This window comes from Megalobrama amblycephala, linkage group LG15 (assembly GCF_018812025.1).
Source record: "Megalobrama amblycephala isolate DHTTF-2021 linkage group LG15, ASM1881202v1, whole genome shotgun sequence".
Classification (NCBI taxonomy): Eukaryota; Metazoa; Chordata; class Actinopteri; order Cypriniformes; family Xenocyprididae; genus Megalobrama; species Megalobrama amblycephala.
Genome location: NC_063058.1, coordinates 14430275 through 14502363, shown reverse-complemented (window position 1 = coordinate 14502363; position 72089 = coordinate 14430275). Strand labels below are relative to the sequence as shown.

General features: G+C 36.0%; 3 protein-coding genes and 1 pseudogene across 3 annotated transcripts in view; 1 reads left to right on the top strand and 3 right to left on the bottom strand.

The window, feature by feature from the left end:
• Positions 1 to 14145: 14145 nt before the first annotated feature.
• septin15 (septin 15) lies at positions 14146 to 51502 on the bottom strand. The gene is given in 14 exon segments (XM_048159069.1): positions 14146 to 15640; positions 16527 to 16672; positions 16759 to 16894; positions 20330 to 20455; positions 20614 to 20665; positions 24538 to 24634; positions 27306 to 27344; positions 27346 to 27399; positions 27492 to 27609; positions 29724 to 29858; positions 30039 to 30139; positions 34669 to 34775; positions 45626 to 45725; positions 51198 to 51502. Coding segments are annotated over 14 exon segments (1290 nt in total). The 5' UTR covers positions 51237 to 51502; the 3' UTR covers positions 14146 to 15600.
• Positions 51503 to 55984: 4482 nt separating this feature from the next.
• On the bottom strand, positions 55985 to 57624 carry LOC125247743 (monocyte chemotactic protein 1B-like). The gene is made up of 3 exons (XM_048159196.1): positions 56881 to 57624; positions 56579 to 56699; positions 55985 to 56479 (listed from the first exon to the last, which is right to left on the bottom strand). The coding sequence occupies exons 1-3, from the start codon at positions 56948 to 56950 to the stop codon at positions 56371 to 56373; spliced, it is 300 nt and encodes a 99-aa protein (XP_048015153.1). The 5' UTR covers positions 56951 to 57624; the 3' UTR covers positions 55985 to 56370.
• Positions 57625 to 63768: 6144 nt separating this feature from the next.
• On the top strand, positions 63769 to 66992 carry LOC125247481 (annotated as a pseudogene).
• Positions 66993 to 67435: 443 nt separating this feature from the next.
• Positions 67436 to 72089, bottom strand: part of LOC125247006 (C-C motif chemokine 2-like) — a 9312-nt gene continuing 4658 nt past the window's right edge. Inside the window, exons 5-8 of the mRNA XM_048158169.1 lie at positions 69581 to 69639; positions 68220 to 68278; positions 67906 to 68026; positions 67436 to 67810 (exon numbers count right to left, since the gene is read on the bottom strand). Of these exons, the coding sequence (XP_048014126.1) occupies positions 67687 to 67810; positions 67906 to 68026; positions 68220 to 68278; positions 69581 to 69639 (363 nt within the window). The 3' untranslated portion in view covers positions 67436 to 67686. The remainder of the gene's footprint in view (positions 67811 to 67905; positions 68027 to 68219; positions 68279 to 69580; positions 69640 to 72089) is intronic.

Sequence of the window (72089 nt, the reverse complement as noted above, 5' to 3'; positions counted from 1 at the left end):
CCAAACTAAAGTATTAGCTGAGAAGCTACTCTAACATAGGAGGCTACAAAATAGTGGCCATAAACCGGCCTGCATGTTTTGAAAACTAGCCAACCTAATGCTACAGTTATTTTGCCCAAAAGAACCCCTTCTAACTTTACTGACTACATGCTCAGGAAAGCTATACAGGAAAAACAAGATCTACACTTTTTATAAACATAAAAATATAGACCCAGCTTACCTTCCTGCGGCTCACAGAACGAAAATTTTCCTTCCTTGTTTTAAATGCATGAAGAAGGATGAAATCAAAAGTTCTTTTAAGCCTAAAAGCACTTTCACTATCAAGCCAGAAGGTGGCCTTTAGAAAAAATATAATAAAAAGGCCAGCCGACAGCCTAACTGTAAAAGAAGCACTTAAGCAAGTAGAAAGAACTCAAACTCAGGAGGTGGAGGAAGAAGGGGCGAGGGCAAATGCAATGTTACCCTCGCAACGAGAGGAAATCGATCACAGACGCTATTGGTGTATGTGATCAATCACCTCCTCAAACCTGCTTCTTACTCCTCGAGTCCAGCCATCTCTGTGCCTGCTCTGAAAAGAGGAGGTGCCTGAACTGCCATACTGGACCTCTGGCCCTGTCTCAGAGCCTCAGCTCAAGATGGTACAGCCTCCTGATAAACTACATGCTCAGAAAAACTATACAGGAAAACAATGTCTTATTTTAAACACATAAAATAGACCCATCTCATATTCCTGCGGCTAAAAGACAGAAGATCCTAATACTCTTTTTTACATAAAAAAGGATAGAAACTAGGGTTCTTTTAAGCCTAAAAGATCCTCTCATTATCAAACCGACAAAAATAATTACTATGGGCCCAGCCATCAGTCTGATCTTAAGAAGTATCTGAGCATGATATATAAAATATATATATATATATATATATATATATATATATATATATATATATATATATATATATATATATATATATATATATATATATACACATGCATATAAATACATACATCCTATATATGTATATATTCACACACACACACACATATATACATAATAAATACACCCTCAAGCACCGTCTATGCGTTCGCTCCTCTGCAGACAGAAAAACGCCAGAAATGTGAAAATCAAGTGTCAAACCCCTGGGACACAGATGAACAAATTCTCCTGAACGTTTGCAGACATAAAAGGAGTAATTTCCTACCGGAGTTTGTGAAACAATGGCACGAATAAAACAGTCCCGAAAAGACGAGAAGATGTGGGCTGCATCCGAAAACCTAGGTAGCTGTCTTGCTGCCTCGCTGTCTTATAAGAGAATGGCTTATACGGCAGCATTTGTGCATGAAGGTTCCTCACGAAACTGATTTCGGACAGACTTCTGAGGCAGTGTAACAGTTTAGTGATCTACAGCAATATAGCGCGAGCTTTGGTGAGAACTAAATAAATATTTAATTATTACAGTAGTATTTTCTCGATAGAAATGATATCAAAATTGAGCAGCAAACGCAACTTTCGGACGCCATCTTTATTTTTCTAGCTCAACTGTCACAGAATGGAAAGCACAGGATTGTGGGATATCAAAGGCAGCTAAGGATACATCTATGCTTCCTTCAAAAATCGATCAGATGAAGGTATCTCATGAGACAGGAAGGGAAGCTAACATTGGATTGGGACGTGCCTTGATGCCTTACTACCTTGAAATGTGTCCTCAGAAGGCAGCATTTTCCAGTTTTTGGACGCAGCTGTTGACTGCTTCCTCAGGCGCTCCCTTTATACGTCACGGTTCGCGCTGCATGACATCATAGGCTGTCGCCGGCCAATAGGATTGGAGTGTTGTGATTCTTGGCATTTCAAACACCTGTCACGAGTGACGGTTCCCCAATGCGTGATTGAACGCAGAGCTGAAGTTCCCTTTCGAAAGGGAACTGCCTTGTGTGTAATTTACATGCTTACAATACACACATTTTATTATTATTTGAGTGGTGATGATTATGTCTAAAAATAAATAGCAACTGGATTTAATAATTTGGGCTCTGTTGTTAATTGTAACCTTTAGTAATGTGCAAGTAAAGGCTCCATAATAGTTTACAGCATTAGCAGAGATAGATTTTTTTTATCCTTAAGAAAATTGTAATTATAATTGAATAAATTTAAAGACAGAGACATAGTTGGTTCAATAAAACATTGTTTAATAAAAAGAAAAGAGAAAATTGTTTTGTTTTACCTTATTTATGTATTTATTTATTTATTTATTTGTTTGTTTGCAAGTTTGGTCCTCTATATAGTGAATGAAGAGCATGGAAACTTTAACAGCAAAATCGCTGAGCAATAAATAGCCACCGCAGAATATTTGTGAAATGAAGGCGAGAGTTTCAGAAGGATACGTTTCTCAGAAAACAGATGGTAAGTGTCTGTTCCACTGAGCTAAAGGTTCCGCTCTGCTCCTGTGGTGAAAAATGATTAAACTAGGCCTATTCTAATTTGAAGCGAAAACATCTTATATTTACAACGTAATATGAATTTAGATTAAGTGGGTTTTATACTGTGACTGTATGCAGTAACATTAAGAGAGCATTATATTAAATGCTTAAAGCTGAAAAACCTAGAAGAACAATATACAGAGACAGTCAAGTCTCTAAACAAATGCCTGTGTGACTAACAAGGGTTTGGTACATTGATTTCTAACCTTTTACTCACTTTGAATGTGTAAGAACTTGGCAAAGCTCATTCTGATTCAGATTCTTCAAAGACAAAATGAGTCATGCTTTACACTTACAAAGCATGTCAGTTTTTTTTCATGACACTTAAGAAACTAAATATGTCACACACTGTTGGTAGTTCCTCAGGGGTTTTGATGTTCTGCTGAATCAGTTATGGATAGATTAATAATATCTTAGCATGTGATATTGTGATATTCTATGTGATATTCTAATTCATTATCAGACATTTCCAGATTTATTGTTTTATATGTCAGGATAAACATGAAAACTGCTGAAAACATATAGACATGTACCGTTTGTGAGGTAAAGATGATTATGTGATTGATATACATATTAATACATTTACACATCCTAGTACAATATTTGCATATATGCCATTTGCTGCATATGAAAATGAGGGTACGTATCGTAAAACAAACCACAGGCTGAAAGTACAGAACTAGATCTTATCAGGCTGCGCAGATGCTTGCTGAGATGCATCACTTTTTCTTACAACTTAACACGACTGTGCATGGTTTTGAGAGAACGACCATGTATGTAAAGAGTGTAACTGTTATAAATCAATCATGATTTCTTAAAAGAAAGTTGAAAATTCATATGGATGGCGTGAAATGCTAACACAGAAAACATCTTAGTGGAATAAACCTCACCAGATTAATTTTAGACAGAACGTAGATGACACAGTTTGATAATATGTTTTATTTTTTTTTTTGGTTTTGATTTTTTTTTCACAAGGGCACTAAATAAACCACTACAAAAACACATAAGAAAACTTGTGTGGGATCTTGATAAAAATGAAATATCAAAATAAAAAATAAAATCAAATGTGATATCATCTTAAATAATCTGATAAAACTTGTGTGGGATCTTGATAAAAATTAAATGTAAATTTTTTAAAAAAAAATTAAATATGTGATATTTAAATAATCTGATAATCATCTAAATAAGCAATTTTTTCACATAGAAAATAAATATATTTTTTATTTAAAATTATTAGTACTATATCATAATAATTATAATTGTAATGAGGGGTCAACTGAATGAGGATCCATTTGCAGCTTAATTTAATAACAATCATAGTCGTACAATACAGGGTCGATGAACAGCAGACAGGGCAATGGAGATAAGACAGTAATCAGAGTAGCAAGGCAGGCGTGGGGTCGAGGCAGGTGGCAGGCAGAAAACAATAGTCCATGAAACAATGCAAAGGGTCAGAGGTAGGCAGCAATAATCCACAAGAGAGAGAACAGTCCAAGGTCAAACACAGTAATCCAACAAGAGAAAACAGAACGCTCAGAAATGTCAGCCAGGGCAAGAACAAGACTTTGCAATGTGTCTGTGTGAAATGGCCTCTTAAATAGTTAAATAGGCTCGTGATCAGAGCCAGGTACGGGGCTTCTGGGAAATGGAGTGTGTGAGTGAAAGTCAGTATTCCGGTGATGGCAACCTCTGGAGACGATCGGGGGGAACCACAGAGGCTGGATTCATTACAATAATAATGTTTAAATAAAGTTTAAAATAAAATCATTATTGTTTTTCATCATTTTAATTATTAGCAACATGGCAAATAGCATATGATTAAATAATTATAGTTACATACATGACTATGTATATTCCTATTTGCTTTGAAACACCATAATTCCACGAAACATTGATGCATACAGGTGCTGGTCATATAATTAGAATATCATCAAAAAGTTGATTTATTTCACTAATTCCATTCAAAAAGTGAAACTTGTATATTGTATTCATTCATTACACACAGACTGATACATTTCAAATGTTTATTTCTTTTAATTTTGATGATTATAACTGACAACTAAGGTAAATCCCTAATTCAGTATCTCAGAAAATTAGAATATTACTTAAAACCAATACAAAGAAAGGATTTTTAGAAATCTTGGCCAACTGAAAAGTATGAGCATGTACAGCACTCAATACTTAGTTGGGGCTCCTTTTGCCTGAATTACTGCAGCAATGCGGCGTGGCATGGAGTCGATCAGTCTGTGGCACTGCTCAGGTGTTATGAGAGCCCAGGTTGCTCTGATAGTGGCCTTCAGCTCTTCTGCATTGTTGGGTCTGGCATGTCGCATCTTCCTCTTCACAATACCCCATAGATTTTCTATGGGGTTAAGGTCAGGCGAGTTTGCTGGCCAATTTAGAACAGGGATACCATGGTCCTTAAACCAGGTACTGGTAGCTTTGGCACTGTGTGCAGGTGCCAAGTCCTGTTGGAAAATGAAATCTGCATCTCCATAAAGTTGGTCAGCAGCAGGAAGCAGGAAGTGCTCTACAACTTCCTGGTATACGGCTGCGTTGACCTTGGACCTCAGAAAACACAGTGGACCAACACCAGCAGATGACATGGCACCCCAAACCATCACTGACTGTGGAAACTTTACACTGGACCTCAAGCAACATGGATTGTGTGCCTCTCCTCTCTTCCTCCAGACTCTGGGACCCTGATTTCCAAAGGAAATGTAAAATTTACTTTCATCAGAGAACATAACTTTGGACAACTCAGCAGCAGTCCAGTCCTTTTTGTCTTTAGCCGCTTCTGACGCTGTCTGTTGTTCAAGAGTGGCTTGACACAAGGAATGCGACAGCTGAAACCCATGTCTTGCGTACGTCTGTGCGTAGTGGTTCTTGAAGCACTGACTCCAGCTGCAGTCCACTCTTTGTGAATCTCCCCCACATTTTTGAATGGGTTTTGTTTCACAATCCTCTCCAGGGTGCAGTTATCCCTATTGCTTGTACACTTTTTTCTACCACACCTTTTCCTTCCCTTCACCTCTCTATTAATGTGCTTGGACACAGAGCTATGTGAACAGCCAGTCTCTTTTGCAATGACCTTTTGTGTTTTGCCCTCCTTGTGCAAAGTGTCAATGGTCATCTTTTGGACAACTGTCAAGTCTTCCCCATGATTTTGTAGCCTACAGAACTAGACTGAGAGACCGTTTAAAGGCCTTTGCAGGTGTTTTGAGTTAATTAGCTGATTAGAGTGTGGCACCAGGTGTCCTCAATATTGAACCTTTTCACAATATTCAAATTTTCTGAGATACTGAATTTGGGATTTTCCGTAGTTGTCAGTTATAATCATCAAAATTAAAAGAAATAAACATTTGAAATATATCAGTCTGTGTGTAATGAATGAATATAATATACAAGTTTCACTTTTTGAATGGAATTAGTGAAATAAATAAACTTTTTGATGACATTCTAATTATATGACCAGCACCTGTATTCATATCTGCACTGTAAAAAAATTCTTAAAAACCTAAAAAGTGCAGTTCTACCTTAATTTTTTCAGCAACTCATTTCAACTTTATATACTGTATATATATATATATATATATATATTCAACAGTGCTTTGATCTGCCTGCATTGACACTATTTTTTATACTTTATTAATCCTTTTATCGATGGAAACCGTAATCATGATCATTTTGGTGCCTTAATCTATATTAAGCTGTCTTAAAAATGTGAATCTCGGATAACTTTTAAAAAAGGTTGAAATTGTTAAAATTATTTTGATGAGTTAAAGTAATGAGAAAACATTAGTTGCCATGACTTACGGTGTGTCACTTTTTGGTGTGAATTAACTATTGATCTGTTAAGTGTTCTTTTTGTTAATGAATTATACATGAACGTTTTTACACAAAGTATTACTTCAACATGTTTCCATAATGCAATGGGCATGTACTTTTTTCCTTTGCAAATGCTGACTGGTGGAAAAAGTCGAATTGTGAATTTACCACATGGAATAGGACGGTACAAGAGTAATACAGAAATGATTTTACACAAAATGTTAAACAAGTAGAACATACATATATTAAATAAGTATGACACTTTCTGGTAAGGGCATCAGCTAAAAACTGTACTGTCTGAAGATGTGTATCATTGCTGTAAACTTGTGACATCTGCATTTTATCACCTCACAATCTCTTCTTGCAAAAAGCAGAAAGCCAATATAGCAAATGTGATCATAGGCATTGAAGAAGAGGTGGGGGCTGCAGTACATGTCCTTATCTAACCACAAATCTGAGTTTCTATCTTGCATCACGTCCGAAAGCGCTTAAAAACGTGAAGCAGGCTCGGGTTGTCTCAGACGTCTACAACAACTATCAAGTTTCCAGATCAACTTCAGATCAGAAATCATGAGGGCATCTTCTTTGTTTCTGGTATTCGGGGTGGTCCTGCTGATGGCCTGGACTTCTGAGGCTCAACGTAAGTTCTCTTGAAATGTTTTGACTAAATTATTATGTATATGGACATATAGGCCATAATAATTTCACAAGTTCACATATACATATAATTAAATAGAGTAAAGTTACTGTGCTGTCCGGGGAGAGGGCTCCGAGCTCGGAATTTTGGCCCGAACCCAGAGAACTCCCCCCGGTGTGGTAAAAGTAGATAGAACTAGAAGTGAGGAGATGGGGTGGAGGAGGGATGCTGATAAACTCTCAGATGAACAGAAGTAAGTCTGCTGAATTTATACCTCTTGACAATGGTTGAGTTGATTAACTGAATGCTCTCCACCTGAACTTAATTAGGTTAATTATCTGAACTTGCTTCTCCCTGTTAATAAAACATCATTTAATTGCATATAAATGTAAAGCGATATTTCACTTTTAAAAATTGATTAAATTAGAAACAAAAGAATTTTACAGACTTTGCAAGTTCCTTAATGAACTTTGTATTCTCAAGTTTCAAAGAAAACATAATATGACATATGATGCATAAAAGAAACCCAGAAACCAATATGATGATCTGAAGATTCTGCAAATTAACATCAAGAACTACAAATGACATTTATTTTGAAGGATCAACACATTAATATTTAATGTATATTGAATAGGTTTGAATATGGTCCAATTCTGTCCTAAAACAAATATATATATATATAAAGATATACACTGTTAGACCTTGCCGGGCTTTTTTACAGTAAAATACTGGCAACACTGTTGCCAGTAACTTACTGTTGATTGTACAGTTTTTTTACTGTAATCTACAGTATGTTACTGTAAAGATACCATGCACTAAATTAAAACTCGTGTTACCTCATTTCATTTGCAGAAACTAACTGCCTCAAATGGTCAGAGTGCCATTTAAATTTACAAACTAATTTTTATTATACGCTAATAATATGAGCATATCGTAACGATGAACTTATTTAATAATGAGTTCAATAAAAATTTAAATTTTTAAATAAAAAGATTGTCACTGCACCAGCAACTACACAGTCACCATCTGTTAAATAAAACAACACGCAGCATATCACCAATGTCTCTAGATCTTCTCCTGAACCTAAGCACAGGTATAAAACTGGCAATAGTGTTGCCAGTACATAACTGTTTTTTAACTAACAGTTTGTTACTGTTAAAATACATTTTGTGGGTGTGTCTTTTTATCTTACACCTTTAACCCTTTCAACCCCACAGGAACATCCTCTAGTGTCCACGCTACAGAGTAAAAGTAACATTGACGCTCTGTTGCAGTGAGATAATTAAGTTTATTTTTAAAGGTTCTCTAAGCGATCCTGGGTGGAGTAACTTCCTGTTGACGTTCGAAGTGTTGTCAAACAAAACAGAGGCTAGCTAGACCCTCCTCCTCCTCCTCCTCCCCCTCCCCTCCGTGCTTCCTGAAACAGTCATGAACGCGCATTTAAAATCATTCATGTCGGTTATTGGCTGGAGCGTGTTTATTATGATTAGTGGTCCAGGCTGCACCAGTTTGTTTTTGTTGCCGTTTTTGGAGCTTGTGGCGACTACAGAGACCGCGTTTTTTTACAGTGTGTTCAGAGGACAGGCAGCTAGCGGATAGTGAGGAGATGTTTGCTGTATGTGACAAAAAATGTTTTGGCCTAAAAACGCGTGACATCGCTTAGAGGACCTTTAAGTGATGATTGAACATTAATGATGAACACCTGCTGTTAACAAGCAGAACCACTGAAAAGAGGAACAAGAACAGAATAAATACGAGCAGAATTATAACTGTCTTCCAGGCATTACACATTATTACACGTATTACTAACCAGTTTAACTTTACTTCTACAGAAGATCTTATTGAGAATTAACAGAAGTTTAGATGTTGATATTTTGGTGAAAATGTTTGGTTTGATAAGCGTTTGCTTTAGTTGAGCTCTTTACCCATGACTTTTTAATACGTCAGTTTTTTTTTTCTCTGGCTGCTTAAACTATTCATATATTTATGGCAGAAACAAATATAGAGAAAAAAATTGTTGAGTGCTAATAGTTTTGTGTTGGTGAAGACATAACCTCACATAGTCTCTTGATTCACTGAATTCATACTGTGTTTTGTCCATTGTTACATTATTAACAGACTAATATTTTACATTATCGTCACTGTGAAACTACAGCAAGAGTTCCAACAACAATCAGCAAAAAAGAGTTTATTTTTATTTTAAATGCCATGCACTAAAAACAGCTGCAGCATTATTTAGACACACACAGATATCAAATATCAGCACATCAATTTCAACAATGGTGGCAATAAAGCTGCATAATTTATCCATTCTGCAGTGCATGCTGGGAGTTTTGTACTATGCATTGCAGCATTAAACTTTTGAATGTCACCATTGTTGAGATTCATATTCTGATTGTTGATGTCTCTGCTGTGCAAGTTCTGCAGGAGCTCAAAATATTTTATGCATTATAAGATTTATGTATTCAAGTAACTGAAACGTTGCTGGTTAGTTAGTGAACTAATGTAGGGAATAGTGAATGAGGGTATAGAGTGTGATTTAGAACACAGCCTCTGAGTGTCGACTTTGAGCATTGTTAACTCACAGTACATTCCTGTAGGCTATTTTCTCGAAGATGACAAATATTACCCATAATGCAGTGTTTTCTACAGTATATTACTGTTTTAATGGAAAATGGTTTGTTACTGTCAGAATTTGGCCGTTTTTCTACAGCAAGGTCTAACAGCGTACATTTTATCTCACCAACAGCTAAGGCTCCTGCAGTTCCTCTGTCATGTTGCTTCAGTTTTATCGACTTCAAAATTCCAGACAATAAAGTTCTGAAAGCTGTGAGGACACAATCATATTGTCCTGGCGCAGGCATTGTGTAAGTATATTTAACGCCAAAATATAGGTTATAATTTAGAAAAATTATCATATGCTCATTTTAAATTGTAGACAAATGATAAAAGTGATTTTGCATATATGCTAGCAATAACAACAACAACAACAACAAAAATGTGGTTGTGAACTTTCCTTCCCCTCAGGGTTACGACACCTAGAACCCAATTCTGTGTGAAACCAGACGAGGCTTGGATAAAGAAGCATCTTTAGAAATGAAAACACAAAACCTGTGCATAAAACAATACTGATACTGCTTTACACAACTGCCTTTTCTTATTAAATGTTTTTTTTTTTTTTTTTTTTTAAATCTCCTTATCAATACTGTAAGATGCTGAATGTTAAACCTGTTGTCATTTCATGCTCAATCTATGCAAATGAATAATAAAAAGCACAGAGATTACCTGGTGTCAGACTCAAGTCAATGTGTGCATAAAAAATTATCAAAAATAGTGAAAAAGACAGTATGACTCTCATCAGCATAACATCTCATGTTTAATAATGTCGATAGGCAGAAAGAATAACAGAAGATAACATGGAGGGGGGAAAAAAGAAATTAACTGCCTAAATATGCAAATAAAGAAACACGTTTGCATAAATATAAAGCTGAAAAAGTAAGAGTTTGTGATTATAAAAGGTATACTCTTTGTTGCTCTTTGTATAAAATAAGATATTTTTAATATAATGAACTGAGCCCCATCAGCTAAAATTCCAGGTCTAAACCATTAAAATGAAACAAACTGGTTTTAGATCAGCTTAGTAATAGATTTAAACGTCTTTTAAATACTTTTTGTATTAAAACAACAAACATTCAACCAGAATATTCATGTGAGGTTGTCATCCAGGAAACTAGTAGAGGTGGGGTTTAAACATACCAGTGTTTATCAAACGTGAATCTGAATTTCTGTAATGTCAGAAAGCATTTAAACATGAAGTAAATGTGACTCACTCAGACATCTCCAAAAACTCATTATCAAAGCCTGAAGATCAACTTCAGGTCAGAAACATGAAGACATCTTGTGTTTATCTGGGGATCTGGATGGTTCTGCTGCTGGCCTGGACTTCTGAGGCTCAAAGTAGGTTCTCTTGGAGTCTAGATGATTTATTTATAGATTTATTAAGGTGCACAAAACTTAACACAAGGATACAGTTGTTCTGCAGAGAAATAACTCATAGTTAGTGTAAAATCTGTTGTTTTCTGAAGATCAGTGTTGTTGTTTTTTATCTCACCAACAGCTCAAGCTTCTCTAATCTCTGAAAGGTGGTTTCCGTTTCAAAGACTTGCAAATTCCACACAACGTTATTTTTAACACGTTTTGTCAGAGCAATTTAAACAAACTTGTGGCAAATGCGAACTTTTTTCCCTCAGAGTTTCAACAGATAGAGGCAAATTTACTGTGAAACCATATACGGACTGAAAAAACAGAGAAATGTGAGTTTTGTCATTGCAACTTGCAACATTTGTAACAAACACAGCATTTGTATCCAAAACGTTCATTGTTCAGAACCATCTCCTTTCTAAGTAAATGCATTTTTGTTCTGTCTCATTAACAAGGGTGGTGTGACAGGACCGGCGACCCTTCCCTCAACTACTGTCCAAAATCTACCCTATCCCCCTCCCCCTCCCCCTTCAACAAGGACACATTAAATTGATCAAAAATGATCAGTAAAGACATTTATAATGCTGAAAAAAACTTCTAATCAGCAAACATCCTGAATAAAAAGTATCACAGTTTCCACAAAAATATTAAGCGGCACATCTGTTTCCAACATTGATAATGATTTAAAAAAAAAAAAATAATAATTATATTATATTTCAAAATATATTACTGTTTTTTCTGTCATTTTAATTAAATAAATGCAGACTTAAAAAACGTACGACCGCAAACTGACCCCCGTCCTCTGTTTTCTAAACAGGATATCACCCTTTGACTATTGTTAGTTAGTTAAGTCACGTATACAGCAGCAAGTCTGTCACCTAAACAATTACTGGAAATAGGTTCTCACAACTTGAGACAAAAACAGGGTGACAGAGAGCCAAAAAATACTTTACACCTCACATTTGAAAGTGCTTTAAAAAGCATGAAGCAGGCAGGGGTTGTCTCAGACATCTACAACAACTATCAAGTTTCCAGATCAACTTCAGATCAGAAATCATGAGGGCATCTTCTTTGTGTCTGGTGTTCGGGCTGGTCCTGCTGATGGCCTGGACTTCTGAGGCTCAACGCAAGTTCTCTTGAAGTGTAGTTTTGCTCTTGACTAAATTATTATGTATTTGGACATATAGGCCATAATAATTTAATTGCAAATAAATGTAAATTGATATTTCACACTTAAAAATTGATTAAATTAGAAACAAAAGAATTTTACAATCTTTGCAAGTTCCTCAATGAACTTTATATTCTCAAGTTTCAAAGAAAACATAATGAAAACCCAGAAATCAATGTGTTGATCTGAAGATTCTGCAAATTAACATCAAGAACTACAAAGGACCTTTATTTTGAAGGAAGTATATCAACACATTAATATTTAATGTATTTTGAACAGGTTTGAATATGGTCCAATTCTGTTCTAAAACAAATATATATATAAAGATATACATTTTATCTCACCAACAGATAAGGGTCCTGCAGTTCCTCAGACGTGTTGCTACAGTTTTATCGATTTCCCAATTCCAGACAATAAAGTTCTGAAAGCTGTGAGGACACAATCATATTGTCCTGTCGCAGGCATTGTGTAAGTATATTTAACTCCAAAATGTAGGCTATAATTTAGAAAAAAAATTGTCATATGCTTAATTTAAATTGTAGACAAATGATAAAAATGATTTTGCATATATGCTAGCAATAACAAAATAAAAAAAAAATGTGGTTGTGAACTTTCCTCCCCCTCAGTGTTACGACACCTAGAACCCAATTCTGTGTGAAACCAGACGAGGCTTGGATAAAGAAGCATCTTTAGAAATGAAAACACAACACCTGTGCATAAAACAATACTGATACTGCTTTACACAACTGCCTTTTCTTATTAAATGTATTTTTTTTTTTTAAATCTCCTTATCAATACTGTAAGATGCTGAATGTTAAACCTGTTGTCATTTCATGCTCAATCTATGCAAATGAATAATAAAAAGCACAGAGATTACCTGGTGTCAGACTCACGTCAATGTGTGCATAAAAAATGAGCAAAAATAGTGAAAAAGACAGTATGACTCTCATCAGCATAACATCTCATGTTTAATAATGTCGATAGGCAGAAAGAATAACAGAAGATAACATGGAGGGGGGAAAAGAAATTAACGGCCTAAATATGCAAGTAAAGAAACACGTTTGCAAAAATGTAAAGCTGAAAAAGATAGTGTTTGTGATTATATAAGATACATAGGTATCTTTGTTGCTTTGTATAAAATAAGAATCTTGAGAAACAGATCAGCTTAGGAATAGATTCAAACGTCTTTGTAATGCTTTTTTTTTATTAAAACAGCAAACATTCAAACAATGTCTAGATTTTTTTCTATTTATTTATAGATTAAAAAAAATAAAAAAAAATAAAATAAAAAAAAATTCCCCTCAGTTATATTAAATATATTTTTCGTATCAGATGAGGCTTATATTTGATCTCCTCTCATATATATATATATATATATATATATATATATATATATATATATATATATATATATATATATATATATATATATATGAAAATAAAAGAAGACTAGCCTAAATGGCTCAGTCGAACGCACAGCCTTGCAAATGCAAAGTATACTTCATTTGACTCATACGCGTACAGGTGTTAGACGCATGCTCAATTTTGAGCAATCTCTCGCCACAAGTTACAACCCATGTAAATATATTTGTATTCTTTCATGCTAGACTTGTACTTTCTAACCTCTTTGCACAATCTCTCATGGGTCTGTTCTGTTTATTCGACTAACGTTACCTTGTGAATCGACGCCCCCATATACAGTTGCCACCTTGTGGATATACCAATTACTGCAAAAAAAATAAATAAATGAAATGCACATGTGCGAGCCCGGTTAAAAAAATCTGGCAATGCATGTACAGTACGCGCATACTCTTCTGATGACGATGACGATGACCCTCGCACGTAAAAATGAACTATACTTTGGGCTTAAAACTTCAGTAAAACCAGAATAGCCTACTAAAACAGTTTTAGACAGTTTCATTTCACAGAAATCGTAAAGAAACTATGCTCAAAAGTCGAAAATGCAAATTAACATTAAAATCCACAGAGATTAAAGGTGTCTCGACATGGTGGCATAACACAAATACTGATAAGAAAAGAAAAGACAACACAACCATCATCAGCATAACATCTCATGTTTAATAATGTACAGTTAGGCAGAAAGAATAACAGACGAAGATAACAATTGGAGATTGAAAACCGTATACATGTACAAAAAATAATAAGAAAACAAACATAGAGCCATGTTCAGGTCTACTATTTAAAAAACAAAACAAAAAAACAAGTGTAGAGTGGTTAAAGAAAAGAGTTTTTCCTTTTTTTCCCCAAAAAATACTGTTCTACTAAAAATCTTAAACCAAACATGTACTTCAGAGCGTCTGTGTGGCTTAGCGATCCACGACAGGAAGAACTGAGTGTTCGAACTTGCATAATGACGAACCTGCAAAATATATAATAGTGTGTGAACACATGAGGCATACAGGGACTCTTCGCAATGGGTAGGTTGAGAGTTTTGTGCACGTTGCAGTCTATACGCTGTTTGGCATGTGATCGAGCCTGCGTGCCGTCAATCTAAACTATCCAACAGAAACAAAGAGCGCTTAGATTCTCATCAACAACTGGAATGTAAAGTGAGTTTATTATAAAGGGGTGTAAGTATGGCTAAAATAAGATCAGTTTAAATATACTCAACTCGCTTAGGGTTAAAACTGACCACCAAGCCCTGATCCAGGACCAGCCCCAACAACTAAAATGGTCTCAGATCAGTTTAGGAATGAACTGAGGGACACAATAAAAATAAAACAAAACATGAGCAGACAAATGCCGAAACAGTCTGCAATTTTAAGGCAGAACGTTCGAGCAACATCCTAAAATATTATTGTCATTATTTTATATTCATCCATATCAAAAAATGACTTGTTTGTTATTAATGTTGACAATCATGCCATTTTGTATAACACCATCTATGGTAGGGACACAATTATCTACGTACACAGCCAGCAAATGCTTTAAAAACATGGAAAACGGTTATTGTCATCATTTAGCTGTGCAATAATGTTAAAACAGGTTTTCAAATGTCTATGACCTCAAAAGAAATGCACATCGTCATGTCACGCACACCAAAATCAAACAGCATAAACCATCTATTCATAGCTTTGCTTTTCAGCACATACTTGCTTAACTCCAACTCCAGCCGTCCGTCTCATTCTCCATCACATTCTTACAAACCTACTATGAGACCTTCTTAACACTAAGGTGTGCGAATGATGTCTAAAAACTGCCTGTTCTGTTAGGAAATATTACAAAAACAAAGTCTTGTTTGTATAACCATTAACGTTTCAAGGGAATGTTGGTCAAGTAAGATGAGATCATGCACTTGAGATACTGGGCATGTGGTGTAATGTTACAGCCAACCAGAAGATGGTGATAAACTCATTTCATTTGTTGCAAAGGAGTGTGAAATGTACCGTAGCACTTGTGCATGTGTTTCTTATGGGGTCATAGAACATCAGAGCATCAAAAGAGATGCAAGGAGTTTCTGGTTTTATAGAGGAATGGAGCTTCATGATGTCTTTAAAAGATTTTCCCTTTTTTCTTGTTCTTTTCCATTGTCCTGAAAACAAAGAGAGTAAAATATTAGTTATAGCTATTGTAGCTTTGTTGTAATGACTAATATTTTCCCATTTCAGTTTGTATAATTCTATTTTCCCCCTTTTTCCTATTATTTTTTCCCTTTTTCCTAATATTTTTCCCATTTCCTATTTCCCTTCAAAACTTTTTTTTTAATTATTATTATATTTTTAAAGAAATTAATACTTTTATTCAGCAAGGACACATTAAATTGATCAAAAAGTGACAGTAAAGACATTTATAATGTTTCAAAAAATTATATTTTTAATAATGAAATATCCTGAATAAAATGCATCACGGTTTCCACCAAAATATTAAGCAGCACATCATCATATTAGAATGATTTCTGAAGGATCATGTGACACTGAAGACTGGAGTAATGATGCCGAAAATTCAGCTTTGCATCACAGAAATAAATTATATTTTAAAATATATTAATATATATATATTTTTTTCAAAATTTCACAATATATTATTGTTTATAATATATTGTATACAATATATTTAATATATTACATAATACAATACATTCTCTTATAATTTTGAAAATAGATCTTTTATTATTAAATTAGATGTTTTAATTAAATATTAATACATTTAAAAACAAATTTGTATTACTTTTTTTTTAAAAACTAAAACTATTACCTGGTTAAAATTTCATTTTGAACTCCAGATTTTTCAATGTGGTCCAGAGGCAAATGTAACAGTCAGCCTGCTTGAATCTACTTCTATGCATGAGTGCAGTTCCTTATTAATAAATACATTTTTACCCCCCCACTAAATGAATTATTTAGTGACTGAAAGACTCTTTTAAGAGAGAGAAAGCAGGGCACTGAGGAATTGAGATGAAAGAATAGAGAAAGTCTCACTTTGACGCATCAAGTTTCTGCTGCTCCAGGATGCGTTGCTGGGCCTCCCAGTTGACTTTTTCCTCCTCAAACTGACGTCTCTTTTCCTCTAGCTCTTTATATTGAGCTTCTAAATTCTTCTTCATCTGTTCGTGACGCCGTTCCAACTGCATCGAGGAAGCACAGGATGAACTCAGTTAAGTGTTTGTGATGCTGCATGTTAGTCATAACTAGAAACCGAACACATACATACCTCTGCCTCAGAGTCCTTCAGTTTTTGCTTCTTTTCTTTGACCTTCATCTCAAAGACTTGCTCCATCTCTGTCTCCATCTTCTTCATCTTCATCACATGCTCCCTCCTCTCCTCCTCCATCTGGGCCAAGGGACTCCTAAGAGTGACATTGAAACAAGTAACTTTTTTAAATGTTAAGACTAGACGTTTTTACTTAAACATTAAATGGAAATTGCGACTTTTCTTCCCTATTGTAATGTATATCTGAGTGAAACTGAGAAAAAAAATGTGGGGCGGCACTTGATTTTGTTCATGGGGAATTGATTGGATCATTAGATCATTGTGGTTTGCTATTGCTGTGATCTCATGTGAGTGACAGGCAGGGTTGCCAGGTTTTCACAACAAAAACACCAACATTGCTACTTAAAACTAGCCCAATCGCATTTCAGGGGAGGTCAACCTTTAAAAATCACGTATTTGCATTTTTGGCGGGGTTCCAGGGGCTAAATATCATGTTATTTGGGGTCGCTTCAACCCGCGGACATGAAAAACAACCCGCTGCAACAGTGTTAAAGGTGCCCAAGAATGCTTTTTCACAAGATGTAATATAAGTCTAAGGTGTCTCCTGAATGTGTCTGTGAAGTTTCAGCTCAAAATACCCCATAGATTTTTTTAAATAAATTTTTTTAACTGCCTATTTTGGGGCATCATTAACAATGCACTGATTTAGGCAGCGCCGCCCCTTTAATTCACGTGCTCCCTGCCACATGAGTTGTCGACTATATTACAGCGCATTTACAAACTTCACACAGCTAATATAACCCTCAAATGGATCTTTACAAGATGTTCGTCATGCTGTATGCATGCTTTGAATTATGTGAGTAAAGTATTTATTTGGATGTTAACGTTTTATTCTGAATGAGTTTGAGGCTGTCCTCCGTGGCTAACGGCTAATGCTACACTGTTGGAGAGATTTATAAAGAATGAAGTTGTGTTTATGCATTATACAGACTGCAAGTGTTTAAAAATGAAAATAGCGACGGCTCTTGTCTCCGTGAATACAGTAAGAAACGAAGGTAACTTTAACCACATTTAACAGTACATTAGCAACATGCTAACAAAACATTTAGAAAGACAATTTACAAATATCACTAAAAATATCATGTTATCATGAATCATGTCAGTTATTATTGCTCCATCTGCCATTTTTTGCTATTGTCCTTGCTTGCTTACCTAGACTGATGATTCAGCTGTGCACAGATCCAGACGTTTAACTGGCTGCCCTTGTCTAATGCCTTTTATAATGTTGGGAACATGGGCTGGCATATGCAAATATTGGGGCGTTCACCCTGACTGTTACGTAACAGTCGGTGTTATGTTGAGATTCGCCTGTTCTTCGGAGGACTTTTAAACAAATGAGATTTACATAAGAAGGAGGAAACAATGGTGTTTGAGACTCACTGTATGTCATTTCCATGTACTGAACTCTTGTTATTTAACTATGCCGAGGTAAATTCAATTTTTGAATCTAGAGCACCTTTAGAGTAGCCAAATTCCACGGGAAAACTGCGGACTTGGCAACACTGTTGACAGGTTTTCCTGCCCTCATGCCAGTAAACACGTCATCAGAGAAGAGAGGAGTTATTTTGATTTAACGAGGGCACATGAATAAAAAAAAAGATGTGCATTAATAAATTATTTATAATAAATACAGCAATATTCCATAAAAAAAAAAGGTCAATTTTGATTTCATGGTGACTTTAAGAATTTGTAACCACGAGGCTACAGGTCTGGGATGTTCAACAGCGATGTCTTGGTTCCCAGGAAATCCAGGATCTCAGTCACATACACAATAGGTATGTTTCCATCCAAAGTTGAGAAATGCGCAAAATTGGAATATTGCAAAAAACATTCACGAATAAAGCACCGTTTCCATCGCATTTGTTCAAGAGAACAAAATCGTCACTTCATTGGAAACTGGCGCAAAATATCTGTAATAAAATGAAAGTTGCTGTAATCCGTGGCTCTTTTTTCGTACATCATAAATTACTTTATGATGAAACGCGATAAACACTGTCATGTTATCCGTCGTTCAGATGCCCAGTGTTTGAGAAAGCAATCGTGCGAGACAGTTCTGGGAGGTAGTGTTGTCAAAAGTACCGACTTCAGTACCAAGTAGGTACTGAAATTTTAAAAATTGTGATGATACCAGCATTTCCCTCTAGCACTTTTAAACACATCTGATTGGCCATTGTGTTCACACGCTCAACAGATACATCTGTGATTGGCTACAATAATCAACGCTTCAAAAACAAGTTGTAAATAGACATCTTTGACTTCAGTAAATGAGGCTGTTACGTGATGTTTAGAAATTTCAATGGTTCACCACTGGGGGGCGTGACTTTGGCAGTTTAATACATGCTCCAAATCACTGATTCGAAACAAAAGCTTCGTAAAGCTTCGAAGCTTCATGAAGCAGTGTTTTGAAATCGCCCATCACTAGATATTGTTGAATAAAGTATTTTTTTTTTTGCCGCACAAAACGTATTCTCGTCGCTTCATAACATTAAGGTTGAATCACTGTAGTCACATGAACTGTTTTAAATATGTCTTTAGTAGCTTTCTGGGAATCTGAAAGTGTTAATTATCTCGCTGGCAATGCAGGCCTCACTGAGCCATCGGATTTTATCAAAAATATCTTAATTTGTGTTCCTAAGATGAACGAAGGTCTTACGGGTGTGAAATGACATGAGGGTGAGTAATAAATGACAGAAGTTTCATTTTTGGGTGAACTAACCCTTTAAGGTGACGTAATGTGTAACTACAACATGTACTTACAATAGTAATGACAGTAAATTATGCATAATTACAAGTACTTAACTAACCCTAACTATGTCACCTTAAAATAAAGTGTCACCAGATGATCTACCTGAATTGAGCCAAAGTCCCTTTAAGACAAGTCATTTCACTCGGCAGCCATCTTTGAAAGGCCTCTCGGGCATCCTGGGCATCATGCAATCTCTTTGAATGGGGAAACATCAAATTCTCCAAAACTGTTCGCCAACCTTACGATTAAATTTCATATTTGAAATCGCCAATGAAATCTAACAACAACCGGCTCATAAATTTAGTTTCTAAACGCTCGAATCATGACAAAAAAAAACTGTATTTTTCAGGCTGGATCAAGCTAATGCGCATGCGCAGACCTAAATGCGCGTCTCTTCGGAGGCGCGCGTCTGACTGTTTCTATAGAAACCGGTGATTCTAACGGCCGCTGAAGTGACGCGATGACTTTACTAGTCGGCGATTGGCTCTTATTTAGAAGGCGGGACTTATTCCGCCATATTGCGCGTTACACTTTCTCCCATTCAAAACGAATACGAGTGACACGTCTTGTGTTATTCTATGGTCTTTGATTGAGCACATAAAAGTTTATCATCTGCATTATTAGAATTTATGCACATCTTGCCGTTTCCATCTAGTGATTTTTTTATGCGATAACACAAAATTCGCATAAAAATAGGTGGATGGAAACAGGTTTATGTTGTTTGGTAAAAAAATTGAGTGAGTAAAAATATAACTGTTCTCGTACTTTGTTAGCTGGCCCTTGTTCTTGGTGGCATCGACCCCATTGCAGGTGACGGCTGCTAGTTTCTTGCTGCGGTAGTTTTCATAGTGAACATTATTGGTCACGTCCTTCAGGTCCTGCATGTGAGTCCTAGAACAGCAACGGAGTAGTTAGATGAGTTAGATGATCAACAAAGAAATGTAAATTATCTGCATTCTCAGTATTTTACTTTCAATTACTTGATGCTGGAAACCTGTCAGGACACAGTGTTAATTCACAGCGATCTCATTACACAGGCCGATTCTCACCTGATGAGCATATTCCTCAGGACCGTAAAGTCACAGTGCTCACCGTTCTCCACTGAAACAAGAACAAACGAAGAAGACATTTTAGCCCAATAACATCATCAGAATGACTTCCAAACTCCTTCAAAACTTTAGAATCCCTAAAATTTTATTTTTTTAGATTTCATTTAAAATGTCAAAATACAATGATTTAATAAAAAAAAAAAAATAATAAATAAGATAAACAGGCATAAAATACATATTCACATGCAGGACTACAACATATAATACTGTAATATTGTTAAGTGCAACAATAAAAGTTGACATGAAATGCATTATTTTTGTGGATGTATGCAGTTATGATGAGACTGGACCTCTATTTTGATTAAAAAACCCCAGTCAACAACAATGTTCAGTAGGGATGCATGATATATCAATACCATATCAGTTATCGCCATGTTTTTTTATTTTTATTATTATTATTAAATTTATCAGTATCAAACAATATTGGATATTTGATCGTGCATGCTAACTTCCCCTATTTTCACATTTTGACAGCGTTTGCCATAATTTAATCTTTAAAAACAATAATAATTTAATAAAAGAGTTAAATGTAATCTATAATAAATCTCAAAACTTATACTGTACAATATAATTTTGTGATACCCAAAATAACTTATGGATTTTTTTACTTAATTTATTTTAGTCTTTAGCATTTATTTAGAAAAATCGTATAGAATTATACGACTAGCCATTTATTAATTATCAGCCATAACATATCATATCAGCTAAAATTAATATCAGTGCATCCCTAATTTTTAAAATACATTTAAAAACAGACATAATACAGTGACAAATTATACATTTAAAGCAAACAGAATCAGACACTGAGGACGGAACATAAATTTAACATCATCAGACAAATGAAAAATCAAAAAACACATGTCACATGGTTGTCAATTAAAAGAACAACACATTTTAGTATTTAGATACCAAACAGAATATGCCAAAAGGTTAAACAGTCACAAAAATAAACAACAGGTTAGCAGTTCAGACCGCTGTAATGTGATCATACACAGCTATGTATGATCAAACATCGCTGTCGTCACATGGGATTCTGGAAAAGGACCAGAGACACTGGTTTCTGACAGATGGTTAAAGGATGAAACGTCTTCTGCAAGTCTAACCTGCACAGTTACAACAGTTATAGAGCCCTAAGATGCTTTACCAAGCAAGAACCTTACCTATACGGAGAACTGATTCTGATTGACTGACCCACGTGTCAATCATCTGCTACAACCACCTACCTGTGAGCAGTTGGAGGGGCGGGACTAAAGTCTCTCCTGTAGGAAACCCCCACTCAACCTGTGATTTATAGGCTACTAAGACTAAAAATGGTGTGTTGTAGGAAGGGTTACATGGCATAGCGATGACAAGCAGAGATACCAGCCAAATGGAGCTAGGGGGAGGGGCAGGAGGTGGAGTCATGTCTAAAGGGATCATGGGATTTGTAATTTATTTTTTGATGGGACAGCAACAGCAAACTCCTGATGCTGACAGGTATGGACGGTGCCTCAAAAACGCGTCCCATATATCGGATCATATGGTTAGAATAGTGTTGTTCAGAGGTTAGGATGGAAACATTAGCACTCGGTCAACCCCGCATCAGAGTTCAGAGGCAAAAATGCTTATAAATGATGACGCCAAAGTACTTAAATTATGCACAGGGAAAAAAAATTGACCCCAGACTCGAGGCGCATTTTGTATCCCTCAACGTATTTAAATCCAAAATGGAAGTTGGAAATAAGTAATGGGAGGCATGCATGTCTGAATGCAAGGTTTTGTTTAAAAATAAGAGTAGGGCTGGATGATATGTTGAATATTTATGATGTATTTGCAATTATTTTGTTGGCAATATCAAATGAAGCAACATCATAAATACTGAGATATTCAGAATTTTAATTTAGCCAGTTATGTTTCCTAGGGCGTGCAATTTGGCTAGATTTGTGTTCCCTCCTCGTCTATGATTGACAAAATATCTGCAGGTAAACATGGCTCCTTATTAACATTGCAACAACATTAGCAAATATAAATAAACAATGAAAATTGTGGTATTTTATGGATTTTATATTATATGTATATATCTCTTTTCAAAATTGTTTATTATATTTATAATTTATAGGCTATGCAACAATGTCAAATAAATGCTATTCTTTCGAATTTCAAAAAAGAAAAAAGAAAAAGTATCACAAAATTATTAAGCGCAACCAAAGCCTAAAATTAACACTCGCCAAGCGCTAAATGTTAGTAGAAATATATGAAACGGTGTCACTCGCCAGTTGGCCGGTAACATTTTTATGATTTCTAACAATGCATGAACATGAACAAACCTGAACAACGCTCTGGACAGTTGACGGGCCAGCGGTGCATGTCACTAATGTTTAAAAAGATGCAAAAGAGAACTCATTTCATTACTCGAGCGCTGTGTGGAAAGTTTACATCAGAAATGCGCACCCAGAAAGTCGCGTCTCAGACAGCGCACGAATACTAAACTGAGCTCTCCTTCATTTCATCTCGCACAAATTCACACAAATTTATATAAAAAAATAGCAAGTATCTTAGTATGACTTAAGAGAACGTAAACATTTGAGAAAGTAATATGTACAGTATCAGTATGTTAGATCCGTGCATTCGGTCTTAAAGTGACAGCAGCCTAATATTCCTGCTGCTGTCTGTGTTTTTAATGTTAATCAAACAACAAAGGAAAAAAATCACTCACTGCTCTTGACTGATTAACTTTGTAACTTTATTAAGGATTAATTAACAAGGATGTACAGTGAAGACTATGAAGTTTTTATTTTACATTTGCTTCCTTCATTAAATTTCTTTAGGCTACCTGAAAACTACTATCAGACCTGCACTGTTTATTTCATTTGTATCTTTGCTCTATTATATTTCTTTGTGCTTTTGCTTGTGATTTTTTTTTTTTTTTTTATATTGACTATTTACTTGACTTAAATAATGTTTTAAATTTAGTAGTTTTAGCTGTGGTATCGGAATTGGAATAAAAAATTGTGAATTTCCACTGGTATCTAATATTTTTTTTGTAATAACTGCCTGTTTTTGCAAAAGCAGTTTCATGGCAGGTAAAAAAATATTTATTGGCCAGTAAATTTTCTTAAGTTACCGGCCACTGGCAGGTGTGGCAAAAAGTTATTTATTCCCCAATCACAACTGTTTTCAACATAGACAATAATAAGAAATGTTTCTTGAATAGCATATTAGAATGATTTCTGAAGCATGCTATATCGTCCAGCCCTACACAGAGAGTAATTAAGAACATATAAACATGTTAGAGAGCAGTGCTGCTCTATATTCTATGGGGACTGCAGCTAACAGGTTTCTCCAAGACTATTTATAGAGCACATATCTGACAATCAGCAAAGTTTCAGAGCAGCAAAAAGGTGAAAGTGGAAGGAGGGGGAGGCCTTAACGAAGAGAGGAGAAATGAAAAATGGTTTTGTTTACCAATAATGCCCTCTGTCAGTCATGGAAAAGAGCAGACAGAAAGAAAAAAAGAGAAAAGAAACAAATGACACATAAACAACCGAGGAAAAAAGACACACCCGCTCACCAACACAACAACAATTCCAAATGAAAACGTTTCGCAGGGAGGAGAGCGCTTTGTAAAGAAAGAAATGTGGGGAAAGTAAAACCACAACAACAAGTCAATTTGTGGCCAATGATGAAAAGAAGGGGTGACAGTTTTTCTCTCTGGAAAACCTTGTACCTCGTCGTCCTCCCTTTTCCAGAATCCCTCAGCTGGGAGGGAGATCGTCCAGCAAGCGCATACATTTGTTTTGTACGCACTGGAACACCCCTATTCCTTTAATTCCTGTTATTCCTATTCCCCTATTCCTGGTCCAGTCCTCATGTCAAAGGACGTACCTTCTGCCACACCCCAGGGGTATTGGCGACCTCTGACCTTCCTGCCATTGACTTCGATCACCACGTTGCTACCGACCACGGCCAGAGGCATCTTCTCCTGTCGGTACAAACCACAGTTAATTACATAGTCTATATCGACCACACACAGGGAGAGTGAACGGATGCAGGGGGTCTGACTTAGGATCACGTTGAACTTTAGATCCAGATCAGGCCAGATCAGACAACTAAATTAAGTTCTAGTCAATAATAACCTCAAGCTGACCTAGAGAAACAAACAACATTGTGGATGCTGTTGGGAAAAATAAAGACTTTGCATTTATCATTGTTTTTGCATTGTGAAATTAAAATGTAAAAATGTAGGTAACACTGTATATGGTAACATTAGTTAATGCATGAGGAGATTTTCAAGATTCTCACTGAATGAGTTTCATGACTTTTCCACAGTTAGACTTTTCCAGTTGTGTGAAATTTTTATACAATTACATATTGTCACTTCCAGGTGGAAACCTCATATCAAAACTATGGAAGAGGATTAGGGCCAAGCAATAACAAAAAAATAAAGCCATCTCGAGATTAAAGTTGTTAAATTTTGAGAAAAATTCGAGATAAAATGTTGAGAATAAACTCGTTAAATTACGAGAAAAAACTCGTTAAATTTTGAGAAAAAAGTCGAGACAAAATGTTGAGAATAAAGTCATTAAATTACGGGAAAAAAGTCGTTAAATTACGAGAACAAATTCGTTAAATTATGAGAAAAATGTCGTTAAATTTCGAGAAAAAAGTCGAGATAAAATGTTGAGAATAAACTCATTAAATTATGAGAAAAAAAGTTGTTAAATTTCGAGAAAAAAGTCGAGACAAAATGTTGAGAATAAAGTCATTAAATTACGAGAAAAAAGTCGTTAAATTACGAGAACAAATTCGTTAAATTATGAGAAAAATGTCGTTAAATTTCGAGAAAAAAGTCAAGATAAAATGTTGAGAATAAACTCATTAAATTATGAGAAAAAAGTCGTTAAATTACGAGAACAAATTCGTTAAATTACGAGAACAAATTCGTTAAATTATGAGAAAAATGTCGTTAAATTTCGAGAAAAAAGTCAAGATAAAATGTTGAGAATAAACTCATTAAATTATGAGAAAAAAGTTGTTAAATTTCGAGAAAAAAGTCGAGACAAAATGTTGAGAATAAAGTCATTAAATTACGAGAACAAAAGTTCATTAAATTATGAGAAAAATGTCGTTAAATTTCGAGAAAAAAGTCAAGATAAAATGTTGAGAATAAACTCATTAAATTATGAGAAAAAAGTCGTTAAATTATGAAGAACAAATTCGTTAAATTACGAGAAAATTTGTTGTTCATAATTTCAACGACTTTTTTCTCATAAAATGTTAATGAGTTTAATTAACGTCATAATTTAATGACGTTTATTCTCAACATTTTATCTTGACTTTTTTCTCGAAATTTAACGACATTAATCTCGAGATGGTTTTATTTTTTTATTATTGCTTGGCCCTAATCCTCTTCCGTACAAAACAGCTACTTTTCAGGAAATGAAAAAAATAAAATTTTTTTTTTTTTAATAATTTAACACTGTTGCTGCGTCCGAAATCGAATACTTCCCTACTATACAGTGGGCGAAAAACAGTACACCAAAAGAGTAGTATGTCTGAATTCATTGTATTCTAAAGCTTGCTTATAAAGCTTACTGTAGCTGTGTGGACGATTATTTTTTTTTAATGTAATTTTTTCCAAAATCTCATGTTTTTAAGAACAAAGTGCTGCACACAGGCTATTTAAGACAATATCGGCTATGACTTGACGAAAAATGCTAGACTATTGACTTATTCAAACAACCAGTTCTTTATTTACCCTTGCATTGCAAACAAGCAGAGATGGTCCAAAATGCTTGGGGCACTTCGTTCATGATAGAGGCCGGGTGGAGATTTTACAGACAGTTTAAGGATCCAATGGAGTTACGAGGTCTTTTTAATACTTTTCATTGGGTAAATAATTGCGAAACTCACAGACCGACATGAAGGGTGACCGATAGTAATGATTTATGAAATGTTAAGGTATGAGGCTTCCACCCCTCAAGAAACAGTATATAATTTTATTAAATGAATATTAAATAAAATGTCATTGCAAAAAGAAATTTCAAGCAGATTAAATTATATATTGATTAAAGACATTGTAATCACTTTTCCAAGCCAGAAAATGAGAATTTTAAGTTTGGTCACACTTCCAGTTCTTAGTATTAATTAACTATTAACTATGACTTTTGCCTCAATAACTCCTAATTACTGCTTATTAATAGTTAGTAAAGTAATTGTTAAGTTTATTGGGTAGGATTAAGGGATGTAGAATATGGTCATGCAGAGTAAGGAATTAATATGTGCTTTATAAGTACTAATAAACAGCCAATATCCTACTAATATGCATGCTAATAAGCAACTATTAACAGTGAGAATTGGACCCTAAACTAAAGTGTTACCCTAAGTTTTTTTTAATATAAATTCCAAAAAAAAAAAGAAAAAGAAAACAAATGCCCATAGTATATATATGTAAACTAACATTAACCAAAACTCAGGGATCTCACGGTCAGGGAAACCTTGTTTAATTTTATAAATATACTTTTGTTCATTTTTAGTTAATAATGCATTAACTAATGTTGTCTGTAATTATCTGCTGCACTCCTGGTTTAATCATTTTACTTAAAGTTTAGTACAATGTTTCTTTGACTGATGTTAATGGACTGAATCTTTACCTTTATCTTTCGGATCAGTTTGCTGTCCTCATCGTCCTCTGGTGTCGGGAAACTCATAGATCTTGATTTTGTGCTCCTGGATCTCCTTCATAATCTAATGATGAGAGAATAGTAGTATACTTGAGAAAAATGCTAAAATGGCAAATGATCAGCATTGAATTGTAAAATCACACATTAACACACAACCTGTTTCTTGAAAAGCTGGCACTCTTCTGGCGTGAGAGTATCGGCCTTGGCGATGAGGGGAATGACATTGACTTTGTCATGTAGACGCTTCATGAACTCGATATCAAGAGGCTTCAGTCTGAAAAAAGATTCAAAAAACAATTGAATTGCATCTAACATTTTAATTTGTTTTGTGAAGCTGCTTGTGGTGCTAATACATTATTATTTAGATTACTAAATTATTGTATAACAAGATGTAGTACAATACAGTACTCCAAAAAAACTAAATAACGACTTTTCAACAATATCTAGTGATGGCCAATTGAAGCTGAAGCTTCGAAGCTTTACGAATCCTTTGTTTGCACATCAAACTGCCAAAGCCACGTGAACTATTGAAATTGCGAAACACTTATGACTAGGGATGTGCAACGATTAATTGCGATTAATCGTTTGCAAAATAAAAGTCTGTATTTAAATAAATAAATAAATAAATAAATAAATATATATATATATATATATATATATATATATATATATATATATATATATATATATATATATTTATATAAATATATCTGTGTGTATATATATATGCATAATCATTATACACAGAACACACACATATATTACGTAAACACAGACTTTTATTTTGCAAACGATTAATCGCGATTAATCGTTGCACATCCCTACTTATGACGTAGCGAAGCCTCATTTACTGAAATCACGTGACTTCGGCGCTCCGAACCACTGATTCAAAACAAAAGATTCGTAAATCTTCAAAGCTTCATGAAGCAGTGTTTTGAAATCGCCCATCACTAGATATTGTTGAAAAGTCATTTTTTTGTTTTTTTTGGTGTACAAAAAGTATTCTCGTCGCTTCATAACATTAAGGTTGAACCACTGTACTAACATGAATTGTTTTTAGTACCTTTCTGGGCATCTGAAAGTGTAAATTATCTTGCTGGCAATGCAGGCCTCACTAAGCCATCAGATTTTATGAAAAATATCTTAATTCGTGTTCCGAAGATGAACGAAGGTCTTACAGGTGTGGAACGACATGAGGTTGAGTAATTAATGACAGAATTTTCATTTTTGGGTGAACTAACCCTTTAAGAGGTTAAATAAAACACATAAAACAAATACAAAAATGTCCTTTGCAGTGATGCAATAGAACTAAAAACAAGTCAGGCACCAGAAACGGGGATGAATAAACAGACCAGAGCAGAGAGGCCACTGTCAGCACAGAGCCACCACACAACACTGACCGTTTTCTCATCATTTCCTTCCAAACCAGAAAAATTATGTCATGGAGGGAATGAGGGCTTCACTCTGTCTCTCTTTGCATCACTTTCATTTGGGATTCCAAACAAAGAGGCTGTTCTTTACACTGAGCTGGGTTTGTGTGTGTTTATGTGGCTTTGGGGGCCAGCTGAGGGGCTGTTTATACATTTCAGGAATGTCGAGACTGAAGATGCAACACAAAGGTCACCGAGATATGAATGTTGCCTCATAGTGGCGTCTCAAAAAGGGCACACAAGAAGATGTGTAGGGCTGTTTGAACACACAAGACCGCGGGGTCACTGAATGTAAATTTGTAAGTAAACAGTGCTTTGTTTTTTCTTTTCAGAGACTGTAGATGATGAACTATACACTAAAGGATTATAGAGGATTTTCCCACATGTTAATGCCTTTAAATCACAAAACAACGGCAATGAAACAACTGCAATGAAAAAATAAATAAAGATGAATAAAAAAAACAAAATTAAAAACTATGATTCAATGGAAAGGTCCTGTGATAAATACTCCCCAAGTATTCTTGCATCACAAAATATGTCATATTTTAACCACAAATCTTATTTCTGTCATAACTGTTCTTTTCCTTAGTAAAACTAAGCCAAACAAGCTAATAATTTTCAAAAATAAACAAGTCAACGCCTATCATACGTCAGGCCCAGTTTAGCAGGCATTATGTAATGCTTTTAGATACGGTGTGGGTAGCGTGCATCTCCATCTGTGCTCATACGTCCTCCGTCTCTCCATTTCACTCGTTAATGCATTTAAATCAGTGCACAGTCACATGTTCTGATGCCTTCATTGTACCACAGTCGTATAGTATTCATGTGCAAAATTCCAACATCATCCCACTCCTGAACAAAGTGCAAGATGTGTAAATCAGGACATGTGTGTGTGGTGCTTCTATTTTAAGCTGGTTGATTCATGCCAAGCTTCATTTGTAGAGGGTGCAGTACCTACCCGTGACCAGAGGGGGCGATGAAGTACAAGCAGCAGTGCACCCTGTTGTCAGGCATCTGCCTCCTGTTAACACGAGATTCAGCATTCAGGAAGTCTTCAAACTTACTGTCGATGTAGTTAATGACTGGCTGCCAGCTGAAAAAGGGGAGGTGGAGAAATGAAAGGCAAAGTCAGAGGCAAAGATTGAGAAGTCATTGCATCACCATCATATATAGCATCCTGCATAAAAAATGATTTTATCTTTTGACTATAATGGAGTTTATGTCTCTGACAGGGTCTATCTAAGCATCTAAAGGCCCTTGAAATTAAACTCACCAGTTGCTGTTGTCCACCGCATCTCCAAAGCCTGGTGTGTCGACGATGGTGAGCGTGAGCTGAACGCCCCCCTCCTTTATGAGCACTTTGGACTGTTCCACCTGAAAGAAGGACCAGAATTGTCACAACAGGATACATGACTAAGCCTGAGACAGCAACCTTGCCTGTTTGTTCCAGGTTCATGTGATTGACAGAACATCAATGCTAACTAACCCTAAGCCATTTTAGAACATAAACGTTAAAGAACACTATAGCCATTTAGCTCATACAAAAGAAGCTTATGACAAATAGGCCTTAAAAAGTTAGTTCACCCAAAAATGAAAATACTGTCATTAATTATTCACCCTCATGTCATTCCACACCCGTAGGACCTTCGCTTATCTTCAATATTTTTGATGAAATCCATGAGCTTTCTGGCTTCCGGTACAATGCAACATTATTACCACTTAAGGCCCAGAAAGGTAATAAAGACATTGTTAAAATAGTCCATGTGACTACAGTGGTTCAACCTTAATGTTATGAAGCAACGAGAATACTTTTTGTGCGTCAAAAACTAAAAAAAAAATAATGATTTTATTCAACAATTTCTTCTTTTCCATGTCAGTCTCATAAGCTGTTCACGTAGGAAACACAGTGCAGCGCTTCCGGGTTCTATGTCAAAACAAAGAGAAGAAATTGTTGGAAAAATAATTATGTTTGTTTTTTTGTTTTTTTTGTGTACAAAAAGTATTCTCATTGCTTCATAACATTAAGGTTGATCCACCGTAGTCACATGGACTAATTTAAATATATTTACTACCTTTTTGGGCCTTGAAAGTGGTAATAACGTTGCAGTCTATCTGAGGTCAGAAAGCTCTGGGACTTTCATAGCAATTTTTGGGTGAACTAACCCTTTAACAAGAGATAGGCCATAATGGTCAACTAGTTGTCAAACAAATATTGGCATTGACTATCTTTAAATTCACTGCTTCTACAGACATACACATTCATGTTTTAAAATAATGTCAAGTTAAAAATTGTCCAACATTAAAAACAAGTAGTCAGTATCCAATTCGTCTTCCAATTAGTCAGAGTAATTCAGGCAACAATGTGCATTAGTTTTCATTCTAGGTTAGACTATGCATGAGACATCGAGTTGAGATGAGACACTGAAATAGTCATCTCCGATGTCACTATGATTCAGCTTCATCATCTCCTGAAGTTATTTCAGCTGCTTTCAGTAAAAACGCTTATTCTCACAGGCCTGGTTATTTTTGGCTGACCCTCTTTTGCTAAAACTGCACTCGCATTCACACATGCGCAACTTTCTCGCTAACAAAAACAACCACAACCTTTCTTAGTTCTTCAAAAAGAAGAGAGAGAGGGAGAGACAGAAGAGACTTAAGGAGAAAAAAAAGTGTTAGAAAGAGAAAACGAGGGAATTGGAGGAAAGAGAAGAGGAGTGAACCTTAATAAAGCTCTTCCATTCTCACTCATGCTAGAATGTTTATGAGGCACATCAGGCCACTTCAGTTTGCAACAACATAGAAAAAGAAATAAATGAAAATGTAGAAACACAAAGCCACAAAAATGTCAAGACTTTCATTTGATGCAACCAGAGTGGCCCTTGTGTGGCTGCTATCACAAACACTGCAGATTGTTTTGGAATATAAATACTTTCACCGCTGTCTCTGAGTCCTGCCTGAACTGACCACAGAGGACTAGACAGCCACACATCACAACATGGCCTTTGGCCAGGCTGACAAATTTATACCACGGGCATTCATGGTGGAACAGCTCAGACAAAGTGCATCACACAAAGGCATCCTGCCACCCAGGAGAGTGCCAGAGAAGGTTAAATTGGGAATCAAGAGAAAAGCATGGACATGAGAAATGTTAAAATGTCAGAGAGATTTCATCTGTGAAAGTAGTGATGTAGGGAATGTGAAGTCCAAGTAAGTTGAAATCTAAAATCTCTAAAACTTAAGTTGTTTTGTGGTAAAAACAGAGAGGTGGTGCCTTGGATGAATCTTCCATTGAGTTCCGGTGGGAGCAAGCAAAACCCCTTTGGTTTTAGATCATCTATCCAAACGAGAATGAATTTGTTTAGATGTTGGGTGACAAATGCCACAGTTGCATTCAAACTGTAAGATGATGTGAAGGTTGTGTTTGGTTGGTTTCTGCACAGTGCTGAGAAAGGCAAATAACCCTAAACAAGATCCCAACAAATTATAATCGATGCGTACACATATAGTACGATGAGAACACAGGCTACTCATTCAAAAAAAATGAGTGGAAAGAAATACCTCCTCCTTATTATCAGCACTACCCCATCCCTTAAATCACCAGCCTTCACCAGGTTCCCGACTGGAGTAGGTGAGAGCCAGGAGGGGCATGGTAACAACAAGGACTGGTCCCGTGTGATGAGGCACACCTGAAGATAATGAAGCCTCATCACCGGCGCTGTTAAAATGCCACAAGTGCCTCTCCTCGGGGGAACGATCTCTTTCACCATGCCTGCACGCTGGTGTCCTTGCAGGTCTAGTGGGAAGGGATTCCCACATGCCGGAATCATTTGCCCGTGCTGGGATGCACGCGTCACCACCGTCAGGTTAAGAATGGGTGTGCTGCCTTGCCACTCAAGCGCTGTGGCCCTTGGGAAGATGAGCCGCTGGAGAAGCTGCCGCCCCTCGCTCCCCTAACCAAAGAGGGCAGTGCGTCCGGCTTCCGTGACCTGGTCCTCTTTACCTGGACCAACCCATCTGAACACTACCTTTCCTTCATGATTCCCAGCACTGCGAGGGCAGTTGTGTCAGTCGTTTGCTCCTCCTGCCACAATAGTTAATTCCCAAATTGCACACTTAATGTGTACTTGCAGTCTTGCAATAGTCACTGTGTATGTGAAGTCTATGAGACTGTAGAGTGTCTCATTTGTCATTTTAGGTTTCAGAAGGGTGCTCATGGGCCTTCACTGATGCTGTCTCCACAGCAGACTTCTACACAACAGTCTATGTGGCATTACATCACCAAAGTGTGGACTTGGAGAAGGACCACAAGGAATTGGGGAGGCAGGGTTTGACATGATGGCTGCAGGACACACATGAATTTGACCACCCTAATTTGAGCAAAAGAGGAAAAATTTATGATACCAGTCAGATTTTATTGGTGCATTTGACATGTTAATGCAGGGGTGCCCAATCCTGCTCCTGGAGGGCCAATGTCATGCAGAGTTGAGCTCTAACACACTTTCCTGGAAGTTTCTAGTAGACCTTGCAGTATAATATAGCCCTCTAGAAGCAGAATTTGACATCCCTGTTTTACTGCAAAGTTCTTAAAATTTGGATCTTTCCCCATTCAAGTAGACTGGAGCTGTACTTGCATGCCTGGGAAACTTTTTTTCAAGATTGCCACCAAGTCAGTAGACTTGCCATGTCATCCAAGCACAACCAAGGTTCAAAACAACTTTGATTTGAACCTTAACTGTGAACTTTGTCTTGAGTGCAGCAAAGACACAGAGATTGTTTGTTCATCATTATGAGAGAGGAACGAGAGTGGCTGTACTTAAATACCAGAAAGGGCTGGGCCACCTCAGAACACGTCCCATCTCTAGGGTGGTGGGAAAGTCAATGCTGGGTGTTGGGTTTCGTGGGAAAATTCTTGACCTCCTACTGAACCCTGCAAGCCTCCAGAGGAATCTAGACCCCTTCATATTTCCCCTCCTATCCTCTTTAAAAAACACTCCAATTGAGTCACTCCATCATACCGCAAGCTCTTTGCAGTGTATACTCCCCCATTTCTGATGTTCCAGCCTCAGCATCTGTTCTCAACCTGTTTATCAAATCCATATAAGGTCAAAACTCTGCGGTCTCTTTCCTCTGGTGAGTCTGGGAGCATTTGCTCTGGCCTGGAACTCTCAAAAGGCAGTAATCTGTTTGCGATTGCTTGAGCCTGACTGGTACTCCAGCTGTCTGAATGCATTCAGGTGTTGGCTGACTATGACTTGAAGAGGCAAAAAACAACATTGAGTGCATGAGTGTGATTAATGTGATAAGGCCCAAGGATCCTTCCTTATGGTCATGCAGGTAATCTAATGAGCTGCATAAGAAGCTAAGCACTTTAAAAATGTTACAAAAATTTGTTACTCAACAGGGGGTGTGGCGGGTGGTAGTCCCAATTGTCTGTGCAACCCCTGGATAACGCAGAGTGGATTTGTTTACCTGCACAGCTTGCTTATAGCACCATGTAGACCATTTTTGACAAAACGTTCACCATGGACAGACCACAAATTGGTTCCTGCAGCACAACAGTGGGGGCACTCAAGAGAACAGATCTATATTTTATGCTATCCAAAAGTATGCTAACTGAACTGGTCAGTTAGGTATCGATTTACTTATACAGTTTCTCTTGAATGGTGCACTTTGATTATTAAAAAACGTTGCCAAATCCTGGTCCAAGGTAAGGATGAGAAATCATAATAGGAATAAAAAAACTCCCACGTGGCTTCTCTACATCACATTTGGCTGCAAGGCAGAGGAAGATAATGGTGGCTAGAGATAAAGGGTCAAAAGTAAGGGAAGAAAGAGAACAAGGCTAGGGATGTCACGTATCAGTATCAGTAGCAGGAGTTAAAGGTCAGCTAAAGAGGACATACCTGAACAGTCTTCTTGATCCTCTGAGATGGGCCAGGGTAGTCTTTGGAGTACAGGTCTGTCAGAAAGAGGGAATTGATGAGCGTGGATTTGCCCAGTCCAGACTCACCTAGAAAAGTGGCAAACAAAGTTGTGTTACAAAAAATGTTAAGTTGCCATGCTTGACTAGTGTCATGAAATGCACTAATATAAGCAAAAAAGAGGGAGAGGATGAAATGCCACATGCAAGAGACTGAGACATCCATACTTAAAAACAGGAGGTGATGAATATGAGATTCTCCACAGATCCTCAAAAGCTTTCTCACATTCATCCACCCACACAGAAACACACAATTAGTTTGTTGTTTTTAAGCCAACCAATGGCACATGTGGGACCCTGGCCAGAAATTCAATAGTTTCTTCCTGAGGACAGCAATCGAAAGACAGCGGATTCATGGGTATATTGGGAAAATGTTGAGGACAAAAAGGAAGAGTGAGAGAGAGAGAAAGCTCTTTTATTCTGAAGGAATAAAACATTGCTTGCTCCATTCTTTCTAGCCAACTCCACATTTCTCTTTACAACTGATGAGCATTAGGCAGTGTCATTTGGAACATCTCTTGAGTTGGGGGAAGGGAACACTTGGGCTCATCTGGCAGAGCAGACCACCAATGCATCACTGAAGTATATACCATCTTCACCCACTCAAATACACATTCTCACTCCATGTTTTTGACACAAGCTTGATCCTAGGCTTCAAGAGGGGGTGTTGAAAGCTCCTTCTCTCAATAAACAATCTTCCCACAGTCCTCAGCTTCTGAGCTTCCAATTCTTGTCTTATTCATTTACCACACCAGGCCCTACATGGGACAGGAGACAGGCCTAAAAATGCCAGTCTCATGTATTTAGAAATACAATTGATCATAATTTTGATTTCTTGTTGTGTTCAAGCTTATCACGCAATGCAATTTAGAAAGTAACAAAATGCAGTTAAATTGGAAAATGAGACCCAGATGACCCAATACCCCATGATATCAGTTGAGAGTTAACCTTCGACCTTCCCACCATGTCCTATGGAGCCAAACCAGTTCAAAATCTACACACACACTTAAAGATTCTCTGTGCTATGCCAGAGATGACACACAGACACCAAACCCACCCTCTGTCTGCTAAGTAAATTTACTTCTCCTTGCTCCAGGCTACGTTGACTTACCTAAACAAGACAGAGTAACTGGACTGTAAAAACATCTATGTGTATGTGTGTATGGGGGTTGGTGGTGTTGTGGGAAGACATCAGCAACCAGTGAAAGAGAAGTAAAAGGAGGAGGAAAGACAGATAAAGACCCTGTTTACACCTGATATTAAGATGCATTTTGGTCGATTGGATCACAAGTAGACAAAACAGACACATACCTGTTTACACCTGGTGTCTCTTTTGTCCACTTTCAACCACTTCTCTCCTGATTTCTTCGAGGGGAGGGTCTATGGGCGGGTAAATGTATGGGTTTTTTTTTCAGATCTTTCAATCTAATGGACAAAATAAGCTTGCGCAATTTACATATGAAATCAGGAATGGTGAGAGAAAATTGTGCTTGGTACGTTTTTCATCTTCAAACCAAACTTGGGTCTTTAGCCGACAAAGTAAATCCCGTCTGGCGAGTGCACTTCCCATAATGTTTACGCATTAAGTTAGTAGGCGGAGAGTAGGTGGTCTTTTGTGGCTGTTTGAGTGCATTTGACCACATGAGCGTCCACGCTACGAAAGCAATCCAGTCGAATTCGTTTTAAACTACCTCTGGATGTGGTCGAAAGTGGGCAATCCCAAATCATTTTAGAGCCTGTTTGCACTGTATTTAGTGATCGGTATTTAGCGATCGGTCATTTTCGAAAAAAATACAACTGTATATGCTTTATAAATACAAATTGTCGCCTTGCACGTGCGTCCACTTTCCGTATTCTTCAAAAAGCTTATGCCGTATGTCCTACGCCTTCCCTATTCTACTTATGGAAAAAAACGAAACTGGCACTGCGTTCGTTCCGTAAGTTGAATTTTCATCAAAAACCTTAATTTCTTTTCAACTGACGAAAGAAAGACATGAACATCTTGGATGACATGGGGGTGAGTAAATTATCAGGAAAATTTTATTTGAAAGTGGACTAATACTTTAATACCAGGTGTAAACAGGGCCTAAAAAAGACAGAGTGACTGGACTGTGAAAGCATTTATGTGTATGTGTGTGTGGGATGGGGTGGGAGGACATCAGCGACCAGTGGAAGAGAAGTAAAGGGGGGAGGAAAGAAAGATAAAAGAGACAGAGTGTTGCTTGGTCTGTCTGCACTTACACTGGCATTTTAATGGAAGCCATGTATAAGAAAGACCATGGGGGAAAAGCATCTTCTCTTCTCTTCTGCTAATATATGCAAGATGCAATTTTCCCTACAAGAGTTAATAATAGTAATAATGATCATTATTATTATTATTATTATTTTAATTGTTGTAGTTTACTTTTCATTACATAGCTGATTGGTTAAAATCACATAAAACTTGTGAAAACATACCTAAAATACGCAAACCATTTCCAGAGGTTAGCTTGTGCTTTACAGGAACACGGAGCAGAATTTGTTCATGAAATCCTGATACCACTGCTTTAATGGGTGAGAATGAGTAGATTAACAAACATCTCCATCTCCAGCTATCTCTAACGCCCTGTTTCTCCCTCTTTTTCCCTTTTACCCCCTCAGGGTAAAGCCAGACCCAATTAGCCTCATCCCCTCTTTTAATTAAATATCGGTCCGCATGATCTCTGAAAACGAGACACTTCAGTCACACAGCAAGGATCCAGGTCTAGTTCACAGTTGGCTGACCTTTATCAGACCCATGGATGAATGGAGTGAACTCACCTCCCCATCTCATTTTGTTCCCTCTATCATCTGTCTTTTACTACTACAGCACATGTGCCTCTTCAGCGGGGACAAACAGAGACACTGGAAAACCATTAAATTGAGGAAAAAGTCTATAGTAGTGCTAATAGACTGGCACAACCTCATAGTGCGGATAAACAGACCCTTTTTCCACTGGCTTTATATTGAACCAGACCCAGACAGGCTACCAGGGAAACAGACATTTCCAAATAAAAAGCTCATGCTAGCATCACTTCCTGACCCAGTTTGACACGGTTAGCGTTTAGCTTGAAAAAAAAAAAAAAAAAAAAATGGGGCAAATGGTATTCAAAAGCATTTGAATAACCAGTGTTTTGTGCAGTATGTTGATAAAGTCCAGTACCATCATAATGTTTATTACAGATTTATATATCAAAAACATCATTAAACATCTTTTAGATAGTGTAGCTAGCAGGGCTTGTGGTGTCAAATTAGCATTACATGACATTTAAAAAGATAGTTCACTCAAAAATGAAAATTCTGTAATTTACTCAACCTCATGTTGTTTCTAAGTAAAACTATTAAAAGTCGCTTTTATTAGTTGAAAAATTATTAGGTGAAAAACTTAAATGAAGCTTAAATGAAAATTAGAAAATAGAACTAATTGATATAAAATTAAATAGAAATATTTCAAAGATAATAAAAAGCAAAGCACATAAAATGACTAACATACACTAAAATTAAACTGAAGATATAAAAATTAAAAATATGAATAAATACTATAATAGTATATAAATAATACTAAAATAATACTGGTCAAAGCTGTATGACATTCTTTCTTCTGCTGAACATAAAATACGATATTTTGAAAAATATAGTGGTTTTTTTATGTTTGTTTGTTTTCATACAATGGAAGTCAATGGGCTGCAATGTTGTTTGGTTCCCAAATGTTCTTCAAAATATCTAGAAAGAAAGTCATACAGGTTTGGAACAGCATAAGTAAATGATGACAGAATTTTTATTTTTGCGTGAGCAATAATTTAGAAAAATGCTTTAAATGGACTTTTAAAAATGTTTGTCAATCAATTTATCAATTTAGCCCTATTCAGATTTGGAGAAAAAAAAAAAAGTCCTACTCTTATTAATTACTGCTACCCTGAATGGATGGGTGGATGGGAGGACTGGGACAAATAGACAAACTTTCCAGGAGATTCCACACATTCTTCTTGACTTTCATCTTTTTACCTCTTCCTGTCATCATGCTATGGGCCAGAAAGCACCCCAGGGCCCATTACTGGGTTCAGATATCCTGACAATCCCCCACCTCCGCCCCTTTTCCACTGCCCTGCCCCCATCTAATCCCAGCTATCCCTTCTCTTCCTCACTCACTCTTTTTCCCCTCATAAAAGGGGCTCTAGTACAATTGCCATACAGTTGCTTAACTCTTCAACAAACAGATAGCAGAAAGAGAGCGAAAGAGAGGCCCACTACCCCAACACATAAACACAGTCGAACTCCTGGCGCAGAGAGCAACAGGGCAAACTACTAAATTTAAACTATTTTTAAAAAAAACTAGAGCTTTGGAAAACACACGGATCAAGTACTTACTACAGTTACTGATTTTAAAGGACGTGAGAATGCATGTATGGTAGTAAGTGTGTGTTTAACTGGTTTGCAGAGAGGGGCTCCTGTAGTGATAAGATCCATTGTTCAGCAACAAAGGTCAGAGTTCATCTCCGAACAGCCTGAGATAACAATCAGCAATGCTCTGTAAAAACTCCCATGGACACACACACACAAAAGTCACCCAAACAGAAAAATCAATCTGTCCTACATAGAAAATTAGATCTATGAGGTGACACGTTTGATGTTACGCAGTGCATGTGCGCAATCAACATACACACTCTAATGTGTCAAACTTCACTCCTGGATGGCCACTGTCCTGCTCCAAACAGCTCCAAAATATCTGTCAGAAAGTTCCTAGAAGACCTTGATTAGCTTGTTCAAGTGTGTTTAATTAGGGTTGGAGCTAAACTCTGCAGCACAGTGGCCCTCCACAAACTGAGTTTGACACCCCTGCTCTATATCAACTCATGCTATGTCTAAACCAGTGGTTCTCAACCCTGGTCCTGGCGCCCCTAATGTCTCCCTAACCAAACACGTGATTTAGGTCATCAGCTCATTAGTAGAAACTTCAAGGGACCAGGGTTGAGAAGCACTGGTCTACATTTTGGTTTCCATCCACAAGGAGAAGGACCGGTTTTTCCTGCGAAAATTGAGCTTTGAAGATGCTCTCCCAACTGGAGCAATTTGAAAATGCCAAATTTGCATTGTGGTGTGGATTGTGAAAACGTAAGTATTTGAAAACGATGAGCCATGTTTAGTCACGTGATGCATACCTTCCTGCAAATATGACAATTTCTGTCCTGTGGCAAAACATGAGGCAAATTGCGTTGTTGACCATAAATTAAATGGCGATTGAGTGCGACCTGGACATACCAGTGAGTGATGGGATATTCTGCTAATAATATGATCATTCCAGAAGAATAGTGTGAAAACTGTATTAGGTCTGGTCTCTTGGTATCATTTCAGTTATTATGTTTTACACACACACAGTAAGATGATTCCAGCATTTTTTTTTTGATGTTTCAGTGTTTTTGGAAAAAGCTTGAAAACACTAGTGTGTATGAAAAGCATTTTGAAATGGAAACACCATCAAATGTATCCAGAGTAATGAAGCCTCAGATACAGATATGGTGGAAGCGGGTTAGACGTTCCCTAACAGCACTGTGAATCCCCCACATACACAGCTGGGGTTGCTTGCATTGCATCTTCTGCCTCAAAAGATTAGTCCACTTTTAAATACACTTTTCCTGATAAATTTCCTCACCCCAATGTCATCCAAGATGTTCATGTCTTTCTTTCGTCAGTCGAAAAGAAATGAAGGTTTTTGAGAAAAATATTCCAGGATTATTCTCCTTATAGTGGATGTCAATGGCTACCAACAGGTTGAAGGTCCAAATTGCAGTTTCAGTGCAGCTTCAAAGGGCTTTAAATGATACCAGACAAGGAATAAGGGTCTTATCTAGCGAAACAATCGGTCATTTTCGAAAAAAACCCAACCGTTTATGCTTTATAAACAAAATATCGCCTTGAATGTAGTTCCCGTTTCCGTATTCTTCAAAACGCTTAAGCTGAATGTTCTACACCTTCACTATTCTACTTACGAAAAAAACGAAACTGGCACCGGGTTAATTCCGTAAGTAGAATAGTGAAGGTGTAGAACATTCAGCGTAAGCGTTTTTAAAGAAAGTACGGAAACAGAAAGTACGTTCAAGGCGATATTTTGTTTATAAAGCATAAACGGTTGTATTTTTTTCGAAAATGACCGATCATTCCACTAGATAAGACCCTTATTCCTCGTCTGGTATCGTTTAAAGCCCTTTGAAGCTGCACTGAAACTGCAATTTGGACCTTCAACCTGTTGGTAGCCATTGACATCCACTATAAGGAGAAAAATCCTGGAATGTTTTCCTCAAAAACCTTCATTTCTTTTCAACTGACGAAAGAAAGACAGACATGAACATCTTGGATGACATGGGGGTGAGGAAATTATCAGGAAAAGGTATTTAAAAGTGGACTAATCCTTTAAGCTACAGTCTATGTTTCTGCGATGTCCATCATTTTCTTGTTTTCTGTTCTGAACCTGTAATATTGTACACCCAGCTTTAATAAAACAATAAGAAATGCTTCAACTGTTACAATATTAGTTCTCCAAATGGCATTGTTCTCATTCACAGCTGTCTTCACACAAATAAAAGTTGGGTAAGATACACCTTAAACATAATATTAGTGGGCTGGTCATTTCTTAGAAGGTCCAAACAAGCTTTCCAATAATCTACACAAGAATTTCAGGGACCTAAAGCACCTTTTTCATGTTCTCATTGTGGATCTGAAACCTGTGGTTGAAATGACGCAGTTTGTTTAAACACGTCACTTCCCAAAATGTGACTGTGGTGAAATGTTGCTTTACAGTTTTTCTGAGTTGGATTGTATTGATATAGCAAAGCAGACTGCACTGGAAATAGAATAGCAAAATCTTAACTACTTATAATTTTTAATACTGCCAAATCCCTAATTATTTGTTTCTAAAACCCCATCTAAACACAAATCTGTCCAACACAACGAAACTCATCAATGGCTTCCGTAGAGTCAGAGAAGATTGGCATAATGGTGTTACTCTACTTCATAGACTCATAGCTGCTGAGAGTTAAGAATAAGTCTGACGGAAAACAAAGACAAAAACAAATTCAAAATATTCTCATATTCAACTTGAATGAAACTTTCTTTTAAAGTTTGTTTGAAAACCCAAAGATACGCTAGTGTTTGTGTATTGGCGGATACATTAGCATGTGTTGGCTAAGTCCGTCTGACAGGCTTAGCTCCATGACCGGGTTGTTAGATGACCTGTTGGCAGGCCAGAGAGGGGAAGCTTTGGCTTCATAATCCAGGGATTAAATATCCTCCCTGTGCGTTTCTGTGTTTCAGCCAGGGACCTTTCAAATAGACCTACAGCATGGTAATGTACGAGAAAAGTAGCAGCTCCTATAGCGGTAGCTACGCTAACACAGCCACACTAGACAAATTGCTGCCGTGTTGTAGAAAATATCTGTGAATGACATGGAATTCAACAACATGTCATGTCTGAAGACTTCAGCTACCATTTACCGATCACTTTAAAACATCTCAAGTTTTGTCCAAACACAGCTGTCGGAGTAGTTATTGTGAAGGAATGCAAAGAGCGCAATTAACGAAAACATGCGTGAAATTGTTATTTTTTTTCTATTCGTTGCTTGTACAGGTGTGAATTCTCCCACACAGCTTGAATAATTGCTATTAAAAGAGACCGTACAAAGAAAGCCATATTTTAAACAGGACTACAAACTTCAAGGCCTGCTTTACCACCTCCAACAAGCTTTAGATAATTCAATTTGAATCTCAACATCTCTTCACATTTTCCAACGCTTTCTCCCTGAAGAAACATTTTGCCAGCTGGTTTGAGAGGGAAAGCTCAAGAAAGGAAATGCTTGTGGAAAAAAAACACAAGGGAGAGCGAGAGCGAGAGAAAAGACAGGAAACAGATTTTTTCCTCCCTGAAATTTTGGAGGGAAAATTGGAGTCGACAGCCAAAGGCCTGTAGTGTCTGTCAGGATGAGTGACAAGAGAACAAGACGATAGTTTTCAGTTTTGTTCTTTAAAAGGCCATTGAATGGACAGTTTTAAGTAGATAGAAAACCCAGCTAGCTGTATTAGACACTGAGATAGTCAAGATGACATTACAGCAAATTCCGCATGTTAGGAGAGAATTTATGGAGGTGCAGTCTTGCTTCTGAGGTAAAATGTGGTGGAAGTGCATTTTTTTATTTGAGTTCAAATACAAGCAGACTTGGTGAGACTAATTTTAAAAACATTTAAAAATCTTACTGCCCACAAACTTTTCAATGGTACTGCATACAGTATGTGAAATGATCAATCAGTATTCAGTATGCAAGTATAGTAAAAGATAAGACTAATCCCCATTCACTATGCAAATATATGTAAATAAAAAGACCAATTGCAATTCCGTATACAAAATATTTACATTTTCAAACTGTAATCTGACTTTTCTTAAAGCATGATGTTCACAAAAACAATGAATAGCTCAACTAAATTGAAATTAACTACAAAAGAGTTTGAATAATAGTTTAGGCGTGGTCCCATTTATTGTGTTGTTTGGCAAGATTTTTCGTGGACATTATCCAATCATTTCAATTGGAATCCACGTTCGGGTGGAAAGATTTTTTTCGCAGATTTTGCTTGTGTTCAACCTGGTAATTCAAATTCACCGCGCTGACCAACAGCTTTCTAAGTAAATAAGACTGGCGTGCCTTGTCTCCTGACACCAGTAGCCTACAAGCATCTCAATAGGCCGCTTTATCAAACAGGAAACCCCAAACTAGACAACTAGCCTATAAACAGAGGTAGGGAATGAGTTGACAGACACAACATGAGTAGCAACTTGGAAGAGGAATTGAGGAAGAGAGAACTAAAGAGGATATTTTGCACCAGAGCTCGAAAGCAAACACAATGCAAGCGCTAACAGACACACACCCGGTTACTATGGTGAGGCGCTCTACAGCAGTTATGTCACAGAGATCCATATTTCCAATATGTCTTTAGTAACGGCATCCAAACCACAGAGAGTATTGATCAACTAAACACTCATCATCCATCTACTCTTGTATGTGGGAATAAACTCATTCGTTCATCAGCAAAAAAACAACAACTTTTATTCAAAATCACAGATTATTCATTTAAAGTAAAAACCCAATAAACAGAAAGCTCATTTGATGTCATTCTACAAAACGAGTGCCATTTGTGGTTCTCATGTATGCAAAATACGACTATCAATTATCATTGTCATCTTTACTGTGTTAAAGACATTCTTTAACATTTTTCATTCGCAAAAAAGAATTGCAATTATAAGAGATATAAACTCGCAATTTATATCTCGCAATTCAGACTTTATAACTCAATTTGGACATTATCTCACACAATTCAGACTTTATAACTCAATTTGGACTTTATCTCACGCAAATCGGACTTTATCTCACGCAAATCGGACTTTATCTCAAGCAATTCGGACTTTATCACGCGCAATTCAGACTTTATCACACGCAATTCGGATTTTATAAATCGCAATTCGGACTTCATATCTCGCAATTCTAACTTTATCTCACGCAATTCTAACTTTATCACGCGCAATTCAGACTTTATAACTCTCAATTCAGACTTTATATCTCGCAATTCAGACTTTATAACTCGCAATTCAGACTTTATAACTCACAATTCAGACTTTATAACTCACAATTCGGACTTTATCTCACGCAATTCAGACTTTATCTTACGCAATTTGGACTTTATCACACACAATTCGGATTTTATAAATCGCAATTCAGACTTTATAACTCTCAATTCAGACTTTATCCCATGCAATTCGGACTTTATCTTACGCAATTTGGACTTTATCACACACAATTCGGATTTTATAAATCGCAATTCAGACTTTATAACTCTCAATTCAGACTTTATATCTCGCAATTCAGACTTTATAACTCTCAATTCAGACTTTATTACTCTCAATTCAGACTTTATCCCATGCAATTCTGACTTTATATCTCACAATTCTGCCTTTATATCTTGCAATTCTGACTTTATATCTCACAATTCTGTGAAAAAAGTCAGAATTGCGAGATGTAAACTCGAAATTGCGAGAAAAAAGTCAGAATTGTGAAATAAAAAGTCACAATTACCTTCTTTATTTTTTATTCAGTGGCGGAAACAAGCTTCCATATGTTTCTTTATATGTGAGCAAATATGCAAATTTGTATGAAAATATGTATGAAAATAAAATCTCACATTTTGTTTTTCTATCTATGGGGGGGGGGGGGGGGGGGTTATTTTAGTTGACAATGTAGAATTTGTAGGTTAGGTGTCAACCCATGTTGTTTATTTTTTAGTAATGATCATGATTTGTGATGATCATGATCATCATCATTCAAGACATGACTGTGAAAGAACTTAAACCCTTATGTTTTGATGTCAGTAGCATCTTCAAATGTCAACCCTGTTACCATGATTATACAGTAAAAAAATGGATAACTGTTTATAAAACTTCATCATTCATTTTCTCAGTAATGTATTCTAGTGTCACAACCTTGAGCACAAGACTTGCAATGTCAAATTGAACTGTAAACCTGTCAACCCTGTTAGCGTTAACTGAGCATTTCCTGAACATTTCCTGAACGCTTCCTAAATGTTTCCTGAAGGATTAGTAAGTCATGGGAACGAATTATTAATTTGTGGCCACGATATACATATTTTTTTCCTATGTGTCATGTGCAGGGTCCTTGACCCACTTTTTTTAATCTGAAATAATGTGTAAAATCTTACAAAAATATACTCAACAACAACAACAACAAAAATCACTTTATCAAACTGGAACAGGCACCCATTTACAGAATGACATTCTCAGAGGTGAGCAAAAGAATTTTGCGACTTACCGACAACCATGAGTGTGAACTCAAACCCCCTCTTCACGGACTTCCTGTACACCTGGTTGGGGAGGTTGGCGAAGCCGACATAACCCTCCAGATTCCTCTGCTGGAAGAGAACACAGCTTTACTCCACATTCCACTGATTAAAGAGCAGAACGGCTCCTCCATTACTGTTATCCCTCTTAAAACAGGGCTCAAGAAGACTTCAGAGGAAAGATATTAAAGGCTATGCTAACATTAACACTAGTTACAGTGGATAATGACTTGGCACAGTCAAACTCCTAATCTAACATGCAGGGATACCACAACAAAGGATAACATGGAATTTTGCTAATTTGAGGATAAGTAAACAGATCTGCGTTAAGCACGTATGAAAGTAACACACCAAAACTGCTTGCCCAAACACAACTTTTGGAAACCAGGAGGCTGGGGAAGAGAGGACACATGGGATCTTGTGACAAACAGACATGAGGTGAAGCCTGTTTCACATGCTCATTTACGTTTCGTATCAAATCCATCATGAACTCAATGTCGTCATGGAGACAGTGAATTTCACTCCAGATCACAGCCAGCGCCTTGTCCAGATGCAAGTTCTCCTTCTCAAGCTCCTCCATCCCTTTCTCTCCGTCACTTTCCTTCTCTTGTAATCTCATGCTCTCGGAAGCACAGCGCTGAAGCACACGCTAGGCGAGGCAAACACAATTGATCGCTCTGCTTTGGCTCCGCTGAGCTTCTCATGCATGGTAGGCCAATGGAAAACTAACTATTAGGGGCCATGCAGATCATTTTAGAGAGAGATAGAGAGTTTGAATGGGGAGGGCTACGATCACAAGGGCGAGTTAACTCTTTTTGGCCTGAATGAATGACTATGACCACAAATATCACAACTAAGCCAAAAGATTTTTTGGGAAACAGTGCATGCCATGGTTCATGGAAAAATGTAAATTCTTGGAAGAAAGAAAATCGTTGGGGATGCATGTTACATTGCTACCATATCGGTTATTAGCCAATAATTATTCTAATTTATCGGTATTTTACGTTTAGATTAACTGTCGTCACTTGATGCTCACTTAATAATTAATAACACTAATAATTTAATAAATAATAAATAAATAATTGAAGTGTTAAATGCAATATATTTTTTTAAAAATCAATTTTTTTATTTTTTCATGTTTAAATGACAAACTTCACTTGTAGCATTTAAAATTATTTAAATTATATCGATATTTAAATCATTATGATATTAAATTATATTATATATTATATTAAAGAGGTTGTTATATTAAAGGTTGGCCAATAACCGATATAAAGCTGATGTATATGATATTACGCTATTACATGCATTACAATTGCTGCAATGAAATTTAGATTTATTTGACAAATTTCCTAAATAATTAACTGTAAAATGAATGAATATAAAAAGTAAAACTAAATAGATTTATGCTTTGGCAACATCTTGTATCTGTAATCCTATTGTTGTATTTTTCACAAATATGAAATAGTTTAAAAACATGAATAAAAAGGAAGTAAACACTGTAACCAACAGCGCACTCAGTAATCTTGTAAAATTGGGAATAATATTTTCTCAAATAAAGAAATGGCAACATTAATTTTACGCTCACATCCGCGCTCAGGTGCTAGGGTTCTTAGTGCTGTCAAAATAAAAGACATGTCACTGTCAAAATAAAAGTGCTTCTGACACTTTACAGCCAAACAGAAAAACTTATCAGTTAATATCGACAATTTAAAAAGGCGAAATAACCATATTTTTATATAAAGAAATTTACAGGTTATCGGCCATAACATTATCAGAAAATAATCATCGGGCATGAGTAAATAATCATCAGACAGAATTTGAATATCAGTGCATCGCTAAAAATCATACCGCTTTGGAATGACATGCACAAATTTTGACAGAATTTTTGTGTGAAATATCCCTTTAAAAGAACAATATATCAAAATGGATTTGATACGAAACCTCTGACAGTTAATGGACACTCGCATCCCACAACACAATTGCATCTTCTTCAAATTCATACTATATAATTCATACACCAGTCTATAAATAGCCACGCTCTGTGAACAGCTCAGGGCATTTTCCATGCTTTCGCTCTTGAAGCGCTCTTACGTAACTGTAAGATTGATGTCATGGCCCAACATGGCAAACAACACAACATCTGACCAGATGAGTGAATCAAATCATTGATTATTGAACCCCTCTCCATGTTAGAGTGAAGGATGCAAATGCGTAGGTGAGTGTTCACAAGCTTCAGAATAGGTTTAACATTTGTGCAGTTCATTCATCCTTTGAAGGATGTATAACACAGCTGATATGAGGACCTTAAATATACTGGCGCCCAAAAAGCACTGAAGCATTAGAAAACAAAATACCAAAAATATCAACTGGCATCTGCAAACACATGATGCCAGACCTTTTCTCGTAACTAACTTCACTTTTATGAGCACTCATTTTTACCCAAATGGCTCCATGTTGATTTAAAGTGGATATTGGAAGTGAAGTTCACACAGACGGGATTGTGATATATGCTCGGTGACAGTTTTTGGCTGCTCTTCTCTCTCTAACCCTATTGAAATGCATCTCCACTCACTGCTCTCCACAAGAGATCTAGGCATCACACTTAGAGCCTGTCATTCTCATTTGCTTCTCCAAACAGCTATTAACAGCCCAACTATTTACTCTAAAAACACATTTGTATGCATCTGGAATCACGATCATGTGTTTTGAGGTCAATGAACAACGGTAATCAACATATGTGTGTGTATGGTCTGACACAACAACAACAGGGCCTTAAAAAATTAGGTTCACTTTTAAAATTCACATCTTCACACATGCCTACAGTATGGCATGGTAATTTGGAAGCCATTTTTGACCTCATCTTGTTTAATGGTGTTAATAAGTGATAATGTTACACATACTTAAAATGTAGATTCTGAAGAGTTTGTATCTTAGTTCTTTTATGGTTTGGATGAAAATACAATGTTTTACTACATAAGCATGTGGCATAATTCACTTTATCAATAATACACACGAACCAGTGAGCTTTTGATCAAATCAAGGAACCCCAGATTATGGTAAGCTATTTTAACATTCAGTTCTATAAAACAAGTAACATCTTTTTTTATTATTTAGTACTTATTTGTACGAAAATCCCACTATAGTAAATATTTATTTAAAAAGTAATCTAATAGTGACTAGAATTGTTTTAAATACTAGTATTAGACATAATATTACTATTTCTTTACTAATATTTAAACATTTGCCATTGAATTCTATGGGGATCTGTGGTTCAGATATCAGCTATTCAATGTATTCCAACAGTTGTTACCAATAGCATTTTTACTAGTAGCCTAACACTAATAGTTGATACCTGAAGCACAAATCGCCACAGAATTTGCAATTTGCTACCTATAACAAATAAATAGTTACTTGCCACTATTTGTATAGTGATAAACAGCAAATAAATAAACAGTTGTATGTAATTGGTGGATCCAAAATGGACAATATTCATATTCATGCGTTTCATTCATATTTCATGTTAAAGGGTTAGTTCACCCAAAAATGAAAATTCTGTCATTTATTACTCACCCTCATGCCGTTCCAGACCCGTAAGACCTTCGTTAATCTTCGGAACACAAATTAAGATATTTTAGTTGAAATCTGTTGGCTCACTGAGACCTCCATAGGCAGCAATGATCCATAAAGGTACTAAAAACATATTTAAATCGGTTCATGTGAGTACAGTGGTTCAATATTAATATTATAAAGCGAAGAGAATATTTTTGGTGCGCCAAAAAAAAAAAAAATAAATAACGACTTATTTAGTGCTTCATGAAGCATCGGAGCACAAATGAATCATTGATTCGATACACTGATTCATTGTGCTCCGATGCTTCCTGAAGCAGTGTTTTGAAATCGGACATCACTAAATAAGTCGTTATTTTTTATTTTTTTTTGGTGCACCAAAAATATTCTCATCGCTTTATAATATTAATATTGAACCACTGTACTCACATGAACTGATTTAAATATGTTTTTAGTACCTTTATGGATCTTGAGAGAAGAAATGTCATTGCTCCCTATGGAGGCCTCACGGAGCCATCGGATTTCAACTAAAATATCTTAATTTGTGTTCTGAAGATTAACGAAGGTCTTACGGGTGTGGAACGGCATGAGGGTGAGTAATAAATGACAGAATTTTCATTTTTGGGTGAACTAACCCTTTAATCATTTATGGCTTATGATTTATCAATATTACTTTTGATTTCATATATTCATGTACTCCTATTCCATATATTAATCCTCATCATATTTTCAAGTATTTACTCTTTAATGTACCCCTTTATGGTTATTCTTCTTGTATCTTTAAGAGTATGTATGCTTGCTATATTCAATTGTTCTTCAAGTGTTCCAATGTGACGGGTCACGTTGATACATTTGTGGTTAGGTATTGGACGCCTGCCAAGTACTGCAAAAGAGATGATGTTTTCAGAATTACTTGCTCATTTGAAACTGATGTACCTTTTGTATGAAAATATGTCTGTTTTCATTTCTGCAACTAAGACATAATGGATGTCTGTTTGACCTTTGCTTATTAGACCAAAAGATAAGTTTGAGTGGGATGTAAGTTTTCCTATGCTTATGGTATAAAACGGACTGTGTCTTTGATAGTTTAGCTTTTTTTTTTTGCTCTTTTTGGTTCTCGTATCTCTTCGGCTTCTTCTACCGCTCATTTCATTCTGCAAATGTCTTAATTTTAGGGCTGTCAAACGATTAATCGCGATTAATCGCATACAAAATAAAAGTTTGAGTTTGCCTAATATATGTATATATAAATACAAACACATTCATGTATATATTTGAGAAATATTTACAAGTATATGTATTTATTTATATTTTTATATAATTTATATTATATATAAATAAAATATTTTGTACATAAATAACATATTTCTCTTAAATATATACATTAATTAGTGTGTATTTATATATACATAATAATTACACACAGTACACCCACATATATTATGCAAACTCAAACTTTTATTTTGTAAGCGATTAATCGCAATTAATCGTTTGACAGCCCTACTTAATTTTGTTCCTTCTTTCTCTATATTCTGATCTTCATCTTCATCTATTAGATACAATACTCTGGATTTTATTATTAACTATTAATTACTTAATTAATTTGTCTCTATAATTTTTTAATTACTAAATTTGTTATTCCTTATTCAAATTTGATCATTGCTGGACTGCCTGGATCTCATTGCCTCAAATTTTTGCATCACTGGTTACTAATTGAATATGTACTGGATAACATAACACTGGAAAATATCTATTGCATAGTTATTGGTGAAATTAAATAAATCAAAAATAGACGCTAGTTAGTTTTAAGCAATAAATGTGAAAACGGCTTGCCATATCAGATGCTGATTAGGGGACAGTCACACGAGGAATCAATTCGCCCACCACCATGCAAATCCATGAATCAATGAGCCAGATGTGCTTTAAATGTATTTTCTGTAGAGATTTAGATAAATGTATGAATATTGTACTCACTGCAACGCTGGAAACAGCTGAGTCGGGTCTCTCGATCATCGTCCTGTGGTGGCAACACCCACTCTGAATCCCAATAGATCAGGCATAAAAAGATGAGTCGACTCAGAAAGGGTCGAGTGCAGAAGCGATGATGAACTCTTACAGCTGATTCTGATTTGGACTAAATGAGCAGATTTTTAGGGGAGGTAAACGTGCACAGGACAAAAACAAGCATGCGAGCATCGGCCAGGGAAAAATGTTACAATGCTGCGAGCATGAAAGGCGATTGTCCTCCTCCTGGAGAATTCAACCCCTATTGGTCAGCGACTGGCCACTTGTAGTGATGTCATAGTTTCCGCCCACTCTCGCATTTCATTGGCTCACTGGATTTTTACAATGGATTGTGGTATTTGTAGTGGCAAGCACGTGGACGCAGGAAGAGCGGAAAAGATGCAGTAGCCTATGTGAATTTACCTCGGCAGATGCATTAGAAATTCTTCAAAACAAAATAAAATATTTTAAAAACAAATTACGTCGAGATCTCAGACAGGAAAATAAAAAAGGACAAACACTTTTAATTAGGCTATCAACAGAGCAGATTATGAGGAGTTTATGATCTGGAAGTGTGCCCTCTAGTGAATTATTATAATAGTAAGCCTAAATGTTACCAATGTCCGTCCAACATTGTTTTCATTCAGGTTTTGTTGAATAAAGAAGTGTTATCCAATAGTACGATGGTGTTTGGGAGATTGTGTTGTCACACCACCTCTGTTAATGAGGAGATGTGTTTATTAAAAAAAACGAGAGTGGTTTAGAAGTATAAACCGCATAATTGTTGCTTCATTTTCAGTGGCGAAGCTCGCATTTTTCTCTTTATCTGGTTTCACACAAAACTGGCCTTTAGGGGTCGTAACTCTGAGGGAAAAATGTTCACATTTGAAATGTTTGTTTAAAGTGCTGCCATAGGCTAATAAACATGCTAAAAATTATGTGGAATTGGAAATTAAACAACACCTTTGAGAGACTGGAAGAGCTTGAGCTGTTGGAGAGATAAAATGTTACATTAGTCTGAGCAGAATCCGGTAAATTCAGCAATTTAGAGATTATTCAGCTTAGAAATACTCAAATACAAGACTGTGCTTCAGAAACAGAAGATTTTACAATATCTGCATAATATATTCTGTGGAACAAGAGTTTTGAAATGTATCCAAGTGTTAAAGGTGCCCTCGAATGAAAAATTGAATTTATCTTGAATAACAAGAGTTCAGTACATGGAAAAGACATACATTGAGTTTCAAACCCCATTGCTTCCTCTTTCTTATGTAAATCTCATTTGTTTAAAAGACTTCCGGAAAACACGCGGATCTCAACATAACACCGACTGTTACGTAACAGTCGGGATCATTAATATGTACGCCCCCAATATTTGCATATGCCAGCCCATGTTCAAGCATTAGACAAGGAAAGGCAGTATTAACGTCTGGATCTGTGCACAGACAAGGTAAGCCAGCAAGAACAACAGCGAAAAATGGCAGATGGAGCAATAATAACTGACATGATCCATGATAACATGATATTTTTAGTGACATTTGTGAATTGTCTTTCTAAATGTTTCGTTAGCATGTTGCTAATGTACTGTTAAATGTGGTTAAAGTTACCATCGTTTATTACTGTATTCACGAGACAAGAGAGCCGTTGCTATTTTCATTTTTAAACACTTGCAGTCTGTATAATTCATAAACACAACTTCATTCTTTATAAATCTCTCCAACAGTGTGTAATGTTAACTTTAGCCACGGAGCATAGCCTCAAACTCATAGAGAATCAAACGTAAACACCCAAATAAATACTTTACTCACATGATTCGATGTATGCACACAGCATGCATGACGAACATCTTGTAAAGATCCATTTGAGGGTTATATTAGCTGTGTGAACTTTGTAAATGCGCTGTAATATAGTCGAGAGCTCGTGTGGCAGGGAGCACGCGATTTAAAGGGGCGGCGACTGAAAAAATCAGTGCATAGTTAATGATGCCCCAAAATAGGCAGTTAAAAAAATTTATTTAAAAAAATCTATGGGGTATTTTGAGCTGAAACTTCACAGACACATTCAGGAGACACCTTAGACTTATATTACATCTTGTGAAAAAGCATTCTTGGGCACCTTTAAACCACATTGTTTTTATTACTTGGTGAACTCTATCATTGGTGAATTAGTTTTTGTGTTAAAAGAACCCGCTTTGTTGAGTCTCTGAACCAGAAACACAATCTTATCTTCAACAACCTTTCTCAGAACCCTCTTCTTCTTAATTTGGTGTTGTACAAGGAGCTAAAACGAATTAAAAAATGCTGCTTAGCAGTAGTGTATTTCACACAGGAAATACCCTAATTACATCTCCTCCTAAGCATCTTAAAGGAAGTTCACCCAAAAATGAAAATTCTGTCATTATTTACTCACCCTCAAGTTGTTGCAAACCTATATTCATTTCTTCAGCTGATCCCAAAAGAAGATACTGTATTTTGAAGAATATGGGTAACCAAACAGTTGATAGGCCCTGTTGACTTCCATAGAGGACTTGCAAGAAATGCTACTTGTCCAGTGATAAGACTTCAAAATATCTTCTTTTGTGTTCAGGAGAAGAAAAAATTATTTTTTTTGGGTGAACTATTCCTTTAAAATTGGCCTAGTGCTCTGCTGGCGAACCGGCTACTGTTCATTCATTAGCATCTGTTTGGATCATGCAAGTAAAAATACATGCTCTGGAATTCTAACTATTATCATAACTAAACATTTGGCAGCTCTATGGTTTATGTGATATTGATTATTTAAAGATAGAAGTTCTTTTACCCTTGGTATAATATTATTTATGTTGTCTAAAGCTCCCAGAAGCGACTGGAAAGTGAGTATAGAGTAAACATTTGTCAGTTACAGTTACATTTTTTTAGGGAAATTAAAATGATTTCTTTATATACACTCAACAGTTTAGGAATGCTATGCAAGTTCCTCACATAAATGTAGAGGGTTGCACAATGAGGGTTGCGTCTGTGGTTGCACAATGTTAACTTTTGTGAATGACCGGTATACGGCCAATGAGAATGTGTTTCTTTAGTCTCTATCAGTGTGTGTCCTCGCAGCACCTCAGACCAAGACATCAGCTAAGTTAACATGGGTGCAATTCGAAATAGCATATGGAGCATGCATGGTGAATGTGATTTAACCAAGTAGAACTTGTACTTTGATCAACATTCTTGTTGATCCTGGAACAATATTCCAACCAACCAATCAGATTTGAGAGATAGGTTTACAGTTAAGTTTAGGCTTACAACCAGGTTTAAGGGCTTCTACACCATTCTTATTCACGAATATCATTTCCCTCTGATTTTACGGATAAGTTGGGTAGGATTAGATTTAGTCCAGGGAGTGAATTTCAAGGGAGGATGGAGTTCCAGTTCAAAATGTACATGATTTCCATGTTTTATCCACCTGGTAGCCTCCATGCACTTTGCAAATTTCATACATAAATATAGTGGGATTTTCTGCATCTATGGTTTAAAAATCTAAAATATATCCCCAATTATAGGGTCCACCCAGTGAATCTCGGCCTTTTCCACCAATTTATTTATTATAGAGGTCTGGTGATTGAAATGATAGCCTAATGATGCCCTCTAGTGAAATATTCAAATAGCAGTTGTGCACTCAAAAAAATAATTTGTTGATGCTGTTCACTTTATTTAAACAACTTATTTTGATTCAACACCATTGTAGGTTTCTGGTTCAAATTTAATTGCTTCATGTTAAACTGACTTAAAACGATTACTTTTTGACTTAACTTACTGTTTTCATATTAAAATAACATGTTTCAATCAAGTAAACTCAACCAGGGGTGCGTTTCCCAAAGCGAACTATGGTCGTAAGTTCCGTCGTTACCAATAGAGTTCAATGGGACTTACGACCATAGTTCACCAACGATGCTTTCGGGAAACGCACCCCAGAACTCAATCAAACAGGACTTTCACTTCCCATCATGCTTTGCAAAGGGGCTGATCTGGAAGAGTAAATGTTGAAATAAAGTGTTATTTTAAGCAGTTTTTAGCAACATGAGAAAATGAAGAGACCTTTTAATGTTTACTTTCTATTATGTTGGTATTTAAAAGTTTCTGTTATGTTAATAGTTTTGGGGTTACCATTGTGGTGAAGTGTAGAACATGTGCTTGGGTTATCTAACAATTATCTAACAGTAACTAAAGTTGATTAATAAAAAAGCAGTTATATCGGGCATGTCATAGCTGGAATAAACCCATCTTCTGGCTAACGTTTAACAATGAGAGTCTTTATAGAGTAAAGATTTTGTAAAAGTTGTGAAAATTGTTTTTGAATGCATCCATTAATTAAACTGGGTTACTTTTTTAAATTTCTGTTTGATATTCATTTTAGGATCATTAAACTTAATGGTTTTGGACAAAATTAAGAATGTTAACCTGATTCAACTAAATGGCATTGAGTTAACCTTATGTAATAAATTTAAGTTAACTGAAATAAATAATGTTAATTAAATTCAACATAACCAAATTATGTGGAACCTGTTGACATAAAAAAATTAAGTAAATCCAACATATTTTTTTGAGTGTAATGTGTCCTATTTATAATAATTATAGGATATTCTGTTACCTTTAGAAAATGAATGTAAAAATGTTCCATAAATAAAATGTCTCATAAAATTAAAAATTAATATCTGCAGGATGCTTTTTTTTTTTAAATTTATTTATTTATTTTTAGAAATTTTACTTGAAGACAACACTGGCATCAATGGAAAGAAATAAATCCAAGATTTTTTTAAATCAAAATACATGTTTTTTTTTTTTGTTTTTTTTTTTTAAATATTTGTAGTACATTTTAGCAAAACTAACTGACAGAATCTAAACTAAACTAAACTCTTAAGTACATAAGCAAATACTAAATAAAAATGCAGATAATTTAATAATGGACAATGAAGAAAATCTTAACATATGACAACTTCTATGCACTATTCTCTAATATTAATAATACAGCTTATTTAAAGTTCATATCAGTATGTTTAATTTTGACACAGATAATGAGATCAAAACATTTAAATAATGTTAATATTACAGGTTTATTTTACAATTATGGGGGTGTATGTGTGTGTGTACATGTAGAAAATTTCTTCCGAGTTTCATTTTGGTGATTTTGAAGCCCTTTTCTTGTCTATGTGGTTTTTGTTCAGCTTGGCCCAGCTATTTTCAGGGTTCATACAGAACTGTCTCTTCTCAACTGTTTTGAACCTATAGCAGATTACAGGCAAAAGCGTTAAAACAACACGAAAGTGAGTGAATTCTAAATGTTAGCAGCAATATTGGTGTACATATCGAGAGGATACTCACACAATGTATCTGACTGGGCAAATGTTACTTGTCCAACGATAAGACTCGAGCTTTTTCTTAGGAATTCTCATATTGTTTTCACTAAAGCAACAGATACTTTTTGCCAATTCATCTGCAAGACCTGAAAAAATTAAAAGGTTCATTAGTAAATGTGATTCAACACATTTTTAAACTATGTTTTTATTCTCCAGGTAACTAAAAACTGTTTTACATTGTTTAAATAAGGTTTCCTTTGGAAATTTGAGCCTTAAAACGATTTACATCCTCAGAAAGAGAAAAATATGTCAGAAGCAGACACTCACCAGCTGAGGTAAGTTGCACAGCACAGCACAGCATCAGAAGCACTATTGCAGTCTTTAATACAGTCATCATTCTTCAGGTATGATAAACCACACAAGAGAGAGTGAAAGTATGTGGTGTATTGTCAGCAGTCCATTATATAGAGATGGTGAACTAATATTTGTCTTGAAAGAAATCCCCTATGTTGATTCTATGGACCAGTGACACAGCCTTTTCTAAGTATACTGAACCCTCTTCCTCTTTTCTTGAAGCTGTTATATGTGCTAAAAATGCATACGAGCGAATACAATGCAGTGCATTTCATGTAAACACCCTCATTCAATTCAAATGACCTCCTACAGATTCCTTAAAATGATGCAGCTATTGCGCTTCTGAGCTATACCACATATAAATAACATTTTCTTTTATTTTCAGTAGCTTGGATTCATTGGTGAGAAATATAATTCATTTACAGCTACAGTATAACTCCATATCTTATCCAATAATGTGTTTCTCACAATAGAAGAGCAATAGTGAAGATAAACAATACATTTTTCTCTCCAAATTGTAACTGATGTAGGAGTTCCTCATTAGTTCACCTTCATTATGGTATTCTGATGACATATACATCTGACCTTTTCTTATCAGACCAAAACACACGTTTAGAAAGATATATTCTTCGCTCTTATTTTGTTCTTCACTTCTGCTTCTTCTCTTCTACCTCTCTTTTTCTATCTTACTTATTTTAGGTCCATCTTCCTCTATTTCAACAAAAAATCAATGGTAATGGCACTGAATAATGTTACAATGTGATGCTGGTTCAACTTGCACTCTCAGAAGATGAAACACAACTACAACTGACTTAAAGTCACACAGCCTGTTTGTGGTCTTTGTAACAGTGTTAACCAAAACACATAATTTGTTGCGAAGAAACCAGTAACAATGTCGATATGGTGTTTATTTTAAAAAAACACTTTTGGTGAGAAACAAAATTAGCAAACTACTCTCCTTTATGAGGCAGAAAACAATATCACTCAATCAAATATGCTTCTGCTTTTTTTTTTTTTTTTTTGCAACAAATTATGTGTCTCGGTTTGAAAAAAAAAGTTAGTTGTCAAACTGCACAACTAAAGGAACCACTCATCACCAAAATGGTGACCAAACATTTTCAATAAAACATCAACATCTAAACCTGTTGATTCTCAAAAATAACTTCTGCTGAGATCTTGAGAGATTTATTGTCTTCTTTTGTCTTCAGTTGATTTCAGGCTGTGTGGCTTTAAGTCAGTTGTAGTTGTGTTTCATTTTCTGAGAGTGCAAGTTGAACCAACATCACATTGTAACATTATTCAGTGCCATTACCATTGATTTTTTGTTGAAATTTCAACATTTTCAACATTAATTGCGGGTGCAAAAGTGAAATTGATTCAATGCGATTAATGTTGACACATTAACATTGATTTAACATTTTTTTGATCATTGCTTGGTATCTGGGTATGGTTATACCACAATCCGGCTATTGTTACCTACTGACATCAAATTCAAAATACATTTTTATGGACATATGGATATTAATCGGCGTCGTGATGAACGTCGCAATGATGAGTTTGTCTACGATATTGTCGCGTTCTTTGCAGTAAAGGAGGATTAAACAACTCCACAAACAGCATTAAAGCTTCACATATTACTAACCAGATTAACTTTATTCCTGTCATTCATTAACAGAAGTTTAACACTAATGTTTGTTTCATTTGAAGTCACCATAATTGTGATTGGTGTTTCAATTAGTTGGGCTCTTAACTCATATAATAGGTTTGTCTTTTATGGCTGTTGTGGTAGTGTGTTTGTCAAACAAGATCAGATGATGATTTAATGGTCATTGTGAAATGGCCTGAATCACTGATGTCATTTGAAAAAAAATAAAATTGTGCTTTGCTCTTAATACTTAGGGTGCTTTCACACCTGCCTCATTTAGTTCGGTTGAATCGTACCAGAGTTCGTTTTCTCCTTTGGTGCGGTTCGTTTGGGCAGGTGTGAAAGCAGCAATCGCACTCGAGTGCGCACTAAAAGCGGACCAAACAAGCGTACCGAGACCTGCTTGAAGAGGTGGTCTCGGTACGCTTTCAAACGAACTCTGGAGCGGTTCGCTTGAGATGTGAAAGCAATCCGACCCAGTTAACGGACCAACGAACCAAATGACATCATAATTCATAACGGAAAATGTGATATAAAAAGCGGTAGTGTCTGATTCTGTGAGTGAGCACATTATTTACCACAGATGTAAACCAACGAGCGCCTCTGTTGTGTAATTGCACTTCTCCGTGTGAGAATGCTGTCCCGACAAAGCCTTTTTCCTGCTCTGCTTCATTATAAAATGTATATAGTCTCTCTCGACACGCTGACAACAGGTCGCTTACTACACAGCGCTGGGAAACCAGAGACAGACCGAGAGAGACAAAGAGCGCGCGTTTGAATTTGCCGCAGTATTAATATGAATGTAGTATATAATTTAACAGCTGGAAAGACGGCTACATTTATAAAGTGTTTGCGTGTGTCTCGACAGTTACAAATAAAGCCACAATAATCTCATGGAGCGAACTTGTCAATCATTATTTTGATGGATGACGCAAAGAAAACTCTGACCAATAAGAGGACAGTTTTACTCGCATGTGACTTGCCTAAACGCATTTTGGTACGCTTTGAAATGTTGCCACGTGAAAGCGAACCGAACCAAGAAGAAAATGCAACATTGTAACAAATTTAGTCCCTGTTTCGGAACAAAACAAGCGATCCATAGGTGTGAAAACACCCTTAAAGAAGTTACAATCCCTGTTTTACTGCAGCATGCAGTATATCACTGTATGAGAAAATCAGTTAGAAGACTAAAAACTAATGACAAACACAGATATGAGCAATCAGCATATGAAGCTCAATAATGGTGACAACCAAAAACAAGAAAAATAATCCTGTTTTTGGTTTGAAATATTATTTTTCTTGTTTTAAGGAAAAAATCACTTAATTTTGACTTATTTATTCTGAAAACAATACAATAATTTTTACTTTTCTAGAAAATGCTTCTTGATTTAAGAATTTTTAGATATTTGGACTGAAACCAGGTAAAAAATCTTAATTAAGAAAGGAATTTTTTTGCAGTGTGTTTCTTGTTTCTGTCCCAAACAGAAACAAGATTATTTTTCTTACCCCATTTTTCTTGTCATTTTACTTAGCTAGTAAAAGCATCTAGTGGTCTAATCTTACACAGTGTTTTTTTTTTTTTTTTTTTTTTTTTTTTTGGATCATGGATGTAATGCAGTTAATTTTAATTTATTAATTCATCTTAATAATAGTCTGTTATACAATGTCAGAGAAATAAAAATATGGCAGGACTTTTACTCTTTGACCCCTGGACTTCCCACCTCTGTTGGTTTTGTTGGTTTATGAGGTCTCAATGACGGTCAGTTTAATTTTGTTATGAGATCTCAATGACTGTCAGTATTGCAGGTAACGGTCTGTAATGAGATCTCAAAACAGTATGTTTTGTCCTTTTATGCAATTTTAATGACAGTTGTTTTTTTTTTTCAGTTACGAGATCTCAATGACGGCAGTTTATTCCTTTACAAGTTCTCAATGATGGTCGTTTTTTTAACCATTTAAGAGATCTTAGTGAACATTGGTTTCATTTGGTTATGAAATCTCAATGACTGCGGTTTTATTCAGTTACGAGATCTCCATGACGGTTGGTTTTTATTTGGTCACGAGATCTCAATGACGGTCGGTTTTGCTGGGTTATGAGATCTCAATATCAGTTGGTTTTATTCGGTTACGAGATCTTATCCCAGATAGCAACTTTCTGTCGGCCCAGATCCGGCCCACGGATATATTATATATTATTTATAGCATCATCTCAGCATTAAGTTATCAAGCAGAATCACTGAAGGTAAGAAGAAATAAACAGATGAGCAGAAACACAAAAACTACAACTGACTTCAGCCACAGCCTTAGAGGGAATCAATTGAACATAAAAGATGTAAAGTAGGGATTATTTTTGCCCCAGGGTTACACCCTTTGTTCAGTACAGTTTATGGTGACTGTACTGGGGCGTTGGGGGGTACGTGAGATGTTGTATGGGCTATTTTACACCAGGTGACACCCTTTATACAGTACAGCTTATTGCGACCATACTGGGGCGTTAGAACCCACACAGGCCACAGGTTGATCAGACCACTAGCCTTTCTAACACCACTTCCTGCAGCTATCCAGTCTACCAGGAGGTCTCCCATTCAAATATAGACTGGGCTCAACCCTGTTTAGCTTCAGTGGGTGTGCAAGTTAAAGCTTCAGGTTGATCACTGCAAGGCTGCGCAAGGGTCTTTTCAACCAGACCCTCTTATGTAGAAATATAAATCTCAACAATGGTGACATGCCTCATGCCGCAATACCAGAAGTGGGAAGTCCAGGGGTCAGAAAGTAAAAGTCCTGCCATATTTTTATTCCACCCACTGAAGCATTAATGAGATAAATAAGTGTTTAATTGAGTGATGATTGACCATTATTGAAGACACCTGATGATAACAAGCAAAATCACCAAAGGAGAAAATCACTATTTTTAAGTTACCATCATCGAGGTCAGGGTTTGTTTTAGTTGAGCTCTTGACCCTTGACCTATTAATGTTAGATTCTGTTTAGACAGTTTTAACTGCATTAAAACCAACCAGACAAGCAAAGATGATCACAGGTGGCGTTGGTTATGATTTCACATAATCATTATTTGATCTGAGTTCATTTAGAGCCCAAACTTAGTTAGGTTTACATTATTGATTATAGCAGCACTATGATACTACAGCAGATCATCATCTTTTACAATACAAAAATGTATATTTTGTTAAAGTTCTGATTAAAAACAAAAAAGTTTAGTTTAAACACACAGAGATGAAGAAACAGCCTATGAATCTCAACAGTGGTGACCATCATAAAGCATGTTGCAATGCATTCTGGGTGCCACCAATCAAAATTCATCCATGCCTCCCACCATGCATTGCTGCACGAATAAATTATAATAAATTCTATTATTATTTTGCTGTTTTTCTGTGACTTTTTAGTAGCTTGTTTTCTTATGTTCAGAGTTGATCTGTTTATCAGAATATGTTGCTTGTCACCATTGTTGAGATTCATACGCTGATTCTTGATGTCTGTGTGTGCCTAAAATAAACCTTTTTTTTTTTTTTTCTTTTTTTCTTACCCCATTTTCCCCCAGCTTAATAATAGTCTGTTAATGTATTGAGGAATGAGGCATGTCACCATTGTTGAGATTTATATTTCTACATAAGAAGGTCTGGTTGAAAAGACCCTTGCGCAACCTAGCAGTGATCAACCTGAAGCTTTAACTTGCACACCCACTGAAGCTAAGCAGGGTTGAGCCCAGTTTATATCTGGATGGGAGACCTCCTGGTAGACTGGGTAGCTGCAGGAAGTGGTGTTAGAAAGGCTAGTGGTCTGATCAACCTGTGGCCTGTGTGGGTTCTAACGCCCCAGTATGGTTGCAATAAGCTGTACTGTATAAAGGGTGTCACCCTGGTGTAAAATAGCCCATACAACACCCGACATGCCCCGGTACAGTCACCATAAACTGTACTGAATAAAGGGTTAAAATGAACCCCACACAATAAGGGGTATAACCCTGGGGCAAAAATAATCCCTTCTTTACATTTTTTATGTTTAATTGATTCCCTCTAAGGCTGTGGCTGAAGTCAGTTGTAGTTCTTGTGTTTCTGCTCATCTGTTTATTTCTTCTTACCTTCAGTGATTCTGCTTGATAACTTAATGCTGAGATGATGCTATAAATAATATATGATATATCCGTGTGCCAGATGTGGGCCGGATCTGGGCTGACAGAAAGTCATAACCGAATAAAACCGCCCGTCATTGAGATTTCGTAACCGAATGAAACCGACCATCATTGAGATCTTGTATCTGACCATTTCCCGCAATGCTGACAGTCATTGAGATCTCGTAACCGAATAAAACCGACCGTCATTGAGATTTCGTAACCGAATGAAACCGACCATCATTGAGATCTTGTATCCGACCATTTCCCACAATACTGACAGTCATTGAGATCTCGTAACCCAGCAAAACCAACCGTCATTGAGATCTCGTGACCAAATAAAACTGACTGTCATTGAGATCTCACAACCCAGCAAAACCGACCATCACTGAGATCTCATAACCAAATAAATACAACCACCAGTAAAATCTCGTAAAATTGACAAAACATAAATCCGAATAAAACCAACTGTCATCGAGATCTCGTAAACAAATAAAACTGACCATCATTGAGATTTCGTAACCGAATACAACTGAATAAAACCAAGCAAAACCAACCATCATTGAGATCTCGTAACTGAATAAAACTGAACTCTACAAAATCTCCTAGAGGAACAATACCAACCGTCATTGAAATCTCGTAACCCAACAAAACTGACTGTCATTGAGATCTCATAACCAGACTAGTCATATGATCTCAACATGAGATGACTCACTCCATGTAAAATAAATCACTGTATTTGTCAAATCCCCGAAGAGTGGAGTATTCATAAAACATCGCACCTAGTTTTTAGATTATGATGTTTTAAACTTTGCTATTAAAAATGACTGTGTATTTTCTCAGTAACTTCAATCCTTCCTCCACAATTATCCCACTGTCCTAAAAGAATACATCTGAGATTTAAATAAAATTGCGATTGCCACAATTTGTACATAGCTATGCTTCAAAAGTGAAACAGTGTGTAACTTAAAAAAAAAAAATACCTGACGTAACTTTTATGTTAACTGAGGTGGTTCCAAGAAGAACTTGTTTAACTTGTTCCAAACTTTGTTACCTGACATATACTGAAAATGTCTGTAGAGAAAGACATGTTTTCACTTTGAGGACAACATGAAATTATTAGTTTTCTTCTGTGTGTTGTCATTTCCAACAGCTGTTTTTACAGGTAGGATTTCATTAGATTTGCCTTAAAATCAGGTGAATTCAGGTGTTGTTTAATTTAATTTGTACACATGTATTTTAAACATTTACAAAATGTTATTATTGCTTCAGTTTTGTGTAGGATCTCAATATACTGACTGTTTCTGTATGAATACAAATGAAAATGTCTTTGTGTGTTACCTTCTCTCACAGGTTCTCACTCCTTTCAGTTTCTCATAACTTACATTAAAGGAGAGACACCATTTCCTACACTTAATGTCCTATTTATGTTGGATGACATTATAGTTGGATATTATGATTCAAAGATGAACAGCTACGTTCCAAGAGGAAATACTACAAATGAAGATGAGGAGGTTGATTTTATAAATTATAGTATAATTAAATATTTGCATCCTTTTATTTCAGGAAAACTAACAGAAACATTTTATAACAAAACAGAAGGTAAGTTTATTTGGAAAGAAAAGACAACTGACACAAAAAGTCAGATCTAAGGTTTTAAAGCACTGATCCTGGGAGTCATGAGGTCAGTGAGAGATGAAACAAGATGCTGGAGTTTGTTTTGACATCTGATATTCTTCTCGATCTAAACAGGTCCTGTAGTTTTTCAGATACTGAGGCAGTGTGAAGTGTTGGACAATGACAAACCCGGGAAATTGATCACTAAGTATGCTTTTGAAGGCTCTACTACAGAAGAACTGTGTTTTATTGATGACACATTGACATATCAAGGCATAGAAAAACCATCAACACTACTTATGGAGATATACAAATGGCGGCATGTAAATATTTGTTACCCACGCTGCACAACGAATCTCAGGAGTTACCTTAAAAAGAGAGGAACTCAAGGGAAGAGGAGAGGTACTTTTCCACTGTTTTCTCTCCTGCCTTTATATGCACTGTCAGAAAAGCAATTACATTTTTTTTTTTTTTTACATCATCTAGTATGTGTGATTTTTTGAGTAAAAGATATAAGGAAAGGCACACAAAAAGATAAAGACAAAATGGAGTCTGAAAATGAGCTTAAAAATTAAATCTCACTTGTTTCTTTTTCAATGAGTGAACACCCCGCTAGAAATTTTATGTTCCAAGAACATTCTCAGAACATCCCCACTGGTGTTAAGGACGTTGTCTAGTAATGTTCCCAGTACGTTCAGAGACAGTCACAATGTGGAGTTCTTTTAAGGAGTTCTTTTTCCACCAAATAACATTCCCCAAACCTTAAAAGAACTCCACATTGTGACCATCTCTGAAAGTTCTAAGAATGTTACAACGTCCTTAAAACCAGTGGACGTTCTGAGAATGTTCTTGGAACGTAAAATTTCTAGCGGGGTAACCTGTCACCTAGTAACATTCCCAGAACGCTCAGAGATGGTCACAATGTGGAGTTCTTTTAAGGTTTGGGGGACATTATTTGGTGGACCTTCAGGGAACATTCAGGACGTTCTGGGAATGTTTAGGGGACTATTATTGTAGGACATTCTGATAACTTCCCAAATGTCCTCTTTGTAACGTTCTCGCAGACCATAAAATAACCAAAATGGAACGTCCCCCTAAACTCATATCGGGAACGTTATTAAATGACCAATAGAGGACCGTGTGGGAACGTTCTGTTAATGTCCCAAATGTCCTCTTTGTGACGTTCTTTTTTGACCATAAAATAACCAAAATGGAACGTCCCCCTAAAGTCATATAAGGAAACTTGCAGCACTTTCATTACCAAAAGAGGATGTTTTAGGAACATCCCGAATGTTCTGTAAAGGTTCGGAATTGTCGTCACCTTTTGAGAACTTTTAGGGAACATTGCGCAAGATCCTGAGAACGTTGCCTTCTATGTGGGCATGTGCTTAACCTTCACAAGATGTTAATCAAGGTCAGGAGTTAAACCTAAATATTACAATGTACAAATCTGATGTTGTAATTTTGTAGAAATGTTGTAGAGAGAGTGCTGAAGGAAATTATTTCTTGATTGTCATAATTTTAGGTCTTCTACAAAGGAGTGCATTTCCATATTCATTATTCATGCTTTCCACAGTGAAACCGTGAGTCAGACTCCTTCAGAAAGCAAACTCAGATTCTGGAGGGTTTCGTGTGAGTTGTTTGGCGACAGGATTTTACCCTCGTCACATCAACCTGACCCTGTTCAGAGATGGACAGCCTGTATCTGATCATGAGATCACTGGAGGAGATCTGCTGCCCAATGGTGACGGGACGTACCAGATGAGGAAGAGTCTGGAGATCAGTGCAGACAAACACAAATACACCTGCTCTGCCACACACCTCAGTCTGGACAACAAACTGGACGTCACTTTGGGTAATCAGGTGTGAAACAAAACAAACTGCAAATGCATTTTTAACCTGTTTGTGACCTTTACAACATTTTTGATTTTTCAGAATTTGATCCTGGTGAACCATTTAAATCAGTGATTATCCCAGTGCTGATAGTTTTGGTTCTGATGTTGGTGTTTGGGACTGGAGTCCTCATATATAAATGCAGGAGGAGATGAGCAGGTAGCATCTACAAAATAAAAATGATCCATTTAGTCTAGTATAGATGTGATGCATTAGATAAATCCTAAGTAATTTTTTTATTTATAATACAATACTTGATTGACATTAATAATTCTGCTGTTTTTTTAATACTGTCTTTGATGTTCTAGCTTCATCAAAAAGTGATTATTCTGCTGCTTCTAGTGAGTATTTGGTTTTAAATTTTATTTATCTTATAAAATACTCACTAATTAAAATTTAAATGAAAATTATTTTGTTTTCAGCATCTGAAGACAGTTATGAAACAACATCAACACAAAACACAACAGGAGGCCCCACAGATGAGTGAAACATCTCTGAACTAAATGAATGATCTATCAGGAAGACTTCTAATATAAAAACAATGGGATTGTTTGGGCCAATGTACTTTATTGGAAATATTAATGTTAGTGAGTCTAAATATTTACATTCTTTAAATTCTTATGTTGTCTGACTTGTTTTTGATACGTATCTTTATATATGTCTTTGAAGATTTGTAATTGTACATGCTTTGTATGTGATTATTATCATTATTCTGTATATATTAGTTTCAATAGCATGCCTGTATGCCTGCATTAACACTTCCAAATGCCCAGAAAGCTACTAAAGATGTATTTAAAACAGTTCATGTGACTACAGTGGTTCAACTTTAATGTTATGAAATGACAAGAATACTTTTTGTGCACCAAAAAAACTAAATAATGACTTTATTCAACAATATTTAGTGATGGGTGATTTCAAAACATGGCTTCATGAAGCTTCGAAGCTTTACGAATCTTTTGTTTTGAATCAGTGGAGCGTGAAAGTCACGTGATTTCAATAAACGAGGCTTCGTTACGTCATAAGTGTTTTGAAATTTCAATGGTTCACCACCGGGGGGCGTGATTTTAGCATGCTGATTGTAACTGAAAATCACTTTTCTTGTCACTGATACAGGTTCTCCCTTGCAGTTACTTGTAATTTACATTGAAATACCCAATACATTTAATGATTCCCAAAAAAAGCTGATTTCAGAAATAAATATTACTATTATGTATTATTATGAAAGACCACCATCAGAAAACTCCTTTAGACATTCATTTTTATTGTAAAAAGTCATTTTAATGTCCACAAAACACTCTACAATCCAACTTCACATTTGTATAAATAGAGAAAACGGTTTTAATGCAGCTGGTGTACAATATAAGATAATTTAAACAAAATAAATATAATACAATTTATTCTAGAGTAATAAAAAGCATTATGAATAATCTCTGTAAAGAAATAACAGAACAATAAGTATGAACATTTTTCTCCATTTAAATACCAAACAGTATATTTAGACTGTAGTGCTCAGAGTCTTTGCTGTTGTTCTGGTTCTCTTGTTCACTTTAGCAATATGGTCGTTCACCCATGGCGTTGTTGGACGTACACAGATTTCCCTTCCAATAACAGTCTGAAACCTGAGGCCAATAAACATCAAAACAACACTCAAGTTAAAGATTTGATCAGACTGAATCATTCAGTTTGGCTCTGGAAATACTGAGAGGACACTTACACAATAGCTGGTGTGGGACAGCTGCTGCTGGTCCTGTAATAAGACACCACACGGTTTAGAGGGATTTTGATATCCAAGAACTGGAAACAGCATGTTGATAGTGTTTCAAGTGCTACAGGACCTGAAAGAATACAATGTGTATTATTACATATGTCACTGATGAACATTTTTAAAAGGCTTCACCTTTAAACTTTATAAGTAATGCATTTATGGGCATGTAAATATGCTGGTGGAATAAATAGACTCTTGGAAAGAATTGCATTATAATAGCACAAATAACTTTTATTAGTAAATAATGTCAGATCTCTACCCACCACTTGAAGTCAGTTGAATAGAGCAGAAGAGCAGGAGCAGAGACATCAGATTCCTCATTCTTCAGCAGTATCAGCTCACACGTTTCAGCCCTTAGTGATCTATGAGTCTGGTATTAAAGTGTGTACTGAATGACTTGTCTATGTCCCATTATATATTGAAGGAAAGAGGCGTTCATTGACTAGACATTTACAGAACTCTGTTTCATTGAATGAGGATCCTTCTTTTTTTTTTTTTGTCTGTTCCTTGTCTTTCTCAAATTAATTTTTTTCTTATATTTGGCTCTGGGAAAGTAATGTTTTTCTTGTAAAGGCAACCTTGCTAGGCATAAAATAAGGGGTTTTACATACAGAATTGTTTACTAAAGAATTTCTGCAAATAATTTTGTAATGGATAAAATTTGATATGTCTATTTTGCAATGGAAATTTTCCATGGATTATTAAAGGTTATTAATGGAACCACAAATGGCATCTATTTTTAAAAGTGTTGTCAACTGACACTGTTTTCCAATGGCCGATGCTGACATGATATCCCAGAGAGCATGTCAAAATAATGCAGATTTAATATATAATTAAATTTAATACTAATTCAAATAATGATTAAATGCAAATTAATTAAACGTTATACACAGAATGAAAAGGAATAATTCACCAAAAATAAAAATTCTGCCATCATTTACTCACTTATGGAATTCCAAACCTGTATGAGTTTCTTTCTTTTGTTGAACACAAAATATGACATTCTGAAGAATGTTCACTTCTTATTTCACATCTTACAAGTTATGAAGAAAGTGTAAACTGGCATCGCGTCAGTTACACTTTTTCAGTAAGTTTAATAGGGAAGGCGTAGGACGTAGCGTAAGCTTTTTGAACTGCGAGAATTTTACACTTTTTTCCTAAGTTAAATACAGAATGTGGTTTGGTGGAAGCTAGATATTTTACTTCATAACTTGTTAAATATGTTTTTTTTTTTTTTTTTTACACAAATGCATAATTTCACTTCAGAAGACATTTATTAAACCCCGGAGCCGTGTGGAATACGTTTATGATGGATGGATGTGGATGGCAAGGTTATAATCGTTAACGAACGAAAAAACTAAAACTAGGTGGGAAAAAACATTGTCGTTAACTGAAATACAATAAAAACGAGGCATTACAAAAAAACGATAACTAACTAAAACTGTAATGAGTGTTTGGCAAAACTAACTAAAATAAAATAAAATTATAGATTAAATGTCCTTAGTTTTCGTCTTTATCAATGTCTTTCATAGAGCAAATATTGTTCAGCTGCATTTCCTTTCCCTGCGTCTCTCACATACACGCGCGCGCGCACACACACACAGCCCCTCCCCTCAGTGCACACCGCGTCTCCATGAGAACGAGTATTCGCAAGTTCGCCAAAGGTTGGTATCTCGTGAACACCTTTACACAAACACACATTAAAAAGTGGTAAAAAAAATATTTTTAATTCTGAATATAACTTTGTCAGCGTGTTAATGTCGACCCGAGAAGCGATTGCTACTGCAGCAAGTTAACTAGTCGCAAGTTTGAGGTAAAATGCACTTGGGTTGTCGATGTCAAAACACTATATAAGCTGTGATTCAAATATTAAATAATGTTATGTCATTTGTTTACTCTTACACTGAATGTTTGCTGCTTCAATCCAAATGTGTTTGCATAGTTCACCCAAAATGAAAATTAATGTGAGAAAAAAATCAAGTTTACAGAGTTTTAGTGTCACTGAAGGTAAACCTGCGTTGCTCATGGTGGTTAACGTTACCTCCCTTAACGTGCTCTTGCTGAATGGCAAGGATTGCACTATGGACTATTGTAGCTTTTGTATGTTTTCTTTTTTTTTTTTTAACTGTATTTTATTTTTTATAACGAACAAGCTGCGATGTCACATTTCCGCTGCTTTGTTGTGTGTGCGTGAGGCGCGGGCGCGATCAAACGGCTGTTTTTGCAGTGGACTTGCCTCATCGTCATGGCAACGGTTCGTAGTCAGGTCAGATAACGTCAGAGTTGGTTGCCGTTTGTAACATGTTCAGTCCGGTGAAAACCGACCCAGACCAACGCCAACATTGGTATCACACCGATCCAACAAACTCCAACAGACGAGTTTGTTGGCGTTTGTCGGTGCGGTGTGAATTGGCCTTTACACTGAATGTTTGCTGCTTCAATCCAGACGAGTAGGCTATTGTAAATTTAGTATAGGGTGTGAAAATTGTACAGCTGTGGTATTTGTATAGGGTGTGAATTCTGTATAGAAGATGTGTAGATTTTTGGTAGATTTTTTTGGCAATTTTGTGGTGTCACACACACACTAAAAAATTGAAAAGCTGTATTTAAAGTTTTTATTTAATTATTATTTGTTATTTGTCATGTTCTTTTCTCAGATTGAGCTCCCTGACAATCTGACAGAAATGTCTTGTTGTGGCTCAAAAATGGGTTGAATACATGCGGTTCATGTATGTCTTCTTTAGTCTGTTGGCTCTTTAAGTTTTTTACTGGCACACGTCACTTACACATTTTGCACTTACTGCGGAGTGTTGAGACTGTTTACATATTTGTGCCCATATGTACATTTTATGTACTGGTTTTATTTTTGAATGAATATTTTCTAAAATTATATGATGTTTTTGTTGAGTTATTATTACACAATACTTTTTTTGACCTTTTTGAATCTTGCCCCTGACAAATAACCCAAATTACAAAAAAAGACTAAAACTAACACTAAAACTAATAAAAACTAAACTAAAACTAAGCATTTTCAAAAAATAAAAACTAAACTAAACTAGCAAACCCACTTTAAAAACTAATTAAAACTAAACTGAATTTGAAAACAAAAAGTCAAAACGAAATAAAAATAAAAACTAATGAAAAATGCAAAACTATAATAACCTTGGTGGATGGGGGCATTTTCTTCAGCTCATACTCGTTTGGTATCGCTTATTGCCATTATAAAGCTCAGATGCATCGGGATATTTATTAATATTTCTCAGATTGTGTTCATCAGAAAGAAGATAGTCAAATACACTGAGGATGGCTTGAGGGTGAGTAAAGCTTGGTGAAGTGAACTAATCCTTCTTAACTTAATGGCTTTGTTTATGCATCCAAGTCTGTATAAAAAAGCAGCATAAAGCATCATAAAACCTGTGTGCATATTTCAAAACATCTGAAGAAATGTGAGGAACAGAACGAAAGTCATTATTCATTAGAAATATTGCCATACTTTATTATAGTCATGGTCACAATTGACTTACATTTTAAGAAAAGGGCATCTTGAACATTCTGCAATTAATTTTACTTTTTGTGATCCACAGTAGAAAGAAACTCATACAGGTTTTGAAAGACATTTCGGTGAATAAATAATCACACAGTTTTGGTTTTTAGTTGAAGTATCATTTTATCCAGCACAAAGTCAAATATTCAGAGAAAATATTTCAGAGTGGCATGCAGAGAGCTACTTGTTCTCATTATATAGCCTACTGAGTATATGAGAGATATTCCTCCAATAGATATTCAAGTAAATGCACTTCTGAGGATCAGCATATCATGGTTTGCGCTGTTTCCATTCCTCATCCTCTTTCTACTTCAGTGTTATAAGAAAGGGCCCAATTCATGCTTTCTTCAAGTGGCCTTACTCAGCATTATTTGTTTGAATATTTCACAGGGGCAAATATTCTGAGAAAGAGAGGATGTCCACCAGACATTCACATGTATACAAAAAAGTTTTTGCATCATTCATGTTTTAGACTTGACTTTCCCTATTGCTTAATCTCTTTACTACTGTGCCCTCAAAGGGACATGGTGAAGGAAAACAATATGAGATGGGAGGAAAAATTGTGTCAATGCTTTTGCATTTTGCAAGC

Excerpts from the sequence above, each read along its gene's own strand:
- LOC125247743 (XM_048159196.1), bottom strand. The coding sequence starts at position 56,950 with ATGATGACTGTATTAAAGACTGCAATAGTGCTTCTGATGCTGTGCTGT. Across the intron at positions 56,700-56,880 it reads TGTGCAACTTACCTCAGCTG|GTCTTGCAGATGAATTGGCA; the intron begins GTGAGTGTCTGC and ends TAATTTTTTCAG. Across the intron at positions 56,480-56,578 it reads TGCCCAGTCAGATACATTGT|GTTCAAAACAGTTGAGAAGA; the intron begins GTGAGTATCCTC and ends AATCTGCTATAG.